This window comes from Molothrus ater, chromosome 8, assembly GCF_012460135.2.
Source record: "Molothrus ater isolate BHLD 08-10-18 breed brown headed cowbird chromosome 8, BPBGC_Mater_1.1, whole genome shotgun sequence".
Taxonomy (NCBI): Eukaryota; Metazoa; Chordata; class Aves; order Passeriformes; family Icteridae; genus Molothrus; species Molothrus ater.
Window position 1 is genome coordinate 34,924,791 of NC_050485.2, and position 70,359 is coordinate 34,995,149.

At 48.1% G+C, this 70,359-nt stretch overlaps 2 protein-coding genes across 2 annotated transcripts; one reads left to right on the top strand and one right to left on the bottom strand.

The window, feature by feature from the left end:
* Positions 1–15,608: 15,608 nt before the first annotated feature.
* On the bottom strand, positions 15,609–23,924 carry C8H10orf143 (chromosome 8 C10orf143 homolog). Its single transcript, XM_054515596.1, has 4 exons — positions 23,856–23,924; positions 20,423–20,563; positions 19,607–19,672; positions 15,609–18,927 (listed from the first exon to the last, which is right to left on the bottom strand). The coding sequence occupies exons 1-4, from the start codon at positions 23,922–23,924 to the stop codon at positions 18,898–18,900; spliced, it is 306 nt and encodes a 101-aa protein (XP_054371571.1). The 3' UTR covers positions 15,609–18,897.
* Positions 23,925–27,274: 3,350 nt separating this feature from the next.
* GLRX3 (glutaredoxin 3) lies at positions 27,275–43,193 on the top strand. Its single transcript, XM_036385666.2, has 11 exons — positions 27,275–27,405; positions 31,005–31,113; positions 33,284–33,358; positions 35,265–35,472; positions 36,236–36,408; positions 36,505–36,566; positions 37,878–37,935; positions 38,616–38,668; positions 39,392–39,431; positions 41,009–41,101; positions 42,963–43,193. The coding sequence occupies exons 1-11, from the start codon at positions 27,338–27,340 to the stop codon at positions 43,011–43,013; spliced, it is 990 nt and encodes a 329-aa protein (XP_036241559.1). The 5' UTR covers positions 27,275–27,337; the 3' UTR covers positions 43,014–43,193.
* The last annotated feature ends 27,166 nt before the right edge of the window (positions 43,194–70,359 follow it).

Genomic DNA, 70,359 nt, shown 5'->3' on the forward strand with positions numbered 1-70,359 from the left:
TGTGAGCTGGAGGCTGCAATTCCCTATCCAAGTTTCCCAGCTCTGTAATTCCCTCTCCAGGTTTCCCAGCTCTGTAATCCCTGTCCAGGTTTCCCAGCTCTGTCCGTCCTTCCTATGAGCTGGAGCTCTGCAATTTCCTCTCCAGGTTTCCCAGTTCTGTAATTCCTGTCCAGCTTTCCCAGCTCTGTCCATCCTTCCTATGAGCTGGAGACTGCAATTCCCTATCCAGGTTTTCCAGCTTTGTAATTCCCTGTCCAGGTTTCCCAGCTCTGTAATTCCCTGTCCAGCTTTCCCAGCCCTGTAATTCCCTGTCCAGCTTTCCCAGCTCTGTCCATTCCCCCTGGGAGCTGAAACCCTGTCCAGGTTTCCCAGCTCTGCAATTCCCTGTCCAGGTTTCCCAGCTCTGTCCCTGGGCTGGTTTTGCACGGCCGTGGCGCTGGATTTTTTAATTTCCCTCCCAATCTTTTGAACAAATTCTCCTTTTCGAAGTCTGCACCCCGTGGGGCTCTAAAATCATAACAATTAATGCTGGCAAAGACTCCTGAAGCCACCTAAGCCATCCCTCCTAGGGCAGGATTGCTGGAGCAGGCAGGGAAATTAACGGAGAGGGGAAGCACAGGAGGCAGGCAGGGACCTGCTGCCCAGCTGAAATTGGGGCAAAAAGTTGAAACCACCTAAAAAAGCTGCTGGGGAGGGAAGTGCCAGAGCTGCTCTGTTACCTGAGTGCTCGATAGTTAATATGAAAGGAGTTGTCATCACTAATTTATCGCAATTTTAACCCTTATTTCAACATTTGGTTGTTTTGTTTTTTCCCCCCCTTATTTTGAATTTTTTTTCCCGGATTTTGTAGCAACAAGGGGCGATCAAACAGATTTACAATAGCCGGTGTTTATCACCCTTCCAGAGGCGTTAAGTGGCTATAAATGCATATGAAATATCTGCCGTGCATCCCTCGCCTGCTCAGCAATGTGTTCTTCCTACGTTCCTAATTGCTAGCAGGAAAAATAGGAGGAATTTGTTTACCAGCTTCCTGCATAATATTCAGACATCTGGAGCTGCGAGGTCTGGCTGGCGCTCCTGGGGGACGGCAAATCCATCAAGGACAATTAGACAAGCAGGGAGCTGCAGCCGGGAGGGAATTCCCCAACCGTGGGGAACGGCTCCGAGGCAGCCCCGGCACCCCCGGGCTCCCTGGGCTCCCCTGCTCTTCCTCCTCTGCCTGGCAAGCCCTCCCCTGCTCCTTTCATCATCCTGGCCCTGCTGGGAATGCCTGGGCTCTGGGATCTCAGAGGGATTTTCCCCAAGTCACTGCCTGACCTGCGGGTTGCCATGGGCTGCAGGTGCAGGGTCCCCAGCCCGGGTGGGTTTTCCCAAAGCAGGGGCGGCACCCTCAGAAATTTTGGTGAAATTTTGTGAAACCCTGTGTGACCGTGTTCACAGGGGTCCCAGGATGAGGGGAGAGACCAGGATCTGACTCCATGTTTCACAAGGCTGATTTATTATTTTATGATATATATTGTATTAAAACTATTCTAAAGGAATAGAAGAAAGGATTTCATCAGAAGGCTGGCTAAGAATAGAGAAAGAAAAAATGATAACAAAGGTTTGTGTCTGGGACAGAGAGTCCGAGCCAGCTGGGCTGTGATTGGCCATGAATTAGAAACAACCCCATGAGCCCAATCCCAGCTGCACCTGTTGCATCCCACAGCAGCAGATAACCATTGGGTACATTTTGTTCCTGAGGCCTCTCAGCTTCTCAGGAGGAAAAATCCTAAGGAAAGGATTTTCCATAAAAGATGCCTGTGACAACCCTGCACTCCTATCCTGGCTGTGCTCTCAGCAGCCCTGGGAGGATGAATGGGACTCAACCAAACACAAATTCGAAAAATCCCAGCTTTTTCTTCCATCTCCCACCTAGGCTGAATAGCAATCATGATCATCTACAACCCCAAACTCACCCTCCTCAACTTCTGCCTATACACTCTAATAACTGCAACCGTTTTCCTCACCCTAAACACAATCAAAGTCCTAAAGCTATCGACCCTAACAACTGCATGGACCAAAATCCCATCACTGAATGCAATACTACTCCTAACCCTACTCTCCCCTACACCCACCCTCAATTTTTGTGCGATGGAAATGCTGTCTGTGCCTCTCAAGGGTGATTTGGGCTCTTTTTAGGGAGTGGAAGCACCTGCTCAGCACCCTGCCCTCCCTTCTGGCTCCTGGCACACACCTGGGCGGACAAACTCCTTTTGGGTGCTCCTCTGGGCTCGTGGCATCCCTCAGAACCCAGGGGTTGCCACAGGAGAGCCAGGGAGCTCCTGCCCCCGTGGGGCTGCTCCTCAGCTGGGACACAGATGGGTTATTGATGATTTTCTGTTTCTTATTTAACAGCTTGAGATCAGCAGAGAGAGACTGGGTGGTTTGACTGAAATCAGCCAAGGAGCTGCTTTTAATCATGATTTAAATCGAAAAAAAAAAAAAAAAGAGCGAGAAACGTTGGTTTAAGTAATTGGGTTTTAAATTTGCTTTGCATTTGGGCATTTTGAGTTGCCAAAATAAAGGCCTGTCCCCTTTGGGGGTGTCCTGGGACCAAAAATTCTCTTTGCAACACATTAGGGCCAAAGACCATGTGGTTACCACTTGTGTATTTTGTGAACATACTTCAATTTAATTTAATTTAATTTAATTTTTGACAAAGCCCACTTATCTGCTGTATTTTTATTCTTTTTCTGTTGCCTGTGTTCTGTAACTCCTGCTGTCAGGCAGGAGGTGACTGGAAGGCAGCCAGGGACACTTTTTCCTGGAGATAACACTTTTTCTTCGACACAGACATGAGAAAAGATGCTCGGACAGATTTGACAGCAGAGCAGGAGGCTGGGGCAGCCTTTGGCAGCACTCAGGTGTGCCCAGGGCGGGGGATTTGGGAAGGGATGGGGGTCCCTGAGCCACCTGGCAGCCCCAGGAGCCCCCCAGGACCTCCCCTGACCTTCTGCTTTTAGATCAGCAGATCTCACCCTCTCACACCTGTGGGCAAAGACAGCGTCCAAATCCAGCTGAGACAGGCCTGGGAGCACCTGGGACAGGGGAAGGTGCCCTGGGCATGGCAGGGGTGGCTCTGGGTGGGATTTAAGGTCCCTTCCAGCCCAAACCCGTCTGGGATTCAGTGGAACCGTGGGCAACAGGGAGGGGAAGCATGGGAGGTCACCTAGGAGCGCCCAGAAATTGTTAATTTTGGATTAATTTAATTCAATCTCTTTTATCCCCTTCTACTTCTGAGAAGTGCTTCTGGCCAAGCTGGTGCCAGCATGGGCTGGAGTGGGTTTTGGGCCCCTGCCCACTGGGCTGGGCTCCGTGGATGTTCCCATCCATGGATATTCTGTGGAGAATAAGCACAGGGAGCAGGAGCTGAGTCACTGCTGGGGCCGTTGGGTCTCCGGAGCTCATGGAGCCGATTCCATGGAGCTGGTTCCTGTGACTGTGGGATTCCAGCCCAGCTGCTGCTGCTCCAGCAGGTGCCCTGCTCCCTCTCCTGTGGGTTCAGGGAATTCTGGAATGGCTGCCCAGGGAGGTGGTGGGGTCCCCATCCCTGGGTGTGTTTAACACTGGGTGCCAGGGTTGAGTTGAGGGCTTGGGGCTGGGCTGGACTCGATGATCCTGGAGGTCTCTTCCAACCTGGAGATTGTGGGATTCTGTAAAAGGGCCCTGACAGACCTGGGCCCAGCAGAACCAGGGACAGAGCCTTTAGAACAAGGGCAAAGCTAACTCCTGAGCTGGCTGTGCCACCCTGGGCTGGGCTGGGGTAGCACCAGGAGCAGTTTAGGGCACAGAGGATCCCTGTGCCAGCCTGGACATCCTCTCAAAGGGTGATAGAGTTTGTTTAACAAAGCCTGGATGTGGCACTGGGGGCCAGGGTTTAGTTGAGGTGTTGGGGCTGTGTGAGAGTCTGCCCAAATTTTCCCTCATCTGCCTCACGATTGTCATTGGGGGACCACTGAAGAGAAGACCCCCCCTGTCTGGAATCTCTGGCTCTGAAGGAGAAAGTCACACACACCAAAGGCCCTGAGACCTGAGAGCACAGTGTTAAGTTATTGTTTTCACAGGTGTGTTTGCTGTCTGCTGCACTGAGAAGAAGAAGGGGCACCGTGCCCTTTTTGCAACAATGGCTTTGGATGCTGTCCCACCTCTCAGCCTGGCTGGGCTTCTCCTGAGTTCTGGTGGTCCCCCCACAGCAGACCCTCACCTGTTTTACAACCACCATGACAGACAGACTGAGATGTGAGGAGCCTCTCCATCAAGGACTGAGACATGGAACCCCCATTTTTGAAGTGAAAAGGCCCCTCTGCTCCTCCCAAGGACTGGGACTGAACCCCCCAGCCCGGGGCAGGTGTGTGGGGGACCAAAGCTGACCAAAGCGAGATGTTTGCCTGCAGGTTGTGACCGCTGGACCAAGAACACAATGGCTCTGGTTTACTGCTGAGAGAATGGACTACCTTTTACATCTATTCCCTATTGTATCTGTTTACCCCCCTCACAATTTTCAATAATAAAAACCTCTGATTTAGCGAGAGATTTTGAGATCTCCCCAGTGTAACAGGCAGATCCTCGACTGGACTGGACCAAAGGACTTCATGTCTACGTTGGTAGCCATATCCCCCTCTCTCTCTCTCTTCTCTCTCTTTCTCTGTCTTTTCCTCTCCCTTAATCCCTCTATCACATTTTGCTGTGGTCATTCAATACAGGTGCATTTGTTTTGATTATCACTGCAAACGCCCTCGTACCGTGGTGGTTCTTTTGCACCCTCAGATCACTCCTACGAAGCACCACGTTTTCCATTCACTGGACTCGATGATCCTGGAGGGCTCTGCCAGCCTGGAGATCCTGTGAATCAGAGTTCATGCACCTGGCACACCCCAGGTGAGGATGGAGCTGAGCCAGGAGCACCCCCAGCCTTCTGAAGGGTCAATCAATACCTGAGCCAATCTGCTCTTGCTGCAAAGGTTACGCTGGGAGCTCTCCTTGCAGATAAAACAGAACTTTATGTCTTCTTCAGGCTGGCTCAGAATTGCAAATCCTGCAGTGAGACACGCTGGGGCACCCGCAGGCAGCCTAGGAGGGAGGCTTGGAGCAGGCCCTGAGCTGCATCCTGTCCATCCCATCCATCCCGTCCAATCCTGTCCAATCCTGTCCATCCCATCCATCCCGTCCATCCTGTCCATTCTGTCCATCCTGTCCAATCCTGTCCATCCTGTCCATCCCATCCATCCCATCCATCCTGTCCAATCCTGTCCATCCCATCCATCCCGTCCAATCCTGTCCATCCCATCCATCCTGTCCAATCCTGCCCAATCCTGTCCAATCCTGTCCATCCCGTCCAATCCTGTCCATCCCATCCATCCCATCCATCCTGTCCAATCCTGTCCATCCCATCCATCCCGTCCAATCCTGTCCATCCCGTCCATCCCGTCCATCCCGTCCATCCTGTCCAATCCTGTCCAATCCTGTCCAATCCTGTCCATCCCGTCCAATCCTGTCCAATCCTGTCCAATCCTGTCCAATCCTGTCCATCCCGTCCAATCCTGTCCAATCCTGTCCAATCCTGTCCATCCCGTCCAATCCTGTCCAATCCTGTCCAATCCTGTCCATCCCATCCATCCTGTCCATCCTGTCCATCCCATCCAACCTGTCCAATCCTGTCCATCCTGTCCATCCCATCCTGTCCATCCTGTCCATCCCATCCTGTCCATCCCATCCATCCTGTCCATCCCATCCATCCTGTCCAATCCTGTCCATCCCGTCCATCCTGTCCAATCCTGTCCATCCCCTCTCTTGGGGACAGGAGGGAGCCCAGCTCCCTGCAGGACCTCAGCACTGTGGGGAGGGGATGCTCAGGAGAAGGTGATGCCTGAGAGCTCCCAGGGGCAGGGCTGGGCAGAGGTAAAGAGGTAAAATCCCTGCTTTATCCAAGGAAATCATTCCCTCCCAGGACACACCTGGGGCAGTGATGCTGAGAGCTCCCTGGGGCAGAGGCAAAGGATAAAGCAGGGATTTGTGTCACTGTTAGGTCAGATGTGACATACACACACGTGATCAGGGTCTAAGAAGAAAAGGTTTTTATTCTGTGTGTTCTCCAGATTATACACTCTTAACAAAGTGTGATCTTGAGTCATTAACCACATCACAATAACTTATTATATTCACTGGTGCAAAGCAATTAGCATCAATATAATTGGCAAAAGTTTTACAGAAATTTAATAAGGCACATGTACACATCTACTTATGCACGTAGCCTACCTTACAAAAATTTTCATGTATCTTTTCTAATCTGTTCCCATGCTGACAGCCTTGTCTTCTTCCTTGCTATGGATACACTCAAAAATCATCAATTATTATTTCTTCTATTAACTCTTGTTATTTCTTCAATTAACTCTTGTTATTTCTTCTATTAACTCGGCTTTGCTTGCAGGCCAGCTGTCAATAGATTTATTCAGAGGCCTCCCAGGACACAGCTGGGGCAGTGATGCTGAGAGCTCCCCGGGGCAGGGCTGGGCAGGGTTCAAGGATAAAGCAGGGATTGATCCCAAGGCTCACAGGACACACCTTGGGCAGTGTCAGAACCTGGCTGTGGCTCCAGCCCAATCTCACACTTGGATCAGTTCTGCTCCATTTCCAGGCTGGGTTCAGGGTCCAATCCCAGCTGCAGGGATGCAGTCCCACCCTCCCAGGCTGCTCTCCTGCATCCCCTGCTCTTGGCACTCTTGGGGCTGAAGCTGCAGCGCTGTCCTTGGTTCTGGGGCTGGAAAGGGATCGTTGTGTGTGCCTGAGCTGTGGGGAGAGCTGCTGGCACTGGGTGTGGGGTGCAGGGGCACACTGGGGCAGGACAGAACCCGGGAATAGCAGAGCTGGATCTGAAGGCACCAAGAGAGGATGGAGCACACGGAGCAGCGCGGGCAGGCAGCTGCAGGGCTGAGTGATGCTCCACAAGCAGTGCTGGAGCTCCTTCCTGTGGTGGCAGTGATGAGTTACTGCCTGTGGAGCACCGGCTGGGAACCAGCCTGGAACCAGCCTGGGAACCAGCTGGGAAACACCCTGGAATAAGCCCAGAAACTAGCCTGGAAGCAGCCCAGGAACCAGCCAGGAATCAGCCAGGAACCAGCCTGGAATGAGCCCAGGAACCAGCCTGGAATCAGCCAGGAATCAGCCTGGAACCAGCCTGGGAACCAGCGGGGAAACACTCTGGAATAAGCCCAGAAACCAGCCTGGAACTAGCCTGGAACGAGCCCTGGAACCAGCCTGGAACCAGCCTGGAACCAGCCAGGAACCAGCCTGGAACGAGCATAGGAACCAGAATGGGAACCAGAATGAGAACCAGAATGAGAACCAGAATGAGAACCAGCCTGGAACCAGAATGAGAACCATCCTGCAACCAGCCTGGAACCAGAATGGGAACCAGCCTGGAACCAGCCTGGAACCAGAATGAGAACCATCCTGGAACCAGAATGGGAACCAGTCTGGAACCAGCCTGGAACCAGAATGGGAACCAGCCTGGAACCAGCCTGGAACCAGAATGGGAACCAGCCTGGAACCAACCTGGAACCAGCCTGGGAACGCAGCCCATGCCCAGGTCCCTGCAGCCCTGCAGTCCTGGGGGGTTCAGGGCACAGTGACTCCCTGGACACCGTTCCAGGACACTCTGGGTGTCCCCTCACCCAGCCCTGGGCCAGCTGGGTGGTCACTCGGGTGTGTTCCTTAAACAATGTCATTTCCTTACTGGTGTCACACACCTTCCCAGCAGGAGTGGGGATCTGGGGTGGGCAGCTCTGCCCAGCCCTGGGTCCTGCCCCCTCCCCTGGCCACAGGGACGAGCAAGTGCAGCCCCAGACCTTCAAAAGAACAGAATCTGGCTCTCAATGTTCTTTTGATGAGTTTTTTATATGCAAATAGGTTTAATTTGAGAACTTTGAGCAGTTTGCAGGTGAGTTTATCAGGGTTGTGTTATTCATTTTATACTCCTGGAGTCAGCTCCAGGCGTTGGGAAAGCACAGCAAACATTTTATCTATATTGTTAAACAAAGTCAAGGATTTCAGGCATCTGCTACTGGCCAGGAAAACAGACAATCAAAAGAAAGCCACGTTTGTAATCATGCTCAGCAGTGTTTTTAGGAGAGGTAATTACTGAAATAATCGACAGGCATGGATGGCATTATTGACGACAGCGATAGCCTGAAATATCCATGCCTCCCTTGCACAGAGCAGCTGGGGGTGGAATGAGCAGCTCTGGGGCTGCTCACACCTGCATTTTGTGTCTCAGCTGAGGAGATCTGAGGGGAGCAGTACCAGCCCTGCTGCTGCCTGGGCCGGGTGGGGATTCTGAACCCAGCACTCTCCTATGCCATGCACTGATTTTGTTCTTGCTGCTCTGAAGAAACTAAATGTAAGTTATTAATTAATTCCTTTTAATATGAGCATTTATATGCATAGAGCTGGGTGAAACTCAGACTAAGGTGGAAAACATCCAGGCTGCATTACCACAGGGATGGGACACTGAGATGGGTACGAGTGCGGGGCTGCACAGGCTTCCCTGGGCCCAGGCTGGCACCCAGTGCCTGGAGGGACAGGGCTTGGACAGCCTGGGACAGTGGGAGCTGTCCCTGCCATGGCAGGGGGGGCACTGGGTGGGATTTGAGGTCCTTTTGCAGTGAAACCACTCTGGGATTCTGTGACATCGTTGGTGATGCTCACGCTGCTCCGCAGAGCTTACCCAGCCCCACCTGCCAAAATGATGAGGTGCAAAGCTGCTTTAGAGAGAAAACAGAGCTACAGAGACACACCAGGTCCAGCTGCAGCTCCCGAGCCCCGCTGGGTCTTCATTCAGGGCCAGGCTCTGCGCTGGGAGCCAAGGGAGGAGAGCAGGACTGGGAGGAGGTGGGAGCAAACCCCTTCCTCGCTTCTGGAACAGGAGCAGCGGGAATAAAGTGCCACTTTTCTGGCACTAATGAACGTGTGGCAGTGCAGGAATAGCTCTGTGCCCATAGGAAGTCTGGATTTTCAGCTACTGTTTAAGTTCCTTTTCTTCCAAAAGGGCTGGTGAGGCTCAGTCCTGTCATCCACTTCCTCTTACAACTGCTGCCGACTTCAAAGGAAATCCTGCTGGCAAAATAGCTACAGAATTGTGTCAGGAGTTTATTTGCTCCCAAGATTAGATAATTAATGAAGATAGAATATTAAAATTACATTTACATAAAGCTAAGGGTAATCTTAAAGCGTTCTATTATTTTGTAAATGACCCGAAGTTTGTAGCGCATTTATAATGATGGATTGGGAGACGAGGCCTTTCAAATGAGGAAGTGCAATTTATAATCTCACTTTCCTTCATTATTTATTCATCCTGCTGTTGAATCATCTGCTCTTCAGAACCTGAAAAGCCACGGAGCTCCCTTTACCTGCCACTGTTACTCTAGAAGGAAACCAAGTTTTGTGTTTGAGTCAGTCCCAACCACAGGGTGAGGGGATCCACACACAGATCCTCTTCTTGGGCCCAGTGAGTCTGAAATTCCTACAATTCCAGCCTGGTTTGGGCTGGAAGGGACCTCAAAGCTCATCTCATCCCAGCCCTGCCATGGCAGGGACACCTCCCACTGTCCCAGGGGCTCCCAGCCCCAGTGTCCAGCCTGGCCTTGGGCACTGCCAGGGATCCAGGGGCAGCCCCAGCTGCTCTGGGCACCTGTGCCAGGGCTGCCCACCCTGCCAGGGAACAATTCCCAATTCCCAATATCCCATCCATGTCCTTGAGCTGAAGGCCACAAATTCCACAGAACTTCTGCCATCTGTCTTTCCCTTCAGGCTCCGACTTTGCTACACCTGAATTGCTGAGGATGTAGTGATGGTAAAACCAGATATTTTCTACTTTCAGCATAAACCCAAGGAAACAGTGATTCCTTTCCACTCTGGTACTGTGTTTGTGGCAGTGCCCTGAATGATTGCCCCTGTATGAACTCATAGCTCTGCTCCTTTCACACCAGCCTCTCACCCAGCAGAGCTTTATTGAACCCCACTGCCCGTTCCTGGGTGCCGCAATTTCCCAAAGCCCAGCACAAAACTGGGCTGCCCCTGGATCCCTGGCAGTGCCCAAGGCCAGGCTGGACACTGGGGCTGGGAGCACCTGGGACAGTGGGAGGTGTCCCTGCCATGGCAGGGGTGGCACTGGGGGGGATTTGGGGTCCTTTCCACCCAAACCATTCCAGAATTTTATCCCAAGTGTGGTGTGCTCTCAGTGGGCACCAAGGGCTCAGGAGGAGCCCCCCAAGGGAATCAGGGCCTTAACCCAAGGGCTGCTCCAGGAGCATCCCCTCATCCCAAGCAGAGCAGTAAGACCCCACATTCCCTGCTCTAAGAGCTGGCAGTGAACCCAACCCACCCCACCGCTCTCAGCACAGAGAGCAACCCTGGGCTCAAGAAATGACAGAAAATCTTCTCTCCCATGCCCTAAAGTCACTGTCCCAGCCTGGGGAAGGGATTTGCTGCACACAGGGACTGAGAAAGCAAAGTTTGGACAGGGCAGGATTTTGTGACTCAGCTTTTGCCAGAACTGGAATGACTTCAACAGGATGCTCAGCACAAGTGGTGGAACCCTGGCCGTAAATTCAGACAGAAAACCCAGAATGTCATTTACTAGCTACCCTAAATTAGCCAATCTTCAGTGAAATAGCCTCCCTCCACCAAATAACTCACACCAGCTATTTCCCTTTCCTTACAAACTCTGTTAAAAACTCAGAATTCTTTCCCTTCTCAGCTTTGCCCAGAAATGCACATTTTAAACCTTCCCAGGCTTTTTCCTTGCTGAGCTACTGAGTCAGGGACTGAAGCATCTGGCACTTGCTGGGAGGTGTTGAGTTCAGAGAACTTAACTTTTATTTAAAGGCTTTTTATGTTCAGGACTCCCTGCTGGTGCAGGGATTGGAGATGGATTCTTGCCCCTCTCCTCGTGTCTGTGAGGATGAGGGTGGTGAGGACGAAGGCTGGTGCTCAGGGAGGTGCTCACGAACAGAGGGAGAGTTTGGGAGGCTCAGGGAGGATTTTAACTCTGTGATTTTGGCTGTGCTCTGCCCTGCTGGAATATTCACATTCCACTGAACTCTGGCTGTTCCCAGGGCATGGACAAGCCTGGCCTAGGGCACCACTGAGAAAAGGAGAGGGGTGTTGACACTTCTTTATTAATTAAGGCCTAATTAATAAATTAGGATTCAAGTTGTGGCCGCCCCTGGATCTCTGGCAGTGCCCAAGGCCAGGTTGGAGCACCTGGGACATTGGGAGGTGTCCCTGCCATGGCAGGGGTGGCACTGCGTGGTCTCTGAGGTCCCTGCAACCCAAACCAATTTGGGGTTCCATGTAATGGAGAGGTAAACATTAATGGTGTGAAAGGAAAAGCTTCCCAAGGAGCTGGATGGAGCTGGAGCATGGCTGGGCTTGGAGCAAGTGGAAAGGGGAAGGAGCTGGGTGGTCAAATCCTGGCAGAATTCCATCAATCAGTGACCACGGGGCCTGCTCAGAGCCATCAGTGGCCAGCACAGGTGACAGCACAGCTGCTGGGGAGAGGTCTCAGGGGGATCTGCACCTGGAGACACCTCAGGCTGATGCCACAGGCCTGGAATCCTCCAGAGATGAGGAAAAACCTCGGTGCTGCTGTAGGTCTGTGCTCCATCTGAGCCTTCCCGAAACTTCACAGGCCTCTCACTGTGCAATTACAGGAGGATTTTAGTCTGATTATACATTAAAAACTCCCCTCTCCAAAGAAACTCAAAGATCAGAGACATTTCCTTTCAAGTATTACACTGAAATTTGAACTCTCCTGCTGCTTATTACAAAATGTTTCTGCAAGGCACTGTGGAACTCTTCCACTCGATACTTTTATTGCCAGGATTGTTTTGTTTTCTCTATAAATCCCAGCATTTCGCTCCCATAGCCTTCTTTTTTACGGAAATGTTGTTAGGGAAGTTTTAGTCACAGCTTGAGCAGGATGCACAGTCACAAGCCACTGCTGTGGGTACATTAGCAGGACCATGAGAATCACAACCAAACACAAAATAAATGACATGTTTGTCCTTCAGCTGGGTGAAAATGGGAATGCAAAGTCTAGAGTCTTATTTTTCCTGATCCCCACGATTCTCTAATCTTATCAAATATACATTCCCATATTCCAAGGCAGCCTGATAAAGCAGCTTGCTAGAAATAAGTTGCATTAGATTGTGTAGAGCACATTTTCCTGGGAAATCCAATTTCACAATCGTGTTCTGGTGACATTTAGCCATTGCTTAGTACAGCAAGGATTCCTTGGGTATTTGAAATGCTGAGTCCTGTGGCAGCAGGGCCGGGGCAGGGATTGTCCCCCTGTGCCACCACAGGGACCTCGAGAGCTCAGTCCAGCTCTGGGTCCTCACTGCAGGACAGCCCTGGAGGGGCTGGAACATGGCCAGGGCAGGGAATGGAGCTGGGCAGGGGCTGCAGAATCCCTGAGGGAGCTGGGAAAGGCCTGGAGAATCCCTGAGGGAGCTGGGAAGGGGCTGCAGAATCCCTGAGGGAGCCGGGCAGGGGCTGCAGAATCCCTGAGGAGCTGGGCAGGGGCTGCAGAATCCCTGAGGGAGCCGGGCAGGGGCTGCAGAATCCCTGAGGGAGCTGGGCAGGGGCTCAGCCTGGAGCAAAGGAGGCTCAGGGGCCCTTGTGGCTCTGCACAGCTCCTGCCAGGAGGGCACAGCTGGGGGGGTCGGGCTCTGCTCCAGGGCACAGGGACAGGAGCAGAGGGAACGGCCTCAGGCTGGGCCAGGGCAGCTCAGGGTGGGCACAGCAGGAATTTCCCCATGGAAAGGGGGCTCAGGAAGTGCCCAGGGAGGGTTGCAGTGCCCATCCCTGCAGGTGGCACCTGGGGGTGGCACTCAGAGCTGGGGACAGGGTGGGGATGGAGCAGTGACAGGGTGGACTCAGAGGTCTGGGAGGTCCTGTCCTGTTGGGGAAGATGAAACAGGAAAGCCTTATGAATATGATTGCCTGGCAAAAGATGTTGAGAATATGGAAACTCTAAGTGATATTGAAATGAAAGCAAGCTTTGAGATCCCTCAGTTACTGAACAACTGGAAAACAATGGCATGGCCAGCTGAAGGTGATCCCCCTTTGATGGAACAACACCCTCTGCCTGCAGACAGGCCCAAGGCTCAGAGCAGACCCTACAGCTTGGCAGAAGGGCCCAAAGAGGAGTTTGTAGGGTTTAAAATGTACCACAGTGTGGTAATGTAATGATTCTTATGGGCTGTTTGTAAATGCTATAGGATTTGTATATTGTATTAGATTGGTTAGTGAGAATCAGAATATTCAGCACAGAAGAAGATTTATGGTATTGTAACAGGAACCTCGCTCTCTTACCTCTTGTCTCAGCTCTTGCCTTTTACGCTCTTACCCCTTTTACTCTCTTATGCTTTTGCTCTCTTCCCCTCCCATCGTCTCTGCCCCTCTCTTCTCTCAGTCCTGCTCCAGCTGTGCCTGGCAGCTCCCAGCAGGGCCCTGCACCCAGGCCCTTTGCAATGAACCCCAAATCCCAAAAGGCCCCTGCACCCAGGCCCTTTGCAATGAACCCCAAATCCCAGCAGGCCCCTGCACCCAGGCCCTTTGCAATGAACCCCAAGTTCCTGACCTGGCTGCAGAGATCTCTGCTCTCCATCCATCCCCGCTGTCCTACCCTGTCCCACCTCAGGGATCCTGTGCACTCCTTCCCCAGCCCCTGCTCTTCCCTGGCTTTACTCCCCCCCGCAGGCAGGGAAGGATCGCTGCCCCTCAATCCCACATTCCCAGCAAATCCCAGGTTCCAGGGGCTGCCTGGGCACGGCACAGCTGCAGAGGGAGCGGGGCTGTCCCTGTTTGTCTGGCAGTGGAGGTGCCTCCAGGTTCATAAATCTGTATGCAGTGGTAGGGGTTCTCTACCAGCAATTCATTTTAATTATGTGAGACATAAAAAGACCACCTACAGATGAGACAATACAGCTGTAAGATTCTCAAGGTTACTGTGGGGAATACTTCATAACTGAAGTATGTTTTCCCCGAGGAATTTGACTACCATTTGATTTAATTTTTAATTTTTACATTTTAATCAAAAATAGATCAAATGGTGGTGTTCTCCCCTGGGAACCATACTTCAGATATGAAGCAGTCCATGTTCCTTTTAAATATGTAAAGCTGCCATTTATGTATAACTCATGAATGACACCCTGTGTTGCAAGCAAATATCATGCGGCGATTTCGGGATCGCAGCAGTAACAACACCATAATCACACCAAAATACCCAAATATCCCCCAGCACCGGGCCTGCAGCACCCAGCGAGGCCCTGGGAGCCCATCCTGCCCATCCTCAGGGGAAGGCAGAGCCCCAGGGATGGAGGATGTGCCCGTGGAGGTTGTGGTGGTCCCTGTGGGGTGGAGAAGCAGGGGAGGAGCTGCTCTGGGAGGGTCGGGAGCAGAGTTTGGGACATCAGAGCCAGGCATGGCTGCTCCAGGCTTGGGACAGGCTGGAGAGGGGCTGGGGACGAGGATGGAGGGACAGGACCCAGGGAATGGAGGGACAGGACTCAGGGAATGGCTCCCACTGCCAGTGGATGGGAGATTGGGAATTGGGAATTGTTCCCTGGCAGGGTGGGCAGCCCTGGCACAGGTGCCCAGAGCAGCTGGGGCTGCCCCTGCATCCCTGGCAGTGCCCAAGGCCAGGCTGGACACTGGGGGACAGTGGGAGGTGTCCCTGCCATGGCAGGGCTGGGATGAGATGAGCTTTGAGGTCCCTTCCAACCCAAACCAGGCTGGAATTCTGCGACAAGAAACAGCCTCGAGCTGTGCCAGGAGAGGCTCAGGATGGATCTTGGGAAAATTCCTTCCTGGAAAGGGCTGGAGTGCCCATCCCTGGAGGGTTTAACAGCCCTGTGGAGGTGGCACTTGGGGACATGGACGGTGGTGGCCTGGGCAGGGCTGGGAAAGGCTGGATTCGATGGGCTCAGAGCTTTTCCAACCTGAGCAATTCTGTTATTTATGTGGGACTCTGAATCAGGGTATCACACCAAGCTCCCAGGAGAGGGCTGAGGTTTTAAGCAGCAAATTTAAACATAAACACCATGGATTTGAAATCTAGTCAATAAATTATAATATCTAAAATAAACAAAAATAAATATATTAACTGTATGTATATATATATATATATACACACACACATATACAGTTAACTATATATATATATTTAACTATATATATATTTAAATATAATAACTGTATTTATTTCAACACATAAGTCTTGGCTTGTCAGATCTAAGTTGGTTTTAAACCCCACTTATCCCAATATTTTGATTTTCCATGATTTTTTGGCAGTCAGGATGCCAAGTGAACCTCTAATTGCCATCAAATTAATAAAGTGAACACCTAAACCTACTAAAAGGATTTTACATGACATAAATAATATATTTATTTTCCTAGTTCTTATTATTCTCATAATAATATATTTATTCTCCTCATCAGAGGTTTTATTTACCTTTATTCCTCAGAAATCACTCACGGAATAACACAACCAGACAATTCCATGCTGCAGCCAAAGTGGTGTTTAATGCTTCTGCTTTTGTAAGGAACAATTTACAAAATACAAAGTTAAAAATAAGAATTAGATCATTTAAACCTGAATTAAAAACAGGCCAGGGGCCTTTCTCTCTATATACAGGTAAATAAAGCATCACTGGTTATTCTTTGTACAAACCACAGCAGCAGGAAATAGAAAATTTATATATATTTTTTTTCATCAAGAAAACAAAATTTCAGAGTTCTACAAGGCATACAAAAATAACTCTGTGGTTCCACTGCAGATTTGACACAAATCTGCTTTAAAGGAATATTCACTGCCCCAGCCTGTGCCAGCTTAATGATCCTGGAAAATCCCAAAATAAATTACAAACACATCTATTTAAAAAAAATCACTATTAAAAGCCTTCAGTGGAGCAGACAGTTAAATTCCAATTTGCTGGCTGATTTTAAAAAAGCACTCCTCGCCCTGTTGGAAAACAGGGAGCAAGGAATCACATCTGAGAGGAAAAGTTCACTTTGGAATTGATCCAGGAGCTTCTGCCTTCCAATGTGGGGAGAAAAACAGGGATAATGGGGAGTCTGAGAGGAGTTCGAGGTGATTTTAATCAGAGGAGGGTTCGGGAGGAGTCAGGGCAGCAGCTGCCCTGCCCTGCAACACCTGGATGTGAACCCCAGGGGCTCCAGGTGGGGAAGTTCCCCCAGGACAGAGCTGAAATGTGAACTTCTGCAGCCCCAGGGTGGGCACAGGTGCCCAGAGCAGCTGGGGCTGCCCCTGCATCCCTGGCAGTGCCCAAGGCCAGGCTGGACCCTGGGGCTGGGGCACCTGGGACAGTGGGAGGTGTCCCAGGTGGAGCTGGATGGGCTTTGAGGCCTTTTCCAGGCTGGAATCCTGCAGGGAAATGGGGACTGGGACAGCTGGAAATGAGGGCAGACTCCTTTCCACTGCCTGCTGTCGTGTTTGGGGCTCACTCCCAGCACTGAGGGCGTTAGCAGGAGAATGTATTTTATTTATTGATTTAAACATCAGACCTGACTCGCTGTGCTTTCCCCTCTGTGCTCCTGCAGGAAGCCCAGCACAGAGAGCCCTGTTTGAGATCAGGGCCCTCAGGGGAACACCTGGAATCCCCCATGTCCCTGCCAGCCCAGGCTGCACCGGGCATTTGGGACAGGGGAAGGACATCCCTGCTCACCCCGAGCCTAAAGCAGCATCAGGGGCTCCTGCTCCCTCAGCAGTGCCCTGAATGACATGCACAGAAACCCCTGCTCCCTGCCCAGGGACAGTGGGAAATCCTCATGAAATGGATGAGCAGCACACAAATACTGAGTTACTCAAGTAACACCTGAGGAAATACATTTAAACCAGACCTGCACTAAATAAGCATCCGTATTTTGGTTAAAAAATAGAAGTTCCCAAAAATCCCATTAAAAAATCCCATGCAGCCAGCCCTAGGATTCACCATGGCGCTTCCAACAAATGCTGGAAAAGCAGGAGAATTTAAAAGGATTTCAAATTCTTGCCACAAACCCCGCCAGGAGCAGAAGGAAAACCAGAAAGGAACCAGCTGGTTCTTGGCTTTACCCCAGATCCAAGTTTAAAGCAAACAGAGGAAATGTTGACACAGGTATCTGTGAACTCCTGAACACGATAAAATGGGAGTTATTTAAGGAAAAAACACTTTTTGCTTTCATAATCCATGTTTTCCCTGTGTTTCAAACTTGATCCTGTATTTTGCCTGAGGAATTCTGGCAGAAAACTCTCCTATCACAGACTCTGAGTCCAGTTTTGGCATTCCCCTCTTTGAACACCTGAAATTTTGACCATATTTGACCAATTTTTGACCAGTCCTAATCACTACTTGTCACACCTGAGGTTTTGAGTGATTTTGCAGGAACTAAACCCTTTTAGCCCTTTACATTTACTCAGATATTTCAGCTTTTGCTGCACAGAAACTGCTGTCCATCCACCTTGTTTTTTAAATACTGCTTTGATTACCAGGATTTTTAAAAGACAAGGGTGGGGGGATGCAAAAATGAATTCCCCACACATTCTGACACCTCAGATCTTGGTATCAAGTATGGAAATACCAACTTGAAAGTATTTATTCTTGATTTAACTAAAACTTTTATTGGCTTGGAGGAAACTTATTTTTTAAACCTAAATCTGAGTGCCAATTAAGTGCAGGTCTGCTTTTAGATTTATTTCCTCATGTATTACTTAATTAAACCCAGTATTTATGTGATATTCATTTATTTAATGAGATTATCTCAACTCAGTGCTGACTCCAACTCCACACACAACATGGGAAAGATTCAAGGACTGCAAAAAACCTTTGCCTGAGGATTTTGCAGCCTGATAACCCCCAAATTAACCTTTCAGAGGTTAATTAACCTGTCCTTAGATCTGTGCCAATAAAAGCCTGCTGGGTGACGAGGTCAAGCCTTTTTAAACAGATTTTTTTGGGATTTAGATGTAAGCTTCAATTGGATTTTTCCTGGACATCACAGCTGCAAAGCCACTTAAAAATGAAAATCTGTGTCCTCCCATTGCTGCCTGTGGCCCTGCACAAGGAGGATTTTCCAAAGGAGCATTTTCCAAGGGGGTCAGGGCTGTTGGGAAAACCTTTGGAATCAACACGAGCTCTGGCCCAGTCCCAGGTGAAGCCTGGGCCCAAGGCCAGCTCAACTTAATCCATCTAAAACATTAAATTAGCCTTTGCTTGTCCTTTTAAAACAAATTCTGCACTACCTAAACATGAAATCAGCCTTTCCTTGTCCTTTTTAGACAAATTCTGAGCTACCTAAACATGAAATCTGCCTTTGCTTGTCCTTTATGAACAAATTCTGAGCTAAATATAAAATCTGCCTTTCCTTGTCTTTTTTAGACAAATTCTGAGCTAAATATGAAATCAGCCATTTCTTGTCTTTTTTAGACAAATTCTGAATTACCTAAACATGAAAGCCATTTCTTGTCCTTTTTGGACAAATTCTGAATTACCTAAACGTGAAATCAGCCATTTCTTGTCCTTTTTAGACAAATTCTGAGTTACCTAAACATGAAATCAGCCATTTCTTGTCCTTTTTGGACAAATTCTGAATTACCTAAACGTGAAATCAGCCATTTCTTGTCCTTTTTGGACAAATTCTGAGCTCTCTGAGGAGCAGCAGCATTTTGGGCAGGTGTGCAGTGGCAGGGAATGGTGCCCAGGGTGGGGTGCTGAGGCAGGCAGGGCCCAGGAGCAGCTGCATCCTGGGGATCCCAGCAGGAAATCAGAGCTGCTCCTCTGCTCCTCTCCTTTTCTAGCAGCCCAGGATGTGACTGAAGTGGCCCTGCAATGAGAGAATCTCAGGTCACTACAAAGGAGCTTGGCAAAAAGGCTTTTCCTCACTCGTCGTTTTCAAATTTTATTTGGATTTGCTGAGTACCACCACAAACATTCCCTTTCTTCTTTTTCTCCGGGGATGAGTGGAAATAAATTAACACAATCATTGTCACAGCTCCTGGTGGAAACTTTGATGGAAACTTTGCCTTTTGATTCCATAAATCAGAGATTTTGCTATGAACATCCAACATTCCCTCACACCTCTCATTTTGGCTCTGGAAGGAGCAATATTTTCAATACTTTATCTATTCCTTAGAAAGGAAATATCCAATTACAGAAAAAAAAAGGAGATAGAATGAGATTCCTGAGTATTTTATTACAATCCAGTAAATCAAGGACAAGTAAAACTGGGTAGGGGAAGGGTTATGTTATTGTTTCTTTCAGTAACTTCCCAAATTCTGCTTTTTAGAGAGAATTTGAAAAATGTGTTGAGAATCTCCAGATTTTCCAACTGCTGCTGGAAATATTAATTTGTGCTCTGCTGAAATGCTAAATCCATCTCCTTTATTTTTAATTTCCACACTTTATTCCCGAGCAATGCAATTGTGGAGGTTATTAACTTCATGTTTTAATGGGGAACAAGCCTCAGTCCTTTTTGTCCCAAAAAAGCAAATTGCCACACTTACAGATTCTCCAGCAACACATCTTGGGCAGGGCTGGGAAATGCCTTTGCTCCCATGGTTTTCCAAAATCTGAGGAACAAAACCAGACACAAATTCATCAAAATGAAGGGAATGGAAAGAGAGGAAAAGGGGAAGGGAAAAGGGGAAGGGAAAAGGGGAAGGGAAAAGGGGAAGGGAAAAGGGGAAGGGAAAAGGGGAAGGGAAAAGGGGAAGGGAAAAGGGGAAGGGAAAAGGGGAAGGGAAAAGGGGAAGGGAAAAGGGGAAGGGAAAAGGGGAAGGGAAAAGGGGAAGGGAAAAGGGGAAGGGAAAAGGGGAAGGGAAAAGGGGAAGGGAAAAGGGGAAGGGAAAAGGGGAAGGGAAAAGGGGAAGGGAAAAGGGGAAGGGAAAAGGGGAAGGGAAAAGGGGAAGGGAAAAGGGGAAGGGAAAAGGGGAAGGGAAAAGGGGAAGGGAAAAGGGGAAGGGAAAAGGGGAAGGGAAAAGGGGAAGGGAAAAGGGGAAGGGAAAAGGGAAAGGGAAAAGGGGAAGGGAAAAGGGAAAGGGAAAAGGGAAAGGGAAAAGGGAAAGGGAAAAGGGAAAGGGAAAAGGGAAAGGGAAAAGGGAAAGGGAAAAGGGAAAGGGAAAAGGGAAAGGGAAAAGGAAGAGAAGAAAGAAAAGGGAAAAAAAATAAAGAAAAGCGAAAAAACTTAAGAAAAAGGGAAAAAAGAAAAAAAAGAAAAAGAAGAAGAAAAAGAAAAAGAAGGCGGCAATTATTCACAGCTTTATGGTAAAATGCATTTGAGAAGTGATTTTGCAGCAAGCCCACGGACAGTGCTAACTTACCATGGAGTTCTGCTTTGCCTTTGCAGCCCAGGGAGCAGAGTCAGGGAGCAGTTTCTGCCTGGGCTCCAGGTCCATGGCACAGTCCACGAGCTGGGCAGCAGCCTCCCCTGGAATGGTGTCCAGCAGCCTGCAGAGCCGCTTCTGGAACAGCCAGAGGCCACATTCACATCTCTGTGCAGCACAGGCCCCAGCCCCGGGATGCTCCTGCCTGTGCCTCCCAAGGATCACACATCCAGTGGGAAGAACACCAGGAGAACAACGGGGCATTAGGGCAGAACCCCAAGGTTTGGGGCTCCCAGTGCCCCTTGTGCTGGGAGAGCAGGAATTCTGTGTGTCACACACCTCAGTGTGCCCCTGAGAGCAGGAATTCTGTGTGTCACACCTCAGTGTGCCCCTGGGAGCAGGAATTCTGTGTGTCACACCCCTCTGTGCCCCTGAGAGCAGGAATTCTGTGTGTCACACCCCTCTGTGCCCCTGAGAGCAGGAATTCTGTGTGTCACACCCCTCTGTGCCCCTGAGAGCAGGAATTCTGTGTGTCACACCTCAGTGTGCCCCTGAGAGCAGGAATTCTGTGTGTCACACCTCAGTGTGCCCCTGGGAGCAGGAATTCTGTACCTGGGAGCAGGAATTCTGTGTGTCACACCTCAGTGTGCCCCTGGGAGCAGGGATTCTGTGTGTCACACCTCAGTGTGCCCCTGGGAGCAGGAATTCTGTGTGTCACACCTCAGTGTGCCCCTGAGAGCAGGAATTCTGTACCTGGGAGCAGGAATTCTGTGTCTCACCCCTCTCTGTGCCCCAGTCCCATGCAATCCCTGGCAAAAGGCATCCCTGAGCCTCCACCCCAGCAGGACGTGGCACGGGGCTGATCCAGGGATCCAAGGAATAGTGTGGAAGGAGCGATTACACCCAGGAAACAGAAGGAAAAGTGATCCCAGTGACAGGAACACCCTTGGAGAGGGGATCAGTGTCTTCCCTGAACACTGGCACCTTTCCCCAGCTCTCCAGTGCTCTCCATGCACTCCCTCCTCCTGCAGCTGTGCCCTGAGCTGTGCCCAGCACTGAGGGAACCTCAGTTGGGCTGTCCTGGGAACCCAAGGGTTGGGCTGAGCCCTCCCAGGGCCCTGTGACCCCTCCCAGGACCAGGGGCTCCCAAAAATGCTGCTCTGAGCAGCGCGGTGGCACTGGGCAGGTTAAACTGCAAACCCACAGAAAACACCACAGAAAACCCACACAACAGTGGAACCCTCCAGAACAACATCCCTGGCCTGAGAGAGCCCATGGAAAGGGACCCCAGGGCTCCTTGGAACTGCCCAGGAAATTAACACAAGCATGGGAATTACAAAAGTGACCCAGATTTAGGGCCTGAATTCCAGAGGGACGCTCACGCACTTGGGATGTTCTTCCCCAGACAAACTTTGTTTAAGGAATCCCAACATTCCATCTCTCTCTCCAGGAAGAGGATGTGCTGGCACAGAACTGACAGACTGCTGAAGCACAGAAACGGAATTTAAAGCTGGAATAAGTTATGGAAAACCAAAAATGGATCAATGCACCGGGAACCTCAGCAGGAAAGAGCTGAGATGGGATCAGCAGGAAGGGAGGCAGGATAGCAGGAGGGGAAGGGAGTCCAAAAGTGAAATATGTACTGTAGTAAGAAAGAGAATAATGGATAAAAGTCTGGGGAGGTCCTCTAAATCCTTGAGATTGGCTCCCATGGGGAAAATATCCTCTGCCTCTGCTGCTGCAGAACTCCTCCTTTATGGCAGGGAAAGGCCAAGTGCAGCAGCAAACTGGGAATCTGTGTGAGATGAGGGGGCAAAGGGAAAAATGACTCAATGCCCAACACCAGAAGGAATTTGGCTGATTAAAAATAAACTCCAGGTATTGTTTTGGGAGGTTTGCTTGGTGTCAGTGCCAGGAATAGGAATTCAGCACATGGAGGAGACAAACTTATCCCACCAATGCCAGCCTGGGGAGCTCCTTGCCTCTGGAACTGTCTCCTGGGGAAGAGGCAGCCCTGGATCCTGTGACTGACAGGGACCCACCTGCTCCCAAGGCGAGCAGGGTCTGTTTGCTTGTGCCAGGGAATGGCCTGGCAGCTGGGAAATGAGCAGGACACGAGCAGAGGCAGGAGCACATCGCCCTGCAGGGCAGTCGCTCTCGCTCCCTTGTCCAGCTGGAAGCCCTGGGAAATCCCACTCGTTTTCAGTGATGGGATAAAGACCTGAGAGAGGAAACCAAACTGCTGCCAAACCCAGCTCCACCAACAACCAACCTGAAGGAGTTGTAGGAGAAGTTCTGCTCATTTCTTGGGGTATTTTGGGTCCAGTTTTAAAGATTTCCTCCAAGTTTAATATGTTCTTGTTGTGCAATTTCTGCGTTTTGACCCTGTTTCTAAAGGCAGGCTGTCTCCTGTTTGGGATTGCACTCACCCTGTGCCACAGAGCCCAGCTCTCCCTGGATCCCTAAGGAATGATGGCCCTGGGGAGATGCTCCTTGCTTTCTGCCCTATGGAAAGATGGCTGGGGAAGCAGCGGGAGTGTGAGATCCACCTGGGAAACTCTCCCTGAAGATCAATCCAAACCAGGACACACTGGGAGCTCTGGCCTTGAAAATCTGATATTCCTCTAAGTCCAGATGCCTTAAAATCCAACCTTCCAACCCAAACCAGGCTGGGATTCTGATTCCTCTCTCTGTCATCTCGGAGCCAGGAGAGCAGCAATGAATTAGTGAGGCTGCCTGGCAAAGAGGGTTTCAGCCAGAAAGAAAGAAAAAAATTAAAAAAAGAAAAGAGGAACAAAAAAAAAAGGAAAAATACCAAAGAGGGGGAAAGGGAAAAAAAAAAAAAAAGGGAAGAAAGGGGAAATAAGTGAAAAGAAAAAAGGAAAAAGAAAAAAGGGAAAGAAAAAGGAGAAACAGTAATTAAAAAGGAATAAAGGAAAAGGAAGAAAGGGAAAAACGAGAAATTCAAAAGGAAAAAAGGAAAAAACGAGAAATTCAAAAGGAAAAAGGGAAAACCCAAGAAATTCAAAAGGAAAAAAAGGAAAAGCCAAGAAATTCAAAAGGAAAAAAGGAAAACCCGAGAAATTCAAAAGGAAAAAAGGAAAAGGAAGAAAGGGGAAAAGACATTAAAAAAAAAAAAAGGAAAAGGGGGGAAATAAAACGCGAAAGAGAAAATGTGGAAAAAGAAACTATGGAAAAACAGGAAAAAAGAAGCGAAACCCCGAAGCCTGTTGAGCGCAGTCCCCGGCCCGGCCGTGCCCGCCCCCGAGCTGGCGCCGCCCGCGACAGCCGCGACACGGCCCGGGCGGCGACGGGACCGGGACCGGGACCGGGACCGGGACTGGCACCGGGCCCTGCCCCAGCCTCTGCCCCATTCCCGTTCCCGTTCCCGATTTGCCGTTCCCGATTCCCATCCCCGTTCCCGACTCACACATTCCGGCTCCCCGGCTGCCCCCGGCCCGAGCGCCCCACGCCGGCCCCGCACCGGCACCGCGGCCATGGCGGCACCGGATCCGCCCCGGGACCGCCCCTGGAACCGGCACCGCCCCGGGACCGCCCCTGGAACCGGCACCGCCCCGGGACCGCCCCGGGACCGCCCCTGGAACCGGCACCGCCCCGGGACCGCCCCGGGATCCGCCCCTGGAACCGGCACCGCCCCGGGACCGCCCCGGGATCCGCCCCCGGCACCGGCACCACCCAGGGAACCGGGATCCGCCCCTGCAACCGGGATCCACCCCCGGAGCCTCCCCCCGGCACCGGCACCACCCAGGGAACCGGGATCAACCGGGATCCACCCCGGGACCCCCCCTGTAACGCGGTCCCGCAAGGCGCTCCTGGAACCGCCCCTGGATCCAGCCCCGGAGCCTCCTCCGGCACCGGCACCGCCCCGGGATCCACCCCCGACCCCGGGATCTGCCCCCGGAGCCTCCCCCGGCCCGGCTGGGGATGCGGCCCCGGTTCCCCGGTTCCAACACCGAGCCGGGCCGACCGCGGCCGCTCCGCGTCCATCGCGCAGCGCTGAGCCCGGCCCCGTCCGGATCACGGCATGGCCACACTTGGGAGGGACCCCAAACCCCCCCAGTGCCACCCTGCCATGGCAGGGACACCTCCCACTGTCCCAGGTGCTCCCAGCCCCAGGGTCCAGCCTGGCCTTGGGCACTGCCAGGGATGCAGGGGCAGCCCCAGCTGCTCTGGGCATCTGTGCCAGGGCTGCCCACCCTCACAGGGAACAATTCCCAATGCCCAATCTCCCATGTAAATTTACCCACTGTCAGGTTAAAGCCATTCCCCTTGTCCTGTCCCTCCATCTCTCAGCTCCTTCACACTCGGCTCACCCCGGATCCTTCTCCAGGCTGAACGATCCCCATTGTCCCAGCCCTTCTCACCGGGTGAAGCTCCCTCCATCCCTCTCTAATAAAGCACTTCCAGCTGCACCCAGCGGTTTTGCAGGAGAGGACACAGATTATTCCCTGGCATCCATCCCCTCTGGAACCCTGGAACACTGCATTGACCTCAGGCTGTGGAGAAGCTTCCAAAATGGAATGGCAGAACTGGGATTGTGGGTGTGGAGTTTGAGTAGAAGTGTGTGATATCACAGGGTGGGAAACTTAGAGTTTAATGGTTTAGAATACAGCAATATATATAAGGTAAAATGGAGGTTTTAGGCCAGTCCTTCTTCTTCACCTTCTTCTTAACCTTCTTCTCCATGGGTTTGGGTGGTTTTGTGTAATTGGATAAAAAAAGTCCTCATTGCAGATCACAGGTGGTTGGGTATTGGGTTAAAAGTAAAAATAATTGAGGTGTCATTTCTTAATTGGACAGTTTATCCTTAAAAGGCCTTGTAGAGAGAGAGATGGGGCTCCATTTTTAGTTTGTTGGAGTGAAGTGCTGCAGAACTCAGGGTTTGTGAGACTGTGACAGAGGTAAGAGCTAACAAACATCTGAGTCCCAACAAGAAATACCTTCTCACAATTTAATCCCAGCCTTGGCAGAAAGGAAACAAAGAATTCATTAGAAAGGGAACACAGGATTCTTTGGGAAAGCTGCTGGAAAACTGCAGTGGGATTTGGGAGCAGCTGGGAGCTCTCACCCAGCCTCTTCCCTCGGGGGTTTTCACCCCAATTTGGGCTCCACATCCATCTCTCTTTGGGGCTGCAGGTGAGCAGGGCATCACCTGGCACTTGCAGGGCAACTTGTCCCCCTGCCTGTTGTCACAGACACATTTTATGAAAAATCCTTTCCTGAGGATTTTTTCTCCTGAGAAGCTGAGAGGCCTCAGGAACAAAATGTAAATAATAATTATTTGCTGCTGTGGGATGCAACAGGTGCATCTTGGATTGGTCTCATGTGGTTGTGTTTAATTAATGGCAATCACAGCCCAGCCGTCTCGGACTCGCTGCTCAGTCACAAGCTTTTATTATCATTCCAATTCCTTCCTTTGCTTTCAAGCCTTCTGATGAAATTTATTCTTCTATTCTTTTAGTATAGTTTAAAAAGAAATTATTATTATAGTTTTATATATTATTTATTATATTTATTTAGTTTAGCTTATATATTATTTATTATATTTATATATTATTATAGTTTTATATATATTTTATATAAATATATAACAATACATTTATATATATACACAATATAATTATATTTATATTAGTATAGTTTTAAATATTATATATAATAAAATATATAATATTAAAATATAAATATTAAATATATTAAATTATAATTATTAAGTATATTAAATATTAAATTATAATATTAAAATATTTTATATCTTGTTTATTATATTTATTTAGATATTAATATTATTATAGTGCTATATGTAATACACATATATTATATACATATATAATAATATATTTATATTATTAGTATTTTTAAAATATTATATATATCATAAAATAATAAACCAGCCTTGTGAAACATGGAGTCAGATCCTCATCTCTTCCCTCTTCCTGGGGCCCCAGTGAACACGGCCACAGCCTGCTCCACCCCGAGTCCTTGAAGCTTCCCTGGGATGCTCCTGCCAAGGCTCCATATGGGATCCCAGAAATACAGCTGGATGGGAGGCAGATTTAGCTCTCCCCCGGCTCCAGGCCTATCCATTTGGAGCTGCAGTCCTCGCCTCTCCCTTCCCAAGGAGCCTGCAAAGGTCTCGGGGAGCTCTCTCAAGGCTGAGCTTTGATTTACGGGGCAGAGCTGGAGCTGACGTGGGCCACAGAGGGAAGAGATTTATTTCCAGGGGTTCCATCTGTCCCACTCGGAGCGGAACCGTGGCACAGAGCCTGGGCCTCCATCCCATAATGCCTGCACCCAGAGCCTTGGGATTCCTCTTGAATTCCTCCACAGCCCAAATCCAGCCCTACTCGTTGGGAACTCACCAGGAATGGGACTGGGACAGGAATCCCAAAAAAGAGCCCTAAACCCAGGAAATATCCAGGTGTCCTGTGGCTGCTATCTCGCTGTGAGTCCTTTCTTTAAAAAAGTATCCTACATAGCATCGTTTCTATTTTAACATTTTGTTATAACCTAAAACTACATTGAACACACTGCGTAAGAAAATGCCTACAGCAAAACTTTCTAGCACAACACATATAATATTCATTTGAATATCTGCGAAAAGCCAATCATAAAATACGCATTTTCCACCGTTACCAACTATTTTACAACAGTTCCTGATCCATTTTTATCAATTGGAAGGGCACGGCCGCCACGGGGGACACGTCACACGCGGGACACGTGACACTGGGGACACGTGACACAGGGAGGGCACGTGACACGGGAAAGATACGTGACGGGAGCGGGACACGTGACGCGGGAGGAAGCGCGTGCCCAGGGCGGACGCACGTGACCCGCGGTTGCCGCCACGTGACCGGCGGTGGCCCCACGTGTCCCTGGCTGGGCCCGGCCATGGCGGGCGCGGTGGCGGCCGCGGGCTCCGTGGAGCAGTTCCAGAAGCTGCTGCAGCGCCCGGACAGGTGCGGGGGCACCGGGGAGAGGGAGGGGGCAATGGGCCCGTCCCTGTGTCCCTTACCGTGGCTCCCGTCCCGCCGTGCCGTCCCTCAGTCTCCTCCATGGGGGCCATCTCCGCCTGCCGTCCCTCCGTGCCATCCGTTGGGGCCATGCCGGTGTCACCTCTGTGGGCGCCAGCCCGGGTTCCCCATCCCGGTGTCCCCTCTTTGGGTCCCGTCCCTCGGTGCCATCCCGCTGTCCCCTCCCGGTCCCCGCAGGGCGCAGCTCGGGACGGGCCGGTGCTGCCGCAGCGCCCGGTAAAAACTGCGAGGGGAAGATAAAAAACCCCAAACTGGGGACAAACCGAGCCCCGAGCTGCTCAAAGCCTGGGCTTAGGCTTGGCTTTGGCCTGGTTTACGCTCGGGCTTTGGCCAGGCTTAGGCTCGGCCTCTGCCAGCCCCGCGTTCCCCTGGCTCAGCTCTCGGAGGTGCCGCCCTGTAGCAGGTCCTGCCGCAGCGAATTGGGGCCAAATTGGGCGAACCGTCTGGAAAATCCCATTAACCAGAGCTGCCCTGAGAGCTGGGATTGTCCTCCAGCCGTGGGAGTGTCACCAAAACCGCCGCGACACTTCCGTGGGAACAGCAGTGGAATTGCAGTGGGAACAGCAGTGGAATTGCAGTGGGAACAGCAGTGGAATTTCAATGGGAACAGCAGTGGCACTGCAGTGGGAACACCAATGACATTTTAGTGGGAATGGGAATGAAATGTCAATGGGAACAGCAGTGACATTTCAATTGGAACGGTAGTGGAATTTCAATGGGAACAGCAGTGACGTTGCAGTGGCACAGCAGTGACTTTGCAGTGGGAACAGCAGTGAAATTTCAATGGGAACAGCAGTGAAATTGCAGTGGCACAGCAATGGGAACAGCAGTGAAATTTCAATGGGAACAGCAGTGACATTTCAATTGGAACGGTAGTGGAATTTCAATGGGAACAGCAGTGAAATTGCAGTGGCACAGCAATGGGAACAGCAGTGGAATTTCAATGGGAACAGCAGTGACTTTGCAGTGGGAACAGCAGTGACCAACTATGCTGTGACCAATGTCACAGCAGTGACGTTGCAGTGGGAGCACCATCATTTGGGTGTTTATTGACACAGAAGTGGCTCTGAATTATTCTTCTCCCACCCAGGGTCTCATTAATCTGGTTTTGTGCTCTATGATTAATGACAGGGCTCTGCTTTTCCTACAACCCCAGCCTGGTCTGGGATCTGCAGGCCCATCCAGGGACACCTTGCAGTGTCCCAGGGTGCTCCCAGCCCTGTCCTGAGCAATCCCAGTGGTTTTATTCCAGTGTTCCGTGCACGTGTTTAACTGTGGGAGGGGAGAGCTGCACTAAGCACCTCTGTAATTACAGATTTACAGTGATTAAAAGTGTGGGGGGATACCAGCATCAGTTCTGAGAGACAACCGAAGGAAATGCTGTTAAATGATGGTCCTGGGAAAAAGGAACAGAATTTCTTCCAGACTTGCTGTAGGACTTCCACTTTCCCTGCTGGAATTGTCCTTCAGCTGGATTGCTTTGTAGGGACATTGCAGAAGGAATTCGTGTGCCCAAAGGAAAGTGGCTTCAGGAACAAACACGGTATTTTAAGGTTATTTAAAAAAACCCACCAGTAATTTTCTCATTGCCTTTGTCACAGAACATAATTCAGTTTTCTCTCTAAAGGAATTGATGATTTTATCCATGTTCTTGGACCCAAGATAATTCTGATAACTCTTGCTCTGCTTCCTTTGGAAACAGCATTTATAATTACATGTTAATTTAATAGCATTTCCTGTTTCAGAAAATTAACATTTCTTGCATTAAGTCATCAGTAAGTTTGTGTTGTAGAATGAGTGTAAATCTTGATATTTAAGGAGAAAATTGTGGATTTGTCATAACCTTTTTGTCCCTGCCCTGTTTAATAGTGGAGCTTTTTTTTTAACCTTGACTGAACACAGGGAACACTTTTTGTTTGGAGTTACTCAAGTGCTTCGTTTTGCCAACTCTTTATTTTTTATCTCTCTTAATGTTTTCAAGTACTCTTTTTTTTTAAAGTGAAATTGAAGTGCTCAGTGAGCAGTTTGGTTGCAAAATCTGAATTGTTTTGTGAATGAATTTTAAAAAAATCAAACAACCGAAACGATACCCTTAGTGCAATTGAATTTAAAATATGTTCTTCCTGAAGATAAAAATGAATATATTGCAGCTGGATGTTGGTAAGGAAGGAGCAGGCTCTGGTGGGATAAGGATGAAATAATCCTGCGGTGATTTGCCCTGAGGCCCATCCCTGTGGCCAGGTGTGTCCTGCTGTGGGCACAGACTTAAACTGAGGACTTAGGGGGCAAAGAAAAGTTGTTCTGTTGTTTTTCTGCCGGAATTTTCTAGAGTTTCACTGAAAAATCGAGTTTGTGAAAGCATCCAGGGTGTGTGACCAGGTCACAGGAACTGCTCCAGCAGGGATCTTGTGCTGCCCATGCAGCTGCTACAATTTACAATGAATTTCCATTATTTAGGGATAAAAGGCATGAAGTGGCTGCTGTGGGATGGGTGACTTGATTTCTCTATTTTTCTAGGTAAATTAGTACTAGTACATTGTATCTTTAATTCCTTATTCCCATTCTCTGGGAATGCAGAGGGTTTGACCTCTGCAAAGATGGAGAATGGAGTTGAAAATTCCAATGTCTTGTCACTGCTGCTGTCCCAGGTGTTTAAGCCCATGGGAGCTGGTACCCAGTGGGATGGGATTTCTGCTCACACCTTTAAATGCTGTGTAGAACCAATCCCAAACATCCCAGAAAACTTGCAATAAGAAGTTGGAGCTAATGCAAGCAGAAAAATAACATTGCAGTGTGACAGGCTTTGTACTGCATGGCCTCAGCACTGCTGCCTGGGCTCGGAATGGTCCCTGGGAAAGGAAACTCCTGGCTGTGCTTTAAAGGGTTTTGTTATCTCAGGTGATGCCTCAGGTTTGGCTTTTCTATTTTTCCCATTCTGTGCTGCTTTAGTGTGTGGGTCTGGGCTCACATCAGGGGATGCTGAGCTCTGTGCACAGAGCAGGGAGACAAAACAATTCCTGCTCCAGCTGGGCACCAAGGACAAATGATCCAAATCTCAGCCCAGGAGCACAAACCCCGTGGGCTGGAGAGAGAAAAACAAGCAGGGTGGGACTGCAGGGGCTAAAGCTGGAATGGGACAATGAACTGCAAGATGCAAATGGAGCAGAACTGATCCCAGGGACAGAGCCCGTGCCCGGCCGTGCATTTTGGGGCCATTTTGGTTCATCTTGGGTGCGGCCCTGGCTGGGCTCTGGTGCTGCCCAAGGTGGATCCATGGAGGAGATGCTGTGAATGAATCCCTGCTTTATTCTGGAGCTCTGCCCAGCCTCTGTCTAGGGCAGCAGGTGGTGGGGATTGATGGGTTTTCATGGAGTGCCCATCCCTGGAGGGGGCACTCTGGGCTCTGGGACAAGGTGGCTGTCGGGGCCCTGGATGGTGATTCTGGAGGCCTCTCCCAGGCTCAGGGGTTCCATGGTCCAGGTGTGTTGTTGGCAGCTGTCCCCAGCAGTGCTGTTTCTCCCCAGGTCCCTGGTGGTGGTGCACTTCTGGGCGCCATGGGCTCCGCAGTGCGCGCAGATGAACGAGGTGATGGCGGCGCTGGCACGGGAGCACAGCCAGGTCACCTTCGTGCAGGTGAGCACAGGGACAGCCCTGGGGCAGGGAAATGTTCCACAGCAGGGGCAGCTTCCTCTTGGGCTGCCTCTGGGGCCTCACATTTCCAATGCCCCTCTCACATCTGGTGTCCCAAAGTGCTGCTGCTGTCAGGGATGGCTCAGACTGGGAATCCTGGAATGCCTTGGGTGGGAAGGGACCCCAAAGCCCATCCAGTGTTATCCCAAAGTGCTGCTGCTGTCAGGGATGGCTCAGACTGGGAATTCTGGAATGCCTTGGGTGGGAAGGGACCCCAAATCCCAGCCAGTGCCACCCCTGCCATGGCAGGGACACCTCCCACTGTCCCAGGGTGTCCAGCCCTGGGGATGTTCCTGGTTAAGGGATCTCAGGGTTCCCAGAGGATTCCTGTGGCACTGAAATGACACTTCAGGAAAGTGAGCTCACTCTCTGCAGGGCTGTCACTCTGCTCTGTGAGACCCTCTGCACATCCCCTGGGATCCAGGGGAAGGAGGAAGGAATTCCCTTCATGTGCTGTTGGTTTTAAACCAAATTTCTCTGGTTAATGAGACACTTGTGGGATGATGAGGGCAGGGAGCAGTGGAGCAGCCAGCTGTGTATGAGTATTTTAGTGTGATTTTTACAGCCTTTAGGATGTGTGTATGGGTTTTTTTAATGATTCCTCTCAGTTGGTATTTGTAAAACAGGTCAGAATTATTTTAATGGTATTTTATGACTTAGAGCTCCAAAAGACTAATTTTTGACATATTGCAAATTCAAGATGCTTACATTTATCTAAAGTTTAGTAGCTTTTACTCAGCCCAACAAAGTCTGCAATCTCTCAATTGCCTTTTTATTATTCCTATATCATTTATTTATGACCTTTATTATTCAGCTGTAATTTATATTTTAATAACAAGGTTCCAAAGTCATCCAGGGCTGTGAAACCAAGGTGGTGGCACATCCTTTCCCCAGCTTCCCTCCTCCCAGCAATTTTAATATTACTGGTGTTCTTGCTCAGAGAAAATAAGCTGATGAAAATTCTTGGGTGAATTTTACTGATACATTTTGGAGGGAGGAGCTCCTCCAGAGGAATATATTTGATTTTGGCAGTCCTTGGTGGGATTTTTGTGTTCCAGAATATCCAGCCTGCCTTTGAATTGGCAAGCACCTGTTACCTCCTGAGATGTTTGGTTGAAATGAATGTGTTCATATCCCAGAGTGCTCACAAACAACATTTTGGGAAGCTGTGTCAATGAGAGCAAGTTCCTGAAACATGAAATGAAATCTGTTCTGTGTTATATGGAACAGAAATATCCAGCAGGAAATTTTGCTGGGAAAGAAAATGAGTATTAAGACATGGAAGTCATCATTTGCCCCTGGAAAAAGAATCAATAATTGGAATTACCTATTCTCTTTCAATTATGTACAAGCTTTCAGTTCAATTTCAGTTGGATGTAAGCTTTCCTTTTCTAGCTGTAGTTTTCCAGTTGGTTCTCCTGGAGTGGTGATTTCCAGGAGGAGGCTGGGGCTCACTTCTGATGCTCCTGCTTTGCCTCTCTAATTAGTGGGTTCATTAGGAGCCCGTGTAGCTGGAGCAGCTCAAAATCTGAGCCAGTGAAGATAAATTTTCATAGCAAATGCCTCTGTGATGGAAGTGGGAGCAGTGATCCCAGGCTGGGCACTCAGCAGCCTGGCAGGAGTTAAAAATCAAGTTCAAAATCACCCTCAGCTGAAGGAGCAGCTCCTTTTCCCCTCCTAATTTGCAGGGGGCTGCAGATGGCAGGGGGGATGCAGAGCCCCCCAAAGGGGCACAAAAGCACCTCTGTGGTGGTGACATCACCGGGGCCAGTGATTTATGGCTTCCAATATAGCAGGAGCTGCACAGCATTGAGAATTTACTGGGTCAGGAGTGCACCAAAAATTTTATTCGCAGCCTCCGGGCGTCTTTTGAAATGTGCAACAAAATAAAAACCTCTGAACCTGTTCTGACAGCGTGGAGGTTCAGCGGGTGCCATGCAGCCCAGAGAGTCTCATTTAAATGCAAATGTCTCCCAGACTTCAGCAGCAGATCCTGCTTAAATGTATAAAATGCCAGGGAGAACATTCCAGGATTGACACTTGCAGTGAAACTTTAAAGAAGATTATGAAAATAATCCAGTTCTTTTTTTTTTTTTTTTGGTTTGGTTTTTAGCTGGAAGCTGAGGCTGTGCCTGAAGTGTCTGAAAAATATGGAATTAGTTCTGTTCCAACGTTCTTGTTCTTTAAGGTAAGAGGAAATGGATTTAAGAGGAGATGAATTTAAGAAAAGTGGATTTAAGAGAAAATAGAATCCATGTGGACTCTTAATACTTATACTTTTGTAATACTCTACCAGAACCTGAGGAGCTTTCTCAGTGAGGAAACACCTCTGTAACTGATTGAATTCTATGCAGTGGAACCTAGAAATGGAAATAGACATGGTTTTTGCACTTCATGTGGAATAGTTCAGGGCTTCCTTAAGTGCTTCGGGACTCATACATAGTTTTTATTTCACTTGTTGTACTTGGGTCAAAAAATTTACAGCAACATTTCTTTGTGTTGTAGCGGGGGAAAACACCCAAGTAAATATGGTAAAAACAGAAATAACAATTCTGTTTGGGTGCTATTTGCCTGTGATGGTAAAATGGATAATATTTTATGAAATAAGTATTTCAAGAGGCAAACTTGGTGCTGTTACTGAGGCCTTGCAGTGGCTGCCCAGAACAGAGGCTAGACAAGGTTGAGAGGATAAAGTGGGTATTTATTAAAGGCCTTCCATAGGTGCACCTTGGGCACTCAGAGCCTCAGAGCTACCCCAGGATGGGCCATGGTCATGGGTTTGTCAGGCAGATGTGAGTTTGGGCTATTCACATAGCAGGGGTTCATCCTCCAGTTCAGCTTCAGGTGATGAAGTTATTCACCCCCAGTTTGCTCCTCCCAATTCACTTTAGTTTATTCTTTTCAGGACCTGAGGCTGTAGGGAGTCCTGAGTTTCAGGCCTGGAGGGATTGTTTAGTCTGACCAAAATGTGAAGACACTTAACTTCACTTTGTATGGAGTTCAGAGTTAGGATCTGAAAAACAGAAAAGCTGAAATCCCTGAGGCATCATTACTGCCAGAAAGGCACGAGCCTGGCAGTGCAGCTCCTCCCTGAAAGCCAGGCCTGGCTGGCTGGCTTTGCTGTGCTTGAGCCCAGGCTGGGCTGAAGGCTGTGAGTGCTGTGCTTGAGCCCAGGCTGGGCTGAAGGCTGTGAGTGCTGTGCTTGAGCCCAGGCTGGACTGAAGGCTTTGAGTGCTGTGCTTGAGCCCAGCCTAGACTGAAGGCTGTGCTTTATCCCATGTGTCCTGCAGTCTGTGTATGCTGTGTCTATGCCTGTTCTGAGGGCAGTGTGTGCTGTGTTTATCCCCCTGTTCTGCACTCTATGCTGTGTCTATGCCTGTTCTGCAGGCTGTGCTGTGTCTGTGCCTGTTCTGGGGCACTCTATGCTGTGTCTATGCCTGTTTTGAGGCACTCTATGCTGTGTCTATGCCTGTTCTGCACTCTATGCTGTGTCTATGCCTGTTCTGAGGCACTCTATGCTGTATCTATGCCTGTTCTGCAGGCTGTGCTGTGTCTGTGCCTGTTCTGAGGCACTCTATGCTGTGTCTGTGCCTGTTCTGAGGCACTCTATGCTGTGTCTGTGCCTGTTCTGAGGCACTCTGTGCTGTGTCTGTGCCTGTTCTGAGGCACTCTGTGCTGTGTCTGTGCCTGTTCTGAGGCACTCTGTGCTGTGTCTCTGCCTGTTCTGAGGCACTCTGTGCTGTGTCTGCCTGTTCTGAGGCACTCTATGCTGTGTCTGTGCCTGTTCTGAGGCACTCTATGCTGTGTCTGTGCCTGTTCTGAGGCACTCTATGCTGTGTCTGTGCCTGTTCTGCAGGCTGTGCTGTGTCTGTGCCTGTTCTGAGGCACTCTGTGCTGTGTCTCTGCCTGTTCTGAGGCACTCTATGCTGTGTCTGTGCCTGTTCTGAGGCACTCTGTGCTGTGTCTGTGCCTGTTCTGAGGCACTCTGTGCTGTGTCTGTGCCTGTTCTGAGGCACTCTATGCTGTGTCTGTGCCTGTTCTGAGGCACTCTGTGCTGTATCAGTGTTCTGCACTCTGTGTGTTATTTCCTGCAGAATTCCCAGAATGTGGACCGCCTGGACGGCGCTCACGCCCCGGAGCTGACGCAGAAGGTTCAGCGGCACGCGGCGGGCACGGCGGGCACGGCCGGCCCCGGGGGCGCCGCCCCTGCCCAGGAGCAGCTGCAGGCCCGCCTCAGGGGCCTCATCAACGCTGCCCCCTGCATGCTCTTCATGAAGGGCTCTCCCAAGGAGCCCCGCTGCGGTGAGCCAGCCTGCCTGCCTGCTGGGCCTCCCTGGCACAGAGCGCTGCGGTGTGCCCCACCGTGCCAGGCTGGGCCAGCGCGGCCCTGAGCCAGGCTGGGCACGGCCCTGAGCCAGGGTGGGCACTGCCCTGAGCCACAGTGGGGCCAGCACTGCCCTGAGCCAGGGTGGGCATGGCCCTGAGCCAGGGTGGGCACGGCCCTGAGCCAGGCTGGGGCCAGCACGGCCCTGAGCCACAGTGGGGCCAGCACTGCCCTGAGCCGGGGTGGGCACGGCCCTGAGCCACGGTGGGGTCAGCACTGCCCTGAGCCAGGGTGGGGCCAGCACTGCCCTGGGCCACAGTGGGGCCAGCACGGCCCTGAGCCATGGTGGCCATGGCCCTGAGCCAGGGTGGGCACGGCCCTGAGCCAGGGTGGGGTCAGCACGGCTCTGAGCTGGGGTGGGGTCAGCACTGCCCTGAGCCAGGGTGGGCACAGCCCAGCTGTGGGCCAGCTGTGAGCCCAGCTGTGGGCCAGGCTGAGCCCAGCTGTGGGCCAGCTGTGAGCCCAGCTTGTGAGCCCAGCTGTGAGCCAGGGTGAGCCCAGCTGTGAGCCCAGCTGTGAGCCAGGGTGAGCCCAGCTGTGAGCCCAGCTGTGAGCCAGGGTGAGCCCAGCTGTGAGCCCGGGTGAGCCCAGCTGTGAGCCCAGCTGTGAGCCCAGCTGTGAGCCAGGCTGAGCCCAGCTGTGAGCCCAGCTGTGCTGAGAGCCCAGGGGGTTCCACTGCAGGCTTCAGCAGGCAGATGGTGGAGATCCTGCAGAAGCACGGCGTGGCCTTCAGCAGCTTTGACATCTTCTCTGACGAGGAGGTGCGCCAGGGGCTCAAAGCCTTCTCCAACTGGCCAACCTACCCCCAGCTCTACGTCAAGGGCGAGCTCATCGGGGGCCTGGACATCGTCAAGGTGACGCCACACAATTTCCCTCCTCTCTGGCTTGCCTGAAATGTCCTTGTCTTGCTTCTTCCACCTCATGTTTGCTTTTTTCCCTAATTTCCCCAGGAGCTCGAGGCGTCAGGAGAGCTGGACACAATCTGCCCAAAGGGCCAGAAGCTGGAGGACAGGTGGGGGAGTTATAACAATTTTTGAGGTTTTTTTCTATGCTTATACAGGGGAAACCCTCTGTGAATTTCTGCTTTATCAGAAGTGCCTCAAGAATTCATTTACTTGCAGAATTCTTGCAGCTTTTCAGTGTCTTTTGGGGTTTGTACATTTAAGTCCAAGAATCTTGTATTTGTGGTTTAATTTCTGCTTGTTGCAAGAATCTATTTTTATATATATATATCTGTAGATATATATATATCTATTTATGCATTTATATATCTATATCTATTTATATATCTGTATTTATCTATATATTTATAAATATGCCTTTCTATATTTCTATATCTCTATTTCTATATTTCTATATCTATGTGTATATTTATAAATATATATCTATATTTCCATATTTTTCTTTATTCATATATATATCTACTTGTATATTTATATGTCTATATATATCTACTTATATATATTTATATATCTGTATCTATAGGTGGATCTATAGATATAGATTCATTCTTGTCTCTCTTTAGCAATTTATTATTTAAAAATAACTGGGAAAATCATCTTTTTAAGCTTTTTCCAGCTTTATTTGCCACAGATTTCCAACTCTGGTGTCACTGGAAGGAATCCCTGCCTGGTTCTTCTCCCTGCTCAGTGCAGTGCAGAAATAATTTAATAAATCCCATGTAAAAATGGAGATAAGAAATAAACCCATCGTTCTAAATTCTAGGGATTTATTCATTCCTTCCAAATTTATCCCAAGCCTTGGGTTGCTTTACTTTGAAATTGTTTCACTGAGCTCACAAACCCCAATTAATGCTTTTAGCAGAGATTAAATTGGAGATAAAGATGAGATGGGCTCATCTTTAAAAACTTACTGTTGGTGGCCTTTAAAAACTTATTTTTTAAAGCCTTTTAGCCCCTTCCTCTGCTTTTTAAGGAGTTTGTTAAGAAATTCAACATTTTTTGGTCAGTTCTTGACGAAGTTTGCAAATTGCACAAGCAGCAACCCCATTTACACAGATTTTTTTTGCACAAACTTTTGAGGGAAAGAAGGGAATGGGAAATGTCCTGTGTCTCCCGGAGGGTTTTAAAGTTCCCCTAAAGTTTTTTTTGGGGTTAAAGTTGTCCATGAGATGTGTTTGTAAGGAGCAGCAGCACCTCTGGGGAGGTTTTAGTGCCGTTTCTCTCCATGGGAGATGGGTTCCTGCTGGGAGTGCGTTCCCAGCCCAGGGTGGAATCCTTGGAGGGTGATCAGTTGGAGTTTTCATTCCCAATTCTGCATTTTGTTTGGGCTGATAACCAAGGTATTTTATGTCTTTTTGTAGGCTTAAATCCTTGATAAACAAAGCTCCTGTGATGCTCTTCATGAAGGGAAACAAACAGGTAACATGGAATGTTCCAGAAAATTGTGAATTTTATTTTGTTCTTCCTCAATTCAAATCAGTGTAGCTGCAAAAGTTATTTATCTTTTTATTTTGTGCTTCTATAAACCATAAAAAAGCCCCTGCTTTTTGTTATTGCTAAATATTATCTATTAGATATTTCTATTAATATCAATTAATAGAAATATTAATAGAAATATCTGATGCTTAGATATTATAATAGATATATCTAATATCTTGGATAACTTATAGATATCTATAATATCTGTTAATATCTAAAAATTGCTGGGTGTTCATTGTCTTCATGTCAAGAGTTTGCAGTGGATACGAATTATTAATTAATTATAATTCCAATTATAATTAATTTAATTATAGTTTAATTATAATTCCAATTATAATTAATTTAATTATAGTTTAATTATAATTAAATTAATTCTAATGAGAATAAATATGACAAGTTGCTCTTCTTATTTATTATAGTTTATTATGGTGAATCCAGGCCAGTGATGCCTCAAAATGCAGCAGATTTATTCCATAAATCCATAAAAATCAGGAGATAAAGGATGGGAAAGGGGTTAGGGAGTGGCTCATCCAGCAGAAAAATGGGAGTTGCTGTAGTGCAGCTGGAATTCATGGATTTAATAAGCAGAGACATTTAATTATCTGTGTTTTATATTTCAGATGGCAAAATGTGGCTTCAGCAAGCAAATCATAGAAATCATGAATAACACTGGGTAGGTAATGGAGCTTGAGTTTGGGGAGGCAGTTTTGGGGTAAAAGCTGCATTTAATGGAAAATGTATTAGAAAATAGCAATGGAATTACTCCCCAAATGTAAGTTTTTATTTTTCAAGAGGATTTCAAGCAGTGGAAGGGTTATCTGAGAATTTTATTGGGGCTTTTTTGAGATAATTGGGGAGGTTTTTTGAGAATTTTGAGGGGTTTTTGAAGATTTTGAGTATTTTTTCAAGATTTTGGGGTTTCTCTGAGAGAATTTTGAAGGGTTTTTGTGGAATTTTGAGGACTTCTTGTGAGAATTTTGAGGGGTTTTGAACATTTTTAGGGTTTTTAAAAAATCTTGAAGTTTTGAGACTTTTGAGGTTTTTTTTTTTGAGAATTTCAATAGTTTAAAAAAAATCTTGAGGTTTTAGAACTTTGGGGTTTTTTTGAGACTTCTGAGGGAGTTTTGAGAACATTGAGGAGTTTTTGATAATTTTGAGGATTTTTTGAGAACTTTGAGGGGTTTTTCCAGCTTTTGATGGGTTTTTAAAAAATCTTGAGGTTCTACAAATTTTTGGGGGGTAATTTTTGCCGTTTCTGTGAGAATTTTGAGGCGTTTCTTTACAAATGTTGCGGGGTTTTGTTGCTTTCTGAGCATTTCTCCCCAGCTGCAGTGTGAATAACATGAATATCCCAATTTTTCCATGAATATCTCATTTTATCCCTCTCTCTCCCCAGCGTGGATTACGAGACCTTTGACATCCTGGAGGATGAGGAGGTAACAGCAGCTGCCCCTCCCTGGGGATCCATTCCCTGCTGCCTTTCCCAGGGCCAGCATTCCCAATATTCCTCTTTGATTCCCCAGCTTTGATTGGCCAGAATTCCCAATATTCCTGTGTGATTTCCCAGATTTGATTTGGCCAGCATTCCCAATAATTCCTGTTTGATTCCCAGATTTGATTTGGCCAGCATTCCCAATATTCCTGTGTGATTTCCCAGATTTGATTTGGCCAGCATTCCCAATATTCCTGTGTGATTTCCCAGATTTGATTTGGCCAGAATTCCCAATAATTCCTGTTTGAATCCCCAGATTTGATTTGGCCAGCATTCCCAATAATTCCTGTGTGTTTTCCCAGATTTGATTTGGCCAGAATTCCCAGTAATTGCTGTTTGATTCCCCAGCTTTGATTGGCCAGAATTCCCAATATTCCTGTTTGATTCCCAGATTTGATTTGGCCAGCATTCCCAATAATTCCCATTTGATTTCCCAGATTTGATTTGTCCAGAATTCACAATAATTCCTGTTTGATTTCCCAGATTTGATTTGGCCAGCATTCCCAATAATTCCTGTTTGAATCCCCAGATTTCATTTGGCCAGCATTCCCAATAATTCCTGTTTGATTCCCCAGCTTTGATTTGGCCAGCATTCCCAATATTCCTGTGTGTTTTCCCAGATTTGATTTGGCCAGCATTCCCAATAATTCCTGTTGGATTCCCAGATTTGATTTGGCCAGAATTCCCAATAATTCCTGTTTGATTTCCCAGATTTGATTTGGCCAGAATTCCCAATATTCCTGTTTGATTTCCCAGATTTGATTTGGCCAGAATTCCCAATAATTCCTGTTTGATTTCCCAGATTGATTTGGCCAGCATTCCCAATAATTCCCATTTGATTTCCCAGATTTGCTTTGGCCAGCATTCCCAATATTCCTGTGTGATTTCCCAGTTTCATTTGGGATTAAACAGAATGAATTCCTGTGTGATTTCCCAGTTTGGTTTGGGATTAAACAGAATGAATTCCTGTGTGATTTCCCAGTTTGATTTAGGATTAAACAGAATGAATTCCTGTGTGATTTCCCAGTTTGGTTTGGGATTAAACAGAATGAATTCCTGTGTGATTTCCCAGTTTGGTTTGGGATTAAACAGAATGAATTCCTGTGTGATTTCCCAGTTTGATTTGGGATTAAACAGAATGAATTCCTGTGTGATTTCCCAGTTTGGTTTGGGATTAAACAGAATGAATTCCTGTGTGATTTCCCAGTTTGGTTTGGGATTAAACAGAATGAATTCCTGTGTGATTTCCCAGTTTGGTTTGGGATTAAACAGAATGAATTCCTGTGTGATTTCCCAGTTTGGTTTGGGATTAAACAGAATGAATTCCTGTGTGATTTCCCAGATTGGTTTGGGATTAAACAGAATGAATTCCTGTGTGATTTCCCAGTTTGGTTTGGGATTAAACAGAATGAATTCCTGTGTGATTTCCCAGTTTGGTTTGGGATTAAACAGAATGAATTCCTGTGTGATTTCCCAGTTTGGTTTGGGATTAAACAGAATGAATTCCTGTTGGATTCCCAGGTGCGCCAGGGGCTGAAATCTTTCTCCAACTGGCCCACGTACCCCCAGCTCTACGTCAAGGGGGAGCTGGTGGGAGGGCTGGACATTGTCAAGGTAAAAACTCCATTTTATTGCATTTATTTGTTGCATTTCAAAATTGCATTCATAGGAATTTTCCTGCCTGACCCCCACCGAATCCCTGCAGCCACCCTAGGATGCTTTTCCAGGGAAAGGAGCTTTAATTCTCCACTGAATGACTGGAATAAAGCTCATTTTCACCTCTTTTATTTTTAATTTTTCTCATCCTTAATTTTGCTCCTGATGTTGGTTTTGTCTCAGGAAACATTCCTGGGGAAAAGGAAATTTTCTTGGAGTTGTTGGAGCAGCCCCAGAGTTCCCAAATCCTCCTGAGCCCATTCCTGCCTGGATGGTTCAGAGCCAATTCCTCAGACTGGGACTCCTGGGAATGCTCAATCAATAAATCCCATTTAATTCTAAAAATCCTGGGACTACTGAAATTATAGAGATTTGTTTGATTTACTTAAGAAGTGTGAGGGATTGCCTCAATTACATAGATTAATATTATTTACAAAGATTAATTTTACTACAATTACATAGATTAATTTTATTTATATAGATTAATGTTATTAAAGGATATAGATTAATTTTATTTATATAGATTAATGTTACCTAATGTACATGGATTAATTTTATTTACAAAGATTAATTTTACTTCAATTGTACAGCTTTATTTAATTCGTATAAATTAACTTTACTTCAATTATATAGATTATATAATTATAGATTATATATAATTATAAAGATACAGATTAATTAGATTAAAGTATATAAATACTTTATATACTTTATATAGATTAATTTTACTTAAAGTATATAAATTTTTATTCAGTTAACAAGTGTAGGGATTGCTTCAATTCTTATATAAATTTATTATTGAAATTATTATATAAAATTATTATATAAATAATAATTTGATTTATAGATACTATTTTTACCTAAATTCTGTAGATTAATTTTATTGATGTAGATTAACTTTACTTAAATTATATGGATTAATTCTATTTATATAGATTAATTTTACCTAAGGTATATCATTATTTCTGTTTATTTAACAAGTGTAGGGATTGCTTCAATTACATAGATTAATTTTGCTTATATTATATAGATTAACTTAATTTAGAGTTTAATTTTATTTGTTTATTTAGCAAGTGTAGGGATTAAACCAATAAAATGAATCTAGATAATTTAAGAAGTGTGGGAGCTTTTTCAGTGCTCAGGAGGAGGAATCTTGGGCGTTGTGAGATGCTGTAAAATCCCTTTTGTTTTTGGTATTTCAATGTAAATTCTCCCTTTGCATCCTTGGCTGTTTGAATTCATGACTCGTACGGTGGATGAGCGCTGTCAGTGGTTTGCATTTTACATTGCATTTTTTAATGCAGCATAGTATGGAATTACTGAAATAGAGCTGTTGATTGCAGGATGTGGGAGCAGAGCAGCATTCCACGCTGTTTCCCAGGTGTCTCCTGGTGCTCCTGAGGCAGTTGCCAGCCCCAAAATGTGAATTTCAGTGCCCAGGACTGAGGGATGAGCAGGGCAGGCGCCTCCTGCTCAGAGTCCTGAGGATTTTCATTTCCTTGTTGGGGTTTAGGGGTGGGAAAACAAAACCCATCCATGGGTGGTGAATTCCTCCTTTGGGGTGTTGGAAAGTTCTGTGCCTGGAGCGTCTGGGATTGCACCTGGCAGGAGATCAGGGACACCAAGCAGAGCTCTCAAGGTGTGATTGTCCACCCATTTGTCTTTTGCACGAAATGCACCCAAAGCAGAGTTTAAATCCTGTCTAAAGCTCGGAGTGTTGCCCAGGAGGGAGCCCTGTGAGGCATTCCATGCTGCCAGGGAGTGTTTCCTGCTGGAATCCCCTTGGATCATCCCAGCAAACCCTTCTTGTGTCTTTCAGGAGCTGAAGGAAAGCGGGGAGCTGCTGCCTGTGCTCAAGGGGGAGAATTGATGGGGAGAGAAATCCCTGGAACAGCCTGGAACACTTGAGGGATTCTCCTGGAGAAACAGACAACTGCACCCTGAGAGCATCAGGAGGGGAAGCAGACAGGAAATAAACACAAATATTCTCTCTGTGAAAATGGTTTCACTGGGGACACAAAAAGGTCAATTAAAATTCAGTGCTCCAGGATTTGTGGTGTTGGGGTTTCATTATTTGCCCCCCTGTCCATCCCAGAATTATTTAAGGTGAAATTGGAACTTGCTTTTTTTGGGCTCAGCTCTCATTAGGGGAATATTAATGGAGCACCATCTTTTCCTGCCCCCATTAATTGTTTCCATGTCTAATGAGCAAGAAAAACACTTTGGGAGCCTTGAGCCAGCACAGCTTTAGGGAGTTATTAATGAGCTGCAGCTTTGTCCTCTGCAAACTCGTTAAGTGGGTGCACTAATTGCTAATTTGGGGTGCTCAGTCACAAACGTGGGGTTTTGGGAGGGTTTCAGTGGTTTTGGAAGTGCTGGTGAATCCTCAGCTCTCAGGTTTCTGTGGTTGAGATGACCCTGAGGTATTAGAAAATCTCTTTTTTCCCAGCCCCATGACCAAAGAAGTCGAGGTTCCTCGGTTCTGCTTTTCAAGGTTGTTCATTTTCTCTTCTCTGTTCCATCCTCTCTCTGACCTGCTGAGATCTGCCCAGCAGGTTGGGTTGTGGCTCAGTCCCTGCCCTTGGCGTGGTGTTGGCTTTTGACACTAAAAACTGCCTGTATTTATTTACAATAATTTCCCAATACCCATCACCTGTGTCAGACAGTCTGTCTGTACTCTAAACCAATCCTGAAGTGCCACCATCCCAGCAGAGGATGGAGGACAAGGAGGACAGGACACACCCAGACTCCTCCATCTTGCCTCCTGAACCCCCATTCTAAATCCCCAAAATTCTACTTTTCCAAAATTCTACTTTTTCCACACCCTCAGGCTGGTGTTAGCTTTAGATACTAAAAACTGCCTGTACTTTATTTACAATAATTTTCCAATACCCATCCCCTATGTCAGACAGTCTGGCTCTGCTCTAAACCAATCCTGAAGTGCCACCATCACAGCAGAGGATGGAGGACAAGGAGGACAAGGAGAAGAAAAAGGACTGGACACACCCGGATTCCTCCATCTTGCCTCCTGAACCCCCATTCTAAAATCCCCAAAATTCCACTTTTTCACCCTGTGACAAATTCACTGTCATTCTACTCAAACCCTTGTGGCTTGGAACTCCTCACACAAAGTTGGGAATTGTTTCCATGGGCTACAATCCAAGGCACAGAGCAATGTCCTGGCTCCAGCACTCAGGGATCCTCCAGGGCTGTGGAGAGCTTTCCTGGGCTGCTCCTGCACTGCTGGGATTTCATTTGGGATCAGCCCTTCCTGCAGCACCTGAGCCTGGGTGAATTCCAAGTCCCCAGATGCTGGCAGAAGTCTCTCCTTGCTGGGAGGGCCAGCACTGACGTTCCCAGGTGTGCTGGAAAAAGCTCCAGGTGAGGTGCAACCTTCAGGCAGCAGCTTGGGGAGCAGCTTTGGGGCTTTTTCCCTAAATCCTAAATATGATCCCAGTCTCAGAACTAAACCTAATCTGGTGTTAAGCTTATCCCAACGTGGAGAAGGTTGGCTGCAGGGAAGCAGGTCCTTCCATGTGCTAGAGGATTCCTAGGGATGGATATTTAATTTTCTAGGATTAGTTTTAGTAATTGCTATCAAATATGTGTTATAACTTTAAACCCGATTTTAATTGCTTTAAAAAAAATCCTTGTCATGAAAACAAGCCTTAATTAATCCTCTTAAGTGAATTGCAAATGCATTCAGGTAGTTTTCAGTAGGAAGAAAATAATTTATTACAGCAAAACGTAGCACCCCTGTGGTGAAGTAAGGAGTTAGAGGTTTTAATTAAATACTAAATACCAAATGCTATTTAGTTTTCCTTCAGAATTCAGTGTAGTGGAATTTATTTGGGGTTTATGGAGTCCTGTCAATGGATTTATAGACGTGCAACAGAGCAGCAGGGAATAGCAGTTGATTCCTGACAATTTGTATTTTTATTTATTCCAGTATGGGATATTGGGAAGGAGTTGTTCCCTGGCACAGGGAAGCTGTGGGTGCCTTGTCTGTATTTCCCTCCTTATTTTGCATTATTTCCCTTGTTTGTCCCAACATTTCAGCTGGATTATTTTTTCCCTGCAATTTAATGTTGGGATATTAGGAAAAAAACCCTCAAATATTCCTAAGGAAGATGAAGAGAGGAACAGCCAGTGATTAAACCCTCTGTGCTATAAATACCTGAAATAACTTCACCTAGCAGATAATTGTCACCTCTGTCACCTCCTCGGTGCTGGGATAAGAAATTCCTTCCAACCTCCATGAAATATTCCAGGCTTGAAAGGGAAGTGTCACCTGGCTGGGACCAGGGATGCAATCAATACCTGGGATTTAAATTAAAAGTTAACCTGGCTGCATGTGAACATTGAGGGCTTCTGCCTGGCCCAGGAGAAATTTGGGTTAGTTCATGATTTTATTTAGGGGGTATTTTATGGGTAAATTTGAGTTAATGATTTTAATTAGGGGTATTTCATGGGGAAAACCAATCCCGGGGATTTTCCTGGCGGCGGCAGCGCCGTGCATGGCCACGGGGCGGTGCTGGGCACCGCGGAGCGCGGGGAGCGGGACAGAGGGATAATGGGATAATGGGATAGTGGGATATCGGGACAGAGGGATAACGGGATGGAGGGATAACAGGATAGCAGGACAGAGGGATAATGGGATAACGGGACAGAGGGATAACGGCATAATGGGATAGAGGGATAGTGGGAGATAGAGGGTGGGAGAGAGGGATAACGGGAGAGAGGGATAATGGGGTAGAAAGATAGCGGGATAACGGGAGAGCGGGATAGAGGGATAGAAGGAGGGAGGGATAATGGGATAGAGGAATAGCAGGAAAACGGAATAACAGGATAACGGGATAGAGGGATAATGGGAGAGCAGGATAAAGAGATAGCGGGATAACAGGATAGGGGGATAATGGGATAGAGGGATAACGGGATAGAGAGATAGCAGGATAACAGGGCTGGGGATGCTGCTCCAGGGTAATGGGGCCGGGATAGCGGGATAATGGGATAACAGGGCTGGGGATGCTGCTCCAGGGTAATGGGGCCGGGATAGCAGGATAATGGGATAACAGGGCTGGGGATGCTGCTCCAGGGTAATGGGGCCAGGATAGAGGGATAATGGGATAACAGGGCTGGGGATGCTTCACCAGGGTAATGGAGCAGCATCCCCAGCCCTATTATCCCCAGCAGGATAGAGGGATAACGGGACTGGGGATGCTGCCTCGGGATAACGGGATAGTGGGATAATGGGATAACGGGGCTGGGGATGTTGCTCCAGGGTAATGGGATAGCAGGATAGAGGGATAATGGGACTGGGGATGCTGCAGGGTGGGCTAACAGGGAATAATGGGGCAGGGAATGCTGTGGGGTGGGATAACGGGGACTAATGGGGCAGGGAATGCTGTGGGGCGGGTGGGAAATGGGGACAAGAGGAGGGGCCACAGGGCTGGAGCTCCTAAGCCCAGCATCCCCTGGTCTCACAGGGAGCTGTCCAACGTGGCTTTGTTGGGGATTCATTTAAACTTTCAATTTAAATTCATTGGTTGCTGTTCCCAAGACAAATCTGGACTTTTCAGCCATTTCTCAGATCAAATGCTTGGGAATAATAGTAATAATCATAATGACAGTAATCCTAATAGTAATAATAATAATAGTAGTATAATAATGATGATGATGATGCCAATAGCAGCTGTGGTTGCTGCTCAGTCTGAGTGCCCCAGGGAGCAGCTCTGAACCCGGGGTGCCACGGGTGCCTCTGAAGGACGTGCAGGAGCTGAGGCTTTCCTGACGCTGGGAAGGTTTGGGTTAAACTGGGAATGCTGCCCCGGGCAGGCTGGAGCTGTCAGGAAGATTTGAACTCTCAGGGATTTCGGGCTCCTGGCAGAACCAGCCTGGCATTTCTGCCCTCAGTGTCGGGGCTGAGCCCTCCCTGAGTGCCTGGGCCTGGCACAGTCTGGCAGTGCCAGCTCTGCCCCCCGAGGGCTGCTCAGATTCCTCCTGGATGGGGGTCCAGTGCTGGTCACAATGCAGATCCTGGGGTGAGCAATGATGCCAGCAGAATTCATGGACCCCATGTGAGCCATCGGAGAATCCCAGAAGGTTTGGGTGGGAGGGACCCCAAACCCCCCCAGTGCCAGGCCTGCCATGGCAGGGACACCTCCCACTGTCCCAGGTGCTCCCAGCCCCAGGGTCCAGCCTGGCCTTGGGCACTGCCAGGGATCCAGGGGCAGCCCCAGCTGCTCTGGGCACCTGTGCCAGGGCTGCCCACCCTGCCAGGGAACAATTCCCAATTCCCAATCTCCCATCCAGCCCTGCCCTCTGGCACGGGGAGCCATTCCCTGGGCCCTGTCCGTCCCTTTTCCAAAGAAAGCCACAATGGGAGATCTGGTCTTCACCTGCTTTGAAGCTGCTGTGGACAGAAAAGCACGGTAGGAAAATTTTTTTGTTGTTGTTGTTTTGTTGCCAGGGCATCTTAAAAACCCATAGCAATCATTATCCACTGCCTTTCGCCCCCTTTTCCCCCTTTTTTTCCCCGGGAATATGCCCGTGTGACACTAGATGGAGCCTTCTGTGCGCAGGAGGATGTGGGGAGTTCAGCAGCGCTCTCTGTAAATCTGTCAGTGCCATCGCCGCCGAGCCAGGGCTGCTGTTCAGAGGGAAAACACGGTGGGAAAGGGTTCCTTACACCTGCAGGGGGCAAAGCTCACCTGCATTGGGTGACTCGAGCTCCCTGCCACATCTGAACCGAGAGGCAGCGCTGCACGCCGCATTTTTAAAGTGGATCTTTAGGGCTGGAATGAGCTGGGCTGGGAGGTCCCTTCCTGCCCCAGCCAGGCTGGCATTCCGTGGCCCTGCAGGGTGTGGAGAGGCAGAGCGGTGCTCGTGGCTTTGGCAGCACCCAGGGATGTACAGAACCTGCTGTCCTGCGGACACCTGGCTGTTTGTCGCCGTCTTTCTTGGGAAAACCGTTCAGAGTGGGAGAAAGATTTGAGGCTGTGGCTTTGGTGGCTGTGCTGTGGTTGGTGGGGAGCCCTTCCCAGGGCTCTCCTTGCAGCAGCAGCAGAGCGGTGTCACCATTCTGAGCACAGCCTCAGCCCCTGAGAGCACCCTAAAAAGCAGATTATGGGATGGCAGGGTCAGGGTAAGGTGGAGCTGCAGCATGGCTCTGGGTGGGCCTGTGCCATCTCCATTATCCTCTGCCAACTTTGATAGTGGAGCCCTGGAAAATGTTAAAAATCGTCTTTGAAAATGTTAGGCCTTGTGTTTTCTCAGGTCACTGCACCTGTGTAAGCAGTATGATAAATGATAGAATTGTTAGATGTGATGATTGTTTAGTAATTAAATATAATTATTATATAACCATAGGAAGAATCATGAGAAACTATGTTGGAAATGTAAAGGGGGCTATGTTTAGCTGAAATCTGTGTATACAATAGAACAATATAAGTTTAATAATTAACATGAAAGTTATATAACGATAGAGTATAAAACACGTTCACCTCGAATGTATGGTGGGAGTCAGATTTGGGTGGAAACCACCCCGATTCCCAGAGCCCTTAAATAAAAAGCACCACATATAAAGGCTGATGTGATCATGTGTTTTTGAACACTAACAATTTCACAGTGGGTGTAAACAGCCTGGACCCTGCTGGCACCCAGAATGATGGGAGGGTAATGAGAAAAGGCAATTATCAAACAAATTTGGGGCATGGCATCTCTGTTTTTACTGAGGATGAGAGGCGAGATGGGACTTCCTGTAGGGAGCACTGGGAGAGGATGCAGGGGCTGATGGAGGGGAGATCCTCTGCCCCAAGGCTTCCAAACTGCAGGAATGGATCTGCCCCATCCCTGGAAGTGTCCCAGGCCAGGTTGGAGGGGCTTGGAACAACCTGGGATAATGGAAACTGGGAGAGGGGTGGATTTGACAGAATCACTTCACTCTGGTCCGTTCAGTGGGAGAACAGAAAGTGAATTCAGTCCTTGAAGAGACCTCCAGGATCCTCGAGTCCAGCCCAGCCCCAACACCTCACCCACACCCTGGCCCCCAGTGCCACATCCAGGCTTTGTTAAACACACCCAGGGATGGGGACTCCAGCACCTCCCCGGGCAGCCATTCCAGAACTTTCTCACCCTTTGAGAGGATGTCCAGGCTGGCACAGGGATCCTCTGTGCCCTGAACCACTCCCAGTGCCACCCCAGCCCAGCCCAGGGCTGGCACAGCCTTGTTAAATTCCTCAATAAATTCCTTGTTGAATTCCTCGATAAATTCCTTGTTGAATTCCTCGATAAATCCCTCCAGGAACTGATCCTTGTTCTAAAAGCTCTGTCCCTGGTTCTGCTGGGGGTCCAGGGTGTGTGCCCAGCCCTGGGAATGTCTGTGCCCAGGGAATGGACCTGGAGCTGGACAGCCCCAGCCTCCAGCAGGGAAGGAGCTCCTCAGGCCACCCCCTCTGGCATTTTTGGGATCTTTTCCTGCTGCTCAGGCTGTGTTTGCAGCCCTGTTTGCCCAGGGAGGGTTGGAGTGCCCATCCCTGGGGGTGCCCAAGGAATTCCTGGAGGTGGCACTTGGAGCTCAGGGCTGGGCCAAGGTGAGCTCAGGCACAGCTGATCCTGGAGTTGTCTTCCAGCCTGAATGATCCTGGGATTCCATGGCTCTGTGGCAGCTGGGTACCTGAGCAGACCTCATTAACTTCAGATCAAATGCAACACAAATTCATGCCCTGAAATGGTAATTTTCAAAACATGTTTTGTGTTAAAAGGGGTCTTTTTTCTCCTCCCGCTTCACTTTCATCCAGAATTCATTTCCAGTCTCTCTGCAACCAGCTCCTGTGTTTCAGGAAATGTTTCCGAATTCCTGAGCTCAAACACCATTTGAAAACCTCATTTGAATTTTTAAACAGCTTTGCCTGCCCCAAATGGTTTTTTGCCAAATGAAAGAGCTGCACCTGAAAAGTTTCTCCCAGCTCCGGGGAAGAGCTGGGTGTGCTTGTGGAAGCAGCTGGGATGCTGAGGGAGAGCAGGGGGAGAGGAACAGCACAAAGGGAGGGAAGGATGTGGCTTCCTATCGCTGAAACCTCCACCTTCATCTTCAGAGCACAAATAAACCACAGCAGCCCTTTGGGAACAGCAAAGTGTGGAGCAGGAACACGAGGCTGGGACACAGGATCCTGCTCTGCTCAGGTCTGGGTTAAATCAGGATTTATGCCAGAGCTCAGCGCCGTGGTGGGACCTTGGTTACCTTGGGCTTTCCAGGGTTTTTGGGTGGAAAGGGAAAGGGCTTCAAACTGAGCAGGTTTAGGTGGGATTTTGGGAATTAGGAATTGTGCCCAGAGCAGCTGGGGCTGCCCCTGGATCCCTGGCAGTGCCCAAGGCCAGGCTGGACCCTGGGGCTGGAGCACCTGGGACAGTGGGAGGTGTCCCTGGGGTGGGGTGGGATGAATTTTTAGGTCCCTTCCCACCCAAAGCAGGCTGGAGCTCTATGAAAGCTGCTCGGTATCTCAGGACAAAAGGAGTTGGAATCACGGAATCTTTAAGGCTGGAAATATCAAATTAAAACAATCAAATCCCTCCGGCAAACACTGCCCTGCATTGTTTGTCATTCCCCTCTGAGGAATGGGGAGCTGGGTGTCACCAACCCAGCACCTGGCTGGAATCCTGTGAGGTGAGGTGACCTCAGGAGAGCTCCCAGCTCAGGGGCAGAGGCTTTAATTCAGATTTTAGATCATTTAAAATGCATAAAGGAGTTTGGTGCAGATGCAGCAGAGCAGCTGGGCAGCGACTCCAGCGTGGTACAGGAGCAGGGCCAGGCCTGCCGGGGTGGGAGATGTCGGGGCTTTGGCCAAGCACAGCAAAAAGGGGCAGAACATGACAAAAACGCCCTCGTGGCCCGTGTTCAGGAGGCTCAGGAAATGAGCGGCTGAAGGAAACACAATTTCAGTCCTCAGAGCTGGCTCCTGGCCCTGAGCCTCTCCTGTAAATGGGATTTTTCTGCTGGGGGCAGAGGAATGCTGGGTTTGGTGCTGAAAGCTCGTTAAGATCTGATGTTAAACGATTAATGCTCCGAGGGACAAATTGGTTCATGGAGCAGGCCTGGCTGTAGCCAGAGGAAAACACAACATCCTGGGAAATTCCAGGGCTCTCAGTCAGCCTGGTGCCGCCCGCAGGGGCTCGGGGCTGCTCGGGTTCCCAGGCCCCTGCCAGGACCCGGGGCAGAGCTCCCAGCTGCTCTCCGGGGGCTTTTCCTGCGGGAAAGGCTCTTCCAGCCCGGGCACAGCGTTCCCTGCTTCCCTCAGAAAGCCAAGCTGCCTTTAGGGTGTCTCTGACTCATTTCCCCCTTTTATGGGCAGCGTTTTAAGTAAGTTCCAGCATCTCCCATCCTTTCCGTTCCTGGGAGCTCTGCAAAACCCCGATTTTTATCTCTGGAGTGAGATTTCCAGCTGGAATGGGCTCTGGCCGGGCCGGGCCGGGTGCTGAGAGGGAAATCTCAGTTTTGCAGGGAGGGTTTCTCTGTGCTCTCCCAGATGAGGACGCAGGATTTCCCAGGGGATGCAGAGGTGCAGGGCTCCACTGCAGAGGGATCTGGGCAGGAATTGTTCCCCAGGAGCCTGGGGGGCCCTGTCACCCTGAGTTTTTAAGTTTTTCCAAGCCTTCTGATGTTGACATTCTTGTAAGGAACTTTCTCACACAATTCCTGTAAATAACTCATTGTTTTGCATTCTTTTATGGGAGAGATTTGATGGGCTGTTGGCTTGCCCAGTGTCATTGGAGAGGTGGCACTGTCACCCTCCAATCCAGGGTCACTTTTGGAAATCTAGAAATGTTGGGGTCAGAAGTTAAAAAGTCTCTTTTTGCCTTGAAAAAGCAGCCTGTCCACATCGAGTTATTTCCTGGCCTAGTGCTGATAGTGGAGCCCTGGAAAATGTTAAAAATAACCTTTGAAAATGTAGGACTCTGTGTTTTCTCAGGTCACTGCACCTGTGTAAGCAGTGTGATAAAAGATATAATTGTTAGATGTGATGATTGTTTAGTAATTAAATATAATTATTATATTACCATAGGAAGAATCATGAGAAACTATGTTGGAAATGTAAAGGGGGCTATGTTTAGCTGAAATCTGTGTATACAATAGAACAATATAAGTTTAATAATTAACATGAAAGTTATATAACGATAGAGTATAAAACACGTTCACCTCGAATGTATGGTGGGAGTCAGATTTGGGTGGAAACCACCCCAATTCCCAGAGCTCTTAAACAAAAAGCACCACATATAATGCCTGATGTGATCATGTGTTTTTGAACGCTAACAGTGCCACAACAGGTGCCCACAAATAAAGAAGATTTTCCTCACCCTCAGGTGGATTTTCCTGGGCACCCCTGGCTCCTGGCAGTTCCCTGCCCCTCTCCAGGGTGCCCAGCCCAGGTTCAGTTTGTGAATTTATTTGTGGGTTTGTGTTCAAGGCTCAGCAGAGCCTGGCTCTGAGCCCCCACAGCTGCTGGCAGCTCCTGGCACCTCCATTTCTGGATTCCATTCCTCAGGCTGAAGGGAAGGTACACTGGAACTGTCATCCCAGTTTTTAATTCCTTTTTGTTTTTCTTTTCCCCCTCCTGTACACATCCAACAAAGCTCATTTATGGGATCAGCCTGATTTGGGAGATTCTCCTTTAAATATTTCAGTTTCCATTTTATCACCTGCAGCTCCAATCAGGCTTTGCATGGTGCCAAGTCTGGTCACAAATAATTTTTTTTGCTACCAGACATCTTTAGTCCCCAAAAAAATGACTTTGAGAAAATGAGCAATGATGCGTTAAAATGCATTTTACAGAGAAATTATCTTTATATGCTTTGTCTTCTTTTTTTTATTATTATTTTTGCTTAAAAAATATAGCTGCTGCAAAACCACAAAAATACAAAAAAAAAAAATCTGCTACACTTGGAAAAAGGATTTGCAAAATATCCCCATGAATGTCTTGGAATCATGAATGGATTTAATAACCACACATTGATGAGGGCACGCTGCAGATACTGATTAATTATTAACGTGTTTACAACAATTTTGCAAATAATGGGCTAATCACTGCAATTATGTGTTTTCCAAGGGGGCAGGGCTCTGCTCCCAGGCAATCCTGGAAAACTCCCTGGCCAGGGCTCTGCTTCCCAGACTGCTGTTTATTTTTGTGGGCCATTGATTTCCTGCCAGGATGGAGTGGATTTAATTTTAACTGATAGTCCAGTGGTTGATTCTGGCTGTAAATTATGGGTGAGCCGCCTGTTTGCAGCATTCCAGTGCCTGGGAAGGGAGGGGATTCCCTGCCAGCACCTGGGCAGGGAAAGGGAAACCCTTCCCTGTGGCATTCCTGCAGAGCTGGGCTGCTGCAGGGCAAAGGCAAGCTCAAATGATGGATAAATAGAGACACAAATCCTGCTGGAAGTAAGGAAGGAGCATAGGCAGAGCTGGATTGATCACCTTTTAAACTCCTTTAGTTTGGTCCTGCAGGCCGCAATCAGCACAGAGCCCCAGAAAGGTTTGGCATGGAAGGAACCTCCAAGAGCATCTCATCCCACACCCTGGGACACCTTCCAGGAGGGGCTGGGCAATATTCCAGAGCATCTGGGCACATCCTGTGCCAGTCTGGACACACCCTGTGCCAGTCTGGGCACACTGACCCAGCCTGACCCAGCCTGGGATCTGCTGCTTCTGGAAAATGGCTATGGAGAATGCTGAGGGATTGGTGGTTTTCTGTCCTGGCTATGGAAAATGCTGAGGGATTGGTGGTTTTCTGTTCTGGGTATGGAAAATGCTGAGGGATTGGTGGTTTTCTGTTCTGGGTATGGAAAATGCTGAGAGAATGGTTATTTTCTGTCCTGGATGTTCAAATGCTGAGGCAATGGTAATTTTCTGTCCTGTCCTGGATGTTCAAATGCTGAGGGAATGGTGATTTTCTGTCCTGGGTATAGAAGTTCTGAGGGATTGGTGATTTTCTGTCCTGGCTATGGAAAATGCTGAGGGAATGGTGATTTTCTGTCCTGTTCTGGATGTTCAAATGCTGAAGGAATGGTGATTTTCTGTCCTGGGTATAGAAGTTCTGAGGGATTGGTGATTTTCTGTCCTGGATGTTCAAGTGCTGAGGGATTGGTGATTTTCTGTCCTGTCCTGGCTATGGAAAATGCTGAGGGAATGGTGATTTTCTGTCCTGTCCTGGATGTTCAAATGCTGAGGGAATGGTGATCTTCTGTCCTGGCTATGGAAAATGCTGAGGGAATTGTGATTTTCTGTCCTCTGTGCATGTGCTGTATGAAATTTGTTGGTATTTTTGGGTTATTTTTTGGGAGGTGTTAAATCCTGAGCAGCCTTTTCCATGAGACACCCAGTACTGACCCCAAACCCCTGTGCCCACCCCTGAAATCTGCAGAAACCCCACAAAGCTCTGATGCCAACACCCCAGCCCCTCAATACCAGGATTATTGCCAAGCACACAGGCGGCACAATGAGCTGGGTGTTGTAATGCCTGATTAGAGGCTGGATTTAGGGCTGGAGCAGCATTAATGCACAGCTACAATGTAACTGGGTTAATAACAATCAGCTGATTAATGTCATGCATCTCCTGGCAGCCCGAGGAGAGCAGGCTGGGCTGATGAGCAGGGATGCAAATGAGCAGAGCAGGCTGAGACAGGGCTGCAGAGATCCGGGTGGTCAGGGAGCCAAAACAGGGGTGAGAGCCTGGATGAGAGATGGGGGACTCCAGGCAGCTCTTCAAAATGCAGCTTATTGTATACAGAATGCAGTTTCTTGTGTACAAAATGCAGTTTATTGTATACAACCTGCAGTTTAATGTATACAGAATGCAGTTTCTTGTATACAGAATGCAGTTTCTTGTATACAAAACGCAGTTTAATGTATACAAAATGCAGTTTCTTGTATACAGAATGCAGTTTATTGTATACAAAATACAGTTTATTGTGTACAAAATGCAGTTTCTTGTATACAAAATACAGTTTCTTGTATACAGAATGCAGTTTCTTGAATACAGAATGCAGTTTATTGTGTACAAAATGCAGTTTATTGTATACAACCTGCAGTTTCTTGTATACAAAATGCAGTTTATTGTATACAACCTGCAGTTTATTGTATACAAAATGCAGTTTATTGTATACAAAATGCAGTTTATTTCATTCAGAATGCAGTTTATTGTGTACAAAATGGAGTTTATTGTATACAACCTGCAGTTTAATGTATACAAAATGCAGTTTATTGTATACAAAATGCAGTTTAATGTATACAAAATGCAGTTTATTGTGTACAAAATGCAGTTCATTCCATCCAAGAGGTTCCAGCAGTCCAGGCTGTGGGTGACAGAGCTGTGCCTACAGCTCTCAGCTCCAGCTGCAGGCAGGCCTGGAGACCCTTTGCTTTAGGTTACAGTGCATTATAGACTTTTCTTTTGGTTACAATGCATTCTATACTTTCCTTTTGGTTACAATGCGTTATATACTTTTCTCTTGGTTACAATGCATTATATATTTTTCTTTTGGTTACAGTGCATTATTTACTTTTCTTTGCTGAGCATCTCAATACAGTAGAACCAATCTATCCCTTAACTATTATCTATAGCCCATCATAACTCCTGTAATTACCGTATTCATGTCACTGTTCTGCAGTCACTCACAGTCAGTACATCACAGTTTAAGCCAGAAGTTGTTTTTCAGTTTTCTTGCAGTGGAAAATTCTGAGACCTTTTTTCTCCTTGCCACATTTGCTGCCTTGTTTGCCTGTGCTCTCTTTCTGCTTGGTGAAAACATCTTCTTGTTTGGGGTGGGTTTATCCTTTGCTCTAAGCCATAAAAACCCCTTCTAACCCACACACCCTTTGCCTCCTTGGTTATCCAGTGACACTGGCTCTGCAATTCTTTTCTTCTAGATCAAAACTTGCTTCCATCTCTATTCCTTCATCAGACTCTACGTTTAAAAATCTTTCTACTAAGTTTACACATCTGTGGGACTTTCTTGTCAAACTTCCATCCTTCCCAAGGGAGGGCAGGTGGGAAGGGACCCAGGGACCCTCAGGGTGTTTGTGGTGGCTGCTCTGGGGGAATGTTCCCAAGGGAGGGAGCCAGGAGGTGTCAGAACCACAGAACCACGGAATTCCTGCAGACCTGGGCTGCTGCAGGGGGAAAGAGCCCTGGGAAGGAGCTCAAATGATGGATAAATAGCGACACAAATCCTGCTGTAAACAAGGAAGGAGCATAGGCAGAGCTGGATTGATCACCTTTTAAACTCCTTTAGTTTGGTCCTGCAGGCCACAATCAGCACAGAGCCCCAGGAGGGTTTGGGATGGAAGGAACCTCCAAGAGCATCTCATCCCACACCCTGGGACACCTTCCAGGAGGGGCTGGAAAAGTCCCACAGTGAGGTGGGAAAAGCCCTCCAGGATCATCCAGTCCCAGCTGTGCCCACCCTGTCCCTATAGGACACCAATTGTTGCTCTCAAGGTGTAGAAAAAAGGGAAGTTTATTTTCTGACTTTAACATTTCTAGATTTCCAAAAGTGGCAGTGGATTGCAGGGTGACAGTGCCACCTCTCCAATGACACTGCACAAACCAACAGCCCATCTAATTTCTCCTCCTCCATAAAGGAATGGAAAACAATGAGTTATTTACAGAAAGTGTGTGAGGAAGTTCCTTACAAGAATGTCAACATCAGAAGGCTTGGAAAAACTTAAAAACTCAGGACAACACATCCCTCCCTTGTCCCCAACCCAGAGCCCTGAGTGCCACCCCCAGGGCACCTCCACCACCTCCCTGGGCAGCTCCTTCCAGTGTTAATGATCCTTCCCATGAGGAAATCCCTCCAGCAGGGCAGGCTTAGGTTGGATTTTAGGGCAAATTCCTCCATGGGAAGGGTTGGATGTCCCTGTCCCTGGGGGGATTTCCAAGCCATGCAAGTGTGGCACGTGGGACACAGGTTGGTGGTGGCCATGGCAGGAATGGCTCTATCACATCCCACATTGAATAAACTCCTGAAATGCGGTTTCCTAAAGCAGGAGGGAAGAAAAGTTCTCAGCTACGATGGCACAATCAAAACTTTATGAGACAGAAGAATAAAAGGTGTATGTGACGAGGCTGAACCTGCAATAATAAATGAACAACAAAGCAGAGGGAATAAAAGGAAGGAGAGACTTGAAAGAAGTGCACGGGGTTTAAAACCCCAAATAGAACTGCAAAAGTTAAATTGCCACAGCAAACAGAGCTCCCAGCACCCGTGGGGAGCATGAAAAGAGTCAGCTTGTGCCTGGATGGGGATTGAGGAGGGGAATAACCAGTGTGTGGTTGTTATCCAGGACTGGGGGTGTTCTTTTAAGGAAGGAGGGAGTGCCTGTGCAGCTGGGGTGTGGCAGGAGATATTTCTGTGCTGCTGATTTGTTTGGGGTGATCCCCGTGGTCCCCTCGACCTCCCAGGCTGTGGTTTGAGCACAGCCAGGCTGATTTCTCATTTCTCCTGTCATTTCCTATCTTTGAAGGCATTACAGAGAAATTTGAGCAAGCTATTTTTAGTCAGGCTTGAAAGCACCTATTTTATTTTATTTTATTTTCCCGGGCCTGATTCTTGAGGGGCAGCTTTGATTCTGTTTCCTTTTGTTTCTGCTCTCAGTTCTGGCTGCCTTGAAGTGCAGCTTTCCTTTGGCCACCAGGCTCCCCAGGGCAGGGACCCAGGCACCCCTGGCAGCCCAAGGTGAGATCCAAAGGTGTTTCTCACCTTGCAGGAGCAACCAAAGGCAAGAATTTGGTTCCAGCTGCAGGGAAAACGCTGGAACAAAGGACAGGCTGTGTCTGAGAAGGGAAATATCAGGAAATAATCCCCATCTCATCAGTTCTGATCCCAACAGGAGTGCTGGAATTGTCACTGAACTGAGCAGTTTCACCTCTGGCTTTTGGAGGCCTGAGTTCACTTTCTCTGCTTGGATTCACAGTGGTGTGAGTGGGGCAATAAATCTGGAGAAGTCAGTGCCAGCCCTGCCCTGTGCTGTGAACTGGCACCACTGGCTGGACTGGTGCTCCAAAGGGATCTCCTGTCCCCAGTGCTTGACCTCACCCTGCTGGGATTTCAGCTCTTTCTCTTTTCCATTTCCTCCCATCCTTTGTCCTGAGATGGAAGAACCCTTACCAAGGGCTCTCTTGGTACTGCCAATCATTATAAAACAGGAAAATTAAATTAAATTTCTCTAAACCCAATGTGTCTTTGTTTCATGGCGTAAACTTCCTCCTCCTGCCCTCACTCATCAATCCTGAGGTCTCTGCAATTCTCTCCTCCTCAGTGAACCCCTCCACGTGTTCTTTGGTTTCTCATCTCGCCATCATTTTCCCTCTCCAGGGCTCCTGTAACTGGATCCAAGGCCCCATCAGCAGTGATCTGTCTCCCTCCCTTGGCGCTGAGAGCAGCAGATCTGATTTTGAAGCTGGGCTGATGAGCAGTTTCTCATCTGGAGGGAAGATGGATGGTGGGCACAAACCAGATTATCCAGGAGGGCTCTGATCAGAGGGCTGAGAAAGGGGGAGTTTCTCATTTTGGGGGGATCATGATCAGGCCTGGTGGAGGAGTGTGGAAACCCCAGGAATATTGCAGCTAGGGCTTCCCATGGCTTTCCTCTGCAGGCTTTGCTTGGAGCAGGAGGGATTCACTCAGGGAATGCTGCTGGCTGGGCAGGGAGCTGGGAGAGAAACCTCATTTGTCTAAGAGTCTCAGAGATTCAATTCCAGCTCTATTTACTTCTCATTCCTGCTCAGAAGGACTAAGCCCTCTCCTTCCCAGGGCACACAAACCCCCTCATGCTCTGCTGTGCCTTCATTGCTTTTAATTTCTAGGGGAGAGTGAGGCTGCCTCTGTGCTGACTGCAGCTCCTGAGATCCATGTATGTCCCTGGGACAAAAACCCTGGGATCCCAGAGACAAAAACCCTGGGACACCTGGAACAAAAACCCTGGGATCCCTGGGACAAAAACCCTGGGACACCTGGAACAAAAACCCTGGGATCCCTGGGACAAAACCCCTGGGATCTCAGAGACAAAAACCCTGGGATCCCTGGGACAAAAAAACCCTGGGATCCCAGAGACAAAAACCCTGGGATCCCTGGTACAAAAACCCTGGGACACCTGGTACAAAAACCCTGGGACACCTGGAACAAAAACCCTGGGACACCTGGAACAAAAACCCTGGGATCCCTGGGACAAAAACCCTGGGACACCTGGGACAAAAACCCTGGGATTCCTGGGACAAAAACCCTGGGATTCCTGGGACAAAAACCCTGTTATCCCTGGGACAAAAACCCTGAGATCCCTGGGACAAAAACCCTGGAATTCCTGGGACAAAAACCCTGGTACAAAAACCCTGGGATCCCCAAGATAAAAACCCTGGAATCCCTAGGACAAAAACCCTGAGACAAAACCCCTGGGACCCCTGGGACAAAAACCCTGGGACAAAAACCCTGGGATCCCCGAGAAAAAAACCCTGGAATCCCTGGGACAAAAACCCTGGGACACCTGGGCCAAAACCCTGAGATCCCTGGGATAAAAACCCTGGGATAAAAACCCCGGAACCCCTGAGACAAAAACCCTGAGACAAAAAAACCCTGGGACCCCTGAGACAAAAAACCTGAGATAAAAACCCTGGGACCCCTGGGACAAAAACCCTGGGATCCCTGGGACAAAAACCCCGAGACAAGAACCCTGGGATCCCCGAGATAAAAACCCTGGGATCCCTGAGAGAAAAATCCTGGGATCCCTGGGACAAAAACCCTGGGACAAAAACCCTGAGACAAAAAGAGAATGAGAACATTAATTTCCAGAGTAGCAGGGGTTTGCTCCTTACTGATGACAGAGCCATCCCGGAGCACTAAAAATCTCATTTCTTTCCCTGTGTTTTGGAAGGTTGGGATGCAAATTAAGAAAAGTTGAGGCTGGGATTTGTAGCTGGGATGGCAGCAATAATGCCACATGCCCTGCCCTGTGCTGAAGGTGTGTCTGGGGCTCACCAGGGCAGCTCAGGATAAATCCCTCCATTCCCACCTGGAATGACTGCAGACATCATTTGATTAGAAAAGTACATGAGGAACAATTACTGCTTGGGAAAACCAAGGGAAATTGGAGAAATGCATCAATATTCCAAACCACAGCTTCTTTAAATGCGAAACCCAAATTCCCAGGTGTGGCATTTAAATCCATTTCCTGTGGTGGAACTGCAGCCTGGAGAAACGTTGGCGCCAGTTCTGGTTTGCAGACTTGGTGTTGGAATAGAAAATTCAGACAATTCAGGAAATTCCTTTGCCATCAGGAGGAAATTTGGATTTTTCCTGTGCTTGACTCCTGCTGCTCTGTGCCTGGAAAAGCAACGGAGCTGGGAATGGGTGGGATGGTACCAAACTCTTGGATGTAACCAAAATTAACAAAAATTGGATATTCTTTCATCTTAAAGTGGACAAAAGCTGCAGGGGGAACTTTGAGGACATTTCTGTGGCACAACCAACTGCTCAGGGGTCTGAGATATTCCAAATTTCCCTTTTAGAGGGAGCTGAGAGCTTTCCTCCTCCCTTCAGCCTGGGTGCTGGGAAGGAGGGAGGAATAAGGGCTGAACTTGCTGTCAACCCTCTTAAAAGGTTTTTATTGCAGCTGGAATGTGTGATAATGGCCCCCAGAACCATCATTACAGTTAATTAAAGGTCTGTTTCTTTTTTCTAATGTGAGGGGTTTATTTTCTGCCGTTGATAACACAGCAATAAAACCTTGCTTTAGGCAAAATCTTGGTAGGCAAGGTCACAATTTAGACGTAATTTGGAAATTGAAAGGAAAACCAGAAAGCAGCGTCTGGTTCCTGTTATTTCTGAGTTGTGGAAGTCCAGAGGGAATGATTTAGTGTTAAAAGGGGAGGAAAAGAGGAACATCAGGGTCTGTGCACTGAGGGGATGGTCATGGGGAAGAGGTGAAAGGAGGACAGGGAATTTGGAGCAAACATCTACTTAAACGTGAAAATTTGTCAGATCCTGGTTTAATTTGGGTTGGAAAGGCAGAACCTGCTTCCAGGGATGGGAAAAAGTCAGGATGGAGGCACAGAAGTGTCAGGATTTTATTACTTTTGTGTATTTTATGTAAATTGGAGATTTGCATCTGCTGGGAATGGAGCTGATGTGGGGCAAGGAGCTGCCACGTCCCGGAATTTGCTGTTGAGGGTGAACCCATGCAGTGCTTGGAAGCACCTGGGGTTCTTTAAGGATCTTTGGCTCAGAAATCCAGGGATGCACATGGAGAACGTGTGGAATCTCCATCCCTGGGGATGCTCCAGCCCCCTGGAACAGCCCTGAGCTGGGGGGACCTGGGGAACTCAACCTCTCCCTGAATATTCAGCCCAGATTGTGCCTTTTAGCTTTATGATTCAAACAACATTGCTGCACTTTCATTCCAGGGCCGGCTGAGAAGCAGCAGGAGCTCAACTGGTCAAAAAAAGTCATTTCCTGAGATAAGAAATGTAAAATTAGTGCCAGTGGTGGAGATTTAATTGCTGCAAATCTGTTGAGTGGGAGCTGAGCTTTCTGTTCTCCAAAATAATCACGTCCAGCTTCCAGCCAGCACAGCTGTGCTTCAGATGCCTTCAAGTTCTGCAGTAAATTTGTTGTGGATATGTAAATTAAAAGGTTAATTATGGTCGAGATGTTCTGGTGCTCAGGTTTGCTGCTGCTGCTGTGGGGTGCAAATGCTCCTCACCCCAAATCCAGGGGAAAAGGGGGAGGCCCTGGGAGATTATCCAGGGAAGCTGTGGCAGTGCCCAAGGCCAGGCTGGACACTGGGGCTGGAGCACCTGGGACAGTGGGAGGTGTCCCTGCCATGGCAGGGCTGGCACGGGGGGGATTTGGGGTCCCTTCCACCCCAAACCATCCTGGTGATAGTGGAGCCCTGGAAAATGTTAAAGATAGCCTTTTAAAATGTTGGGCTTTGTGTATAATAAATGATATAATTGTTAGATGTGATGGTTGTTTAGGAACAAATATAATTATTGCATAATCATAAGAAGAATTGTGAGAAACCATGTTAGAAATTTAAGGGGGGGACCATGAGAAGCCATGCTTGACTGAAATCTATGTATACAATAGAACAATATAAGTTTGACAATTAACATGAAAGTTATATAACAAGAGACTATAAAACCACAATCATCTCGAATGTATGGTGGGAGTCAGATTTGAGTTGAATACTCCTAACACCCAGAGCTCTCAATAAAAGCACCTGCAGATAATCTCTTATGTGATCATGTGTTTCTGAATGCTAACACTGGGATTCTCTGATTTTATGACAGGACATCAGATTTTATGGGGAGGGCTCTCGGGTTTTGGTTGTTGATTGCTGCCCCGAGATGTGCAGGGTGTCTCTGCTTCAGCCCCACAACTGAACAACGAGTCTGGACTCTTCCCTTTTCACTCTTGAGGTTGTTTATTAATTCTCATCTATAAAATTTTCTCCTGCCCAGCTGGGATCTGCTCAGCAGGGCAGCCACAGGCACTGTGACCACCCCCAGGGTGGTGCTGTCCTTTTATACTGCAAACTACATAGAACATATTGACACTGAATTCCAATACCTATCACCTGTGTTAGACAGTGCACTTCTACTCTAAATATAACATATTGACACTTAATTAATTTACAATTAATATAACATATTGACACTGAATTCCAATACCTATCCCGTGTTAGACAGTGCACTTCTACTCTAAATATAACATATTGACACTGAATTCCCAATACCTATCACCTGTGTTAGACTGTGCACTTCTATTCTAAATATAACATATTGACACTGAATTCCAATACCTATCACCCATGTTAGACAGTGCACCTCTACTCTACATATAACATATTTACACTTAATTCCCAATACCTATCACCTGTGTTAGACAGTGCACTTCTACTCTAAATATAACATATTTACACTTAATTAATTTACAATTAATATAACATATGGACACTTAATTCCAGTACCTATCACCTGTGTTAGACAGTGCACTTCTACCATAAATATAACATATTTACACTGAATTCCAATACCTATCACCCATGTTAGACAGTGCACTTCTACTATAATATAACATATTTACACTGAATTCCCAATACCTATCACCCATGTTAGACAGTGCACCTCTACTCTACATATAACATATTTACACTTAATTCCCAATACCTATCACCTGTGTTAGACAGTGCACTTCTACTCTAAACCAATCCCAAAGTGCCAAAACCACTGCAGAAAATGGAGAACAAGAAGAAGAAGGAGAAAGGCTGGACATGCCCAAGTTCCTCCATCTTGTCCCCATAACCCCCATACCAAAAATCCCAAAATCTACATTTTCGCCCTGTGATCATTTTATTATTACACCATTCAAACGTGTGTGACTTTCAGGTCCTCATGCAAAGCTGGTAACTCGCTCCAGGGCTCACAATCAAATCCCCAGGTGCTCTGGGCTGTGTGCCAGGGTCTCTGAGCCCCTGGTGGGGTCCCAGCAGCTCTGGACACCCAGAGGGATGCGCTGAGTTCTGACAGAGGACAATCAGTGGTTCCCAATGCAGAACATCCCAAAAGGATGGAAGGCAAATGATAATGGTAAAGGATTTAGGGTCCTTTCCAAGCCACACCAGTTTGGGGATCTGTGATTTGGGGCTGAACAAGGATGAGGTGGGAAGGGTTTGCTCTGTGTGTGGTGCCAGGGACACCCCTGGTGCTCCCAAAAATGTGTGATGTGACCCTGCCACTGCAAACTCCATGAGAAACCAATCCTGGAAACACACACAAGAAAAAAAAAATTAGAAAAGGAGGGAAAGGTGTCATCTGGTGATAAGGAATTTCCCAGCTGGTGGCAGAAAAGCTTCAGTGGTGATTAACAGTGAACCGTGTTGAGATTTCAAGCAACTTTTGGAATTGATAAGGCAAGAGTAAACAAAACAGAGTCCAATCCCCAGAATTTAATCCTCAGAACTGCAGCTCTGCATCTCTGAGGCGGTGCCAGCGAGCTTGGACCCTGGGAAGGACTGGAAAATAAATTCCCCAGCCTCCTTCAGCAGCACCAGGTGCTGGAAAAGCCTCCTTGGTGCCACTAATGAATCCCTGGGGACCCTGCTGCAGCTTGGGATGAAAAGCAAGATTAAGCTCTGGAGCTCTTTGAGGAAAAGCAGAGTCTGTAAACAAGATGCATTTCTGGGATCCTGGTTGGCAAAAGTGGATGAAAGTCTGGGTTCCTGGAGAATCTGAGGAGTTCTGAGTGGTAACCTGACTGCAGGCTGAGGGTTAAATGGGAGAAGCTCTTTTTAGGGCCCCAGAGGTGCCTCATGGCCCCAAATCTCCTGAAATCTGCAGCATGAGCAGCATTCCATCCTCTTTGGAGCAGGGAGCAGAGCAGGAGCCAAGATCCAGTGAGGCCATGGAGAGGCTGCAGGGCCTGGGCTGCTGCTCCTCCCCAATTCCCCGGCACCAGGGAGCAGAGGAAGCCCCAGGAGAGGGGTGGGAGAGCCACGGGTGCCTCCAGTGCCCGGGGTTAGGGACAGTCCTAACGCTTCAGTGCCATTAAAACAGGGAGAAAAGGGCTCTGTGCTGCCTACAGTGCATGGATAATGAATGAAATGCAGGATAATCAAATGAGGATATTTTCAGGAGTGCAGGCTTTGGTGGGTTTGGGAATTTATTCCATGGAAGGTTCAGCTCTGTGTCAGGGAATTGGATCAGTGACCCCTGAAACAGCCCTGCCACGAGCCCAGACACAGCCTGCCCTCCTCTGGAATGTCTGCTCTGGAGCCTGGCACCCTCGGAGGAGCTGATGGATCCTGGCTGGACAGGGCTGGAGCACCTGGCGCAGTGGGAGCTGCCCCAGCCACAGCAGGGGTGGCGCTGGGTGGGCTTTAGGGTCCCTTCCCATCCAAAGCACTCTGGGATAAACACGAAACTACAGCAGGATTCGCATGAACAGATCCAATGCTCCCTCTCCGCAGCAAACCCCCACCCCCATCCCTCAGAATTTGCCTTTTCTGCCAAAATTTGGAGCCTGTCTTGAAGCCACAACAAGCCTGACTAGAAAGACTCTTTCTGTTTGAGACAGCTTCAGAAGAGAGCACAAGTTGCAGAGAGAACTGTGCAAGTTCTGGCCTCCAGGGTGCTTTTAAAATGCAGGAGTTCTGGGATGTAGGGCTGCTTTAATGGGATATTTATCTCCCTTGGAGAAGTTCCTGCTGCAAACCTTGAAGTTGTAGCAGGCTGCAGTAATAAGACTTCTCTATTCATTAAGAGATAACTTCCACTTTTCCATCTTTTTTCTATCAGAGATTTGTTTCCTAGGGCAGAGTCTTTTTTTTCTCCCCCTTAATTTCCTAAATTTTCTCGTTTCAGGAAAACTGAGAGAAGTAAATTTCCGACAGCAGCACCTGAAGCCCCTCGGGTTGTTCATTCCCAGGGCGGTGTCCCCGTGTACCCCCCACACCTGGGATGAGCTGTGGTGCTCAGGAGCACCAGGGAGGGTTTGTGGGAGCAGAGATTCAGGCAGGTGATGGCGTTCACAGGGGTCTGAGGATGGGGGGAGAGACCAGGGTCTGACTCCATGTTTCACAAGGCTGATTTATTATTTTATGATATATATTACATTAAAACTATACTAAAAGAATAGAAGAAAGGATTTCATCAGAAGGCTGGCTAAGAATAGAAAAGGAAAGAATGATAACAAAGGTTTGTGTCTGGGACAGAGAGTCCGAGCCAGCTGGGCTGTGATTGGCCATGAATTAGAAACAACCCCATGAGCCCAATCCCAGCTGCACCTGTTGCATCCCACAGCAGCAGATAACCATTGGGTACATTTTGTTCCTGAGGCCTCTCAGCTTCTCAGGAGGAAAACTCCTAAGGAAAGGGATTTTCCATAAAAGATGTCTGTGACACAGGCAGGTGTGTCCCTGGGAGCTCCAGGAGAGCTGAAGGTGCCCAGAGCTGGAATTCCCTCCCTGGAGGAGCCTCACCCATCCTTGGATGTGCTGAAGAGCAGTTTGAGGTCTGTGAGTGCTCCAGTATCATCCAAACCAGAGACCTGGTTGGTTTGATTTTATTTTCCTCCCTCTCCTGTAATTGTTGATCCATTTTTAGCCCAGCTTTCAGTGTGAGCTCTGTTTTTATTCACCCGTCCCACACCAGTGGCTGTTCCTGCTGGGCAGGCAGCACCAGGATGCTCCCAGATTCCAGAGCTGCTTTACCCAGCCTGGACCTGCAGCAAAACCCACAGTAAATCTGCATAATTCTGAGTGTTTGCTGCTCCTTGAGCCACTGAACAGAGGCCACCCATGGAAATCCATCAGTGTGTCCCACCCGGGTGCTGCAGCCTTGCTGAGGGAGCTCTCCCTGCTTTCCTGGGAGCAGTAATTGATAATCCTGGCTCCCTGAGCAGCCACATTCACCTCCCTCAGCAAGGAACCACGTAAGGAATCGCTGCTGGGATCACCACAGAGCTTCTCCTTGTTTACAACTGGAAAAGGAAGAAGGGGGAGCTGGGGCAGTGGCACCAAGGGGGCTAAAGCTGCAGCTTTGTCTCTCTGCTCATCCACTCTGCTCTGGAAACCTCTCCCAGGAGTTTCCTCTCCAGACTGAGCTGGAGAAGGAATTCTTTAAAATCAGAGCCCATGGAATGAAGCACAGCTGGACTTCAATGGGATGCAGAGGAAAACCAGGGAGTGCAAGTGAAAAATCCAATTGCTGTCTGGAAAAGGAGGAGTGGCAGCTCAGAGAAAAGATTCCCTGGTTCAGGATAAGCTGTTGGGGCAGGGATGGGAATAGAGAAGCACAAAAAAGCCCTTGGAAGAGGGAAGAGGGCAAGAGCCCACTGCAGGCTGAGGGTTAAATGGGAGAAGCTCTTTTCAGAGCCCCAGAGGTGCCTCATGGCCCCAAATCTCCTGAAATCTGCACCATTTGAGCACATGAGCAGCATTCCATCCTCTTTGGAGCAGGGAGCAGAGCAGGAGCCAAGATCCAGTGAGGCCATGGAGAGGCTGCAGGGCCTGGGCTGCTGCTCCTCCCCAATTCCCCGGCACCAGGGAGCAGAGGAAGCCCCAGGAGAGGGGTGGGAGAGCCACGGGTGCCTCCAGTGCCCGGGGTTAGGGACAGTCCTAACGCTTCAGTGCCATTAAAACAGGGAGAAAAGGGCTCTGTGCTGCCTACAGTGCATGGATAATGAATGAAATGCAGGATAATCAAATGAGGATATTTTCAGGAGTGCAGGCTTCGGTGGGTTTGGGAATTTATTCCATGGAAGGTTCAGTTCTGTGTCAGGGAATTGGATCAGTGACCCCTGAAACAGCCCTGCCACGAGCCCAGACACAGCCTGCCCTCCTCTGGAATGTCTGCTCTGGAGCCTGGCACCCTCGGAGGAGCTGATGGATCCTGGCAGCTCTCAGAGCTGCTGTGGCCACCACTGGAGCCTCTGGGATGTTTGATCCTGCAGGATCTGCTGTGAGGTTGGCCTCGCGCCCAGCCCTCCTGCAGCTTCGGCACAGAATCCATCCCAACACGACAATAATATAATATAATGTAATGTAATATAATGTAATGTAATATAATGTAATAATGCTCCAGGTGAGTGCAGCCCTGCCCCAGGACTCGGCCTGGCCGGATGCACAGCTGGAGATAAATTCTGGCACCAGGGAATCCTTCAGGGTGGAAAAGCCCTTTGTGAGCACCAAGTCCTGCCACCGGCAGCACCTCAGTGCCCTCAGCTGCCTCTGACTGCTCTGATCCCACCACTGAAGCTCCCCCTCTGGAATTTGGGCTTTTCCATGGTTAGCAATCATTTTGTTTTGGTTCACAGAGGGCCTGAAATGGGGAGGGGACACGTTTGTGTGTAAAACGTGACTGTGTGTCCCTGACCCTGTGTTGGGGGTTGTGGGTCCCAGGATGAGGTGAGAGATGAGAATCTCACTCCAAGCTCTCAGAAGGCTGATATTATATTATATTATATTATATTATATTATATTATATTATATTATATTATATTATATTATATTATATTATATTATATTATATTATATTATATTATATTATATTATATTATATTATATTATATTATATTATATTATATTCATCATATCATATTATTGTCATATTATATGATATTATATTATTATCATATCATATTATATTATTACCATATCATATTATATTATTATCATATCATATTATATTATATGAAAATTATATACTAAAACTATATTAAAGAAAGAGAAAGGAGACACCAGAAGGCTGGATAGGAATGAATAATAAAAACTGGCTCAGAGAGTCCAACACAGCTGGCTGGGATTGGTCATTAATTAAAAACAATTCACATGGAACCAATCAAAGCTGCACCTGCTGGTAAGCAACCTCCAGACCACATCCCAAGCAATCAGATAATTGTTGTTCACATTTCTTTTCTGAGGCTCCTCAGCTTCTCAGGAGAACAATCCTGGTGAAGGGATTTTTCAGAAAATATCATGGTGGCAATCCTGGGGCTCCAGTGGGCAAGGACAGCTCCCCAGAGGAGTTAATTCCTTATTAATTCGTTAATTCGGGAGTGCCCAACCCTGGAGGTGGCACTGGGAGCTCTGGGCTGGGGACAGGCTGGGGATCCAAGGCTGGGCTCTGCTCCTGGAGGGCTTTTCCAACCCCAATAATTCTGTGATTCTTAAGGAAAAGCTCATTTCCAGCAGGCAGCATTCGTCCATCAGGCACGTGCAGGCACCTAAAATGCAGTGTGACAGATGAACACCCCCATAAATATGAAATTGTGTAGGTGCCACTGGATGTGACATCCCCCACCCAAAACAATCACTTGTAAATCACAGAGTTCTCGCTGCAGCCACAACTCCATAATAACAAAATGATTAGAAAGCCATAAAAAACAAAGTTGTTTTGTCAGGATCATTTCCTCCCTGATCACAGGGCTGCTGCAAAGTGGCTCTGGGCTTAAGTGATAGATGAGAGCCATTAATGGAGCCAGAGACCTTCCCAGGCTGCTTGCAGCCAAAATTAAAAGGGAACTGTAACAGTCCTGGGTGGTTTGGAAGCCTGGAGAGTGCTTGGGTGTTGTGGTGGGGTTGGTATAAAATGCAGCCTCCCACAGCCATAAATCACGTTCTTATTCATGAATAATTGCATTAGATGTATTATTTAATGGTGTAAGGTTAGAAAATCCCCTCTTACTCCTCTGGTCTGTGGCTCCCTGAGACCCTCCTGCCATGAAATTATAGGATCAGAGTGGTTGGGGTTGGAAGGGGCCCTAAAGTTTTGTTTGAAATGCTTTTTTTGTGTCTCACAGATGCAGCTGGACTTCTCTCTCTCCCTGTATTTATCACTCCAACATGAAAACAATGTCACAATAGGACACAAAATGGACAACAGGCACAAGCTGAGGTGTGCAAGGTAAAAAGAGGGCAGTTTATTTCCAAACTCCAATATTTGTAGACTTTCAAAAGTGACTATGGACTGGAGGATGAAGCTGCCACCTCTCCAGCCACAGTGGTCAAACCAACAGCCCAGCAATTCTGCCTTCCTCCAGAAAGGAATGCAAAACAATCATTATTTACATGAAAAGTGTGTGAGAAACTCCACTACAAAAATGTGAACATCAGAAGGCTTAGAAGAACTTAGGAGAGCAGGGTGACAAACAAACACCTCCAGCGTTTTGGGTGATACAGGGAATGTTTGTGGCTGCCCTACAGAGCTCCCTCAGCTGGCACTGAGCTCACCAATCTGTCTCTGCAGGTACAATGAGAATAAAGAATAATTCTGTGTCATTCAGGGCATCCTCATGAGGAGGCAATGCCGGACCCCGGGGCTCAGGCCCTGCTGAGGTGAGAGCAGAGCCTCAGCAGCTCCGCACTCCCAGGAGCAAAATCCACGTTTTTCACATGGAAACAGGGGCCCAGCTGCCCCTAGGGAGATGGGAGGGAGGGAAGGTTGCTGTGCTCCAAGCATGCTCAGGCAGTTTGTTCTGTCTGCCTTTAAAAGCTTTGGGATGTCCTGTCCAGGCTGAGGGATATTTACTGCAAAATGGGAAGGGAAATGGCAAAGATGGGAAAATGGGAGATGTAGGGAGCTGCTTCTGCCAGGCACAGGGGGAGTGCTGCAGCTTTCTGTTCTCAGTGCCACGGTACAAAAACATCATTATTATGGGCTGGAAAGTCC

What these genes read in the sequence shown, in the direction of transcription:
- C8H10orf143 (XM_054515596.1), bottom strand. Translation starts at nt 23,924, where the DNA reads ATGGCCGCGGTGCCGGTGCGGGGCCGGCGTGGGGCGCTCGGGCCGGGG. An exon ending in CAGCCGGGGAGCCGGAATGT is followed by an intron (nt 20,564 to 23,855) that starts GTGAGTCGGGAA and finishes TGGCTGTTCCAG; the next exon opens with AAGCGGCTCTGCAGGCTGCT. An exon ending in AGGCAAAGCAGAACTCCATG is followed by an intron (nt 19,673 to 20,422) that starts GTAAGTTAGCAC and finishes TTTGTTCCTCAG; the next exon opens with ATTTTGGAAAACCATGGGAG.
- GLRX3 (XM_036385666.2), top strand. Translation starts at nt 27,338, where the DNA reads ATGGCGGGCGCGGTGGCGGCCGCGGGCTCCGTGGAGCAGTTCCAGAAG. An exon ending in GCCAGGTCACCTTCGTGCAG is followed by an intron (nt 31,114 to 33,283) that starts GTGAGCACAGGG and finishes TTTGGTTTTTAG; the next exon opens with CTGGAAGCTGAGGCTGTGCC. An exon ending in CAACGTTCTTGTTCTTTAAG is followed by an intron (nt 33,359 to 35,264) that starts GTAAGAGGAAAT and finishes TATTTCCTGCAG; the next exon opens with AATTCCCAGAATGTGGACCG.